Source organism: Rhipicephalus sanguineus, chromosome 3 (assembly GCF_013339695.2).
Source record: "Rhipicephalus sanguineus isolate Rsan-2018 chromosome 3, BIME_Rsan_1.4, whole genome shotgun sequence".
NCBI lineage: Eukaryota > Metazoa > Arthropoda > Arachnida > Ixodida > Ixodidae > Rhipicephalus > Rhipicephalus sanguineus.
Window position 1 is genome coordinate 187,605,675 of NC_051178.1, and position 60,948 is coordinate 187,666,622.

The 60,948-nt window shown below is 47.3% G+C and overlaps 4 protein-coding genes across 4 annotated transcripts; 3 read left to right on the forward strand and 1 right to left on the reverse strand.

Moving 5' to 3' along the window:
- The first annotated feature begins 18,743 nt into the window (after positions 1 to 18,743).
- Positions 18,744 to 26,947, forward strand: LOC125757904 (mucin-5AC-like). Its single transcript, XM_049414248.1, has 4 exons — positions 18,744 to 19,358; positions 23,366 to 23,902; positions 24,668 to 26,205; positions 26,915 to 26,947. Exons 1-4 carry the CDS (start codon positions 19,262 to 19,264, stop codon positions 26,945 to 26,947), a joined length of 2,205 nt encoding a protein of 734 aa, XP_049270205.1. The 5' UTR covers positions 18,744 to 19,261.
- Positions 26,265 to 28,177, forward strand: LOC119387855 (integumentary mucin A.1-like). The gene has a single exon (XM_037655395.2). The coding sequence runs from the start codon at positions 27,037 to 27,039 to the stop codon at positions 28,081 to 28,083; it is 1,047 nt and encodes a 348-aa protein (XP_037511323.1). The 5' UTR covers positions 26,265 to 27,036; the 3' UTR covers positions 28,084 to 28,177.
- A 4,108-nt stretch (positions 28,178 to 32,285) lies between these two features.
- LOC119386191 (neprilysin-2) lies at positions 32,286 to 35,120 on the forward strand. The gene has a single exon (XM_037653528.1). The coding sequence runs from the start codon at positions 32,286 to 32,288 to the stop codon at positions 35,118 to 35,120; it is 2,835 nt and encodes a 944-aa protein (XP_037509456.1).
- A 3,043-nt stretch (positions 35,121 to 38,163) lies between these two features.
- LOC119387857 (LIM and senescent cell antigen-like-containing domain protein 1) lies at positions 38,164 to 60,294 on the reverse strand. The gene is made up of 10 exons (XM_037655397.2): positions 59,910 to 60,294; positions 50,336 to 50,467; positions 48,900 to 48,945; positions 46,967 to 47,154; positions 44,785 to 44,856; positions 44,583 to 44,660; positions 43,236 to 43,389; positions 41,996 to 42,134; positions 39,967 to 40,042; positions 38,164 to 38,300 (listed from the first exon to the last, which is right to left on the reverse strand). Exons 1-10 carry the CDS (start codon positions 60,167 to 60,169, stop codon positions 38,180 to 38,182), a joined length of 1,266 nt encoding a protein of 421 aa, XP_037511325.1. The 5' UTR covers positions 60,170 to 60,294; the 3' UTR covers positions 38,164 to 38,179.
- Positions 60,295 to 60,948: the final 654 nt, after the last annotated feature.

Consider the following 60,948-nt stretch of genomic DNA (forward strand, 5'->3'; position numbering starts at 1 on the left):
ATTAGAGACTAGGTGTTATGAAAAGATAGCGACTCATCCAGTGCTCATGCGCATTCATAGGTGTAGACAAGGGCAATATCTCTGGTGGCACTACAACGCTTTACTCTTTCTTTCATACTTGTACACTGTCTGGTAGGACGTGGGCTGTCTTCTCTATATGGCACTAGTTGCATAGAGTTTCTCGCAACGTTTCCCTTTGCCAACGCGTGCTACTCAGTGATTGGTGACAAAGGCTGCTTGTTGAAACATTACAAAATCTGGGATCAAGGCACTGAAAGTCTAAACTAGTCTCTACAAGGCCTTGTAAGAAGCTAACTGTATCTATGAGCAGTTCGTCCTTTGCTCAGTATTGCTGTAGCAGGAGGCTCATGAGCAGATGGTGTTCAGCAATGAATATAGGGGTCCTGGTACTGTGCATGCATTTTTGGCATGACTTCAGAATCTGTTCAGAGATAGTCAGATAGCCGGCAATCCTGTGATGATCTGTCATCATAGCAGTAACAGTTGGCTCCGCAGGAAACGCTTTTTTCAGTCTTATTGTGGGAAAAACATCGACAATCTGCCAAGTTCAAGAGTGCTTTCGTCCTGCTTCACGCCGCACCTAAGGGGTATTGACACCTTTTTTCGAAGGCGAGTTTACTATGCCATGCAAATCTCCTGTATGCAGCGACGGCTCTGAGCAAGTGTGAATCTCAGCAAATGCTGATAAGATACTTTATTTTGATATTAAAGTAAATTTTTCTATGGCTCACCTACTGCCATCGACACTAGCTTGACGTCAGGCTACAGTACTAATACTTCACCATGTACTTCACGCAGCAGTCTGGCTAGTTGTGATGACCACAGGTACCAAAACTTCCAAGGTGGCCGCTTGTGCGTCACTAAAACATTCAAGATGGCTGCTTGTGCATTGCCAACGGAGCAACGGGGTGGAGCGGCCGTGGAAACGTCACTATAGATGGCTTGCACGTGACGTCATGGACGCAGCTTCTGAAAGGAACTGGAGCTCCACGATGGCGGTTTTGATGACAAACAAGCTGCGTCTATGTGAAAACGACGCGGCAGAAACCAACGTTGGCAGAAACATCCCTGTGCGTGAATAATGAAAGAACCTGCATGTGATGTTTTAATAACATTAATGTGACATCGGAAACGTCACGTCCCCACATGCTGATGCTCCAACACGGTGCTTTCAGTGACGTCAGTGCAAGCCATCTATATATTGTGCGAGCACGTGACAAGAAGCTCATACCATGTTTTGACGTCAGGGTACAGTAGGAACTGAAACTAGCTTTTAAAAACATGCTGTAATTACTTTTTCAGGGTGCACTCGCGCTTAGCACTATACCTTTTCTGGGCTCTTGAGGGCTCGGCCTTTCATTTGATGCAAAAAAAACTACAACTGAAAATTTTCGTGTCAGTACCCCTTTAACAGAAAGCCAACCAGCCCAAACCACTACTCTAAGTTACTGTCCTAGAGCAGCGCTTTACAGTAGAAGTTTACATGCATTAATGCGGTGTTGTCACATATCGCATTAGCTAGTCCAGTGGCCTTTCATTTCTTCTTTATTACTTCATCGTATTTTAAGTTAGACATGAGTATTTGAATTGCGCCATGTGTCAACACTTCACCAAGGAGGAATTTGATGTGCTGTGCCAGCGAAAAATTGGTGACATTCATGGTAATGTATCGCCTTTATTTTTATTCTGAGCAGACCTAGGGCATATATATATATATATATATATTTTTTTTTTTAGGGGGGGGGGAGGTCAAGCACACTTAATGTATGCTCGTGCATGTGTTTGTGTGTGTGCGTGTATATATATATATATATATATACACATGCAAAACAAAAACATCGGGTGGGGAGTCGAAAGCCCTCTCCTGGATACGCCAATTAATGGAGCAGACTGTTTAAAAATCGCCCGCTGCAGGTGTATCAGCTAGTTATCTTCACGGATACATACAGGGGCGTAGCCAAGGGGGGGGTTGGGGGGGTTGAACCCCCCCCCCCGAAATTTTTCAGTTTTGCTTGCATATATATACACGCACACATACAAACGCACGCACGAACATACATAAAGTATGGTTGAACCCCCCCCGAAAAAAATTTCTGGCTACGCCCCTGGATACATATACCCGAGGTAGGCGTTATTTGCATAGCAAATCGCAGTTTTGAGTAGGCCAGCTTATCCGCGCGCAGGTTCTGCGAATGAACTTTCAAGAGATTCAGAGACTGCAGACAGAGGCGGGAAGAACGAACTCAGAATTAAATCAGTGCAGGGCGACATATATATTTCTCGTGAAAGCGGGCTGTATGTCCAGTGGCGTAACTAGATAGGACGACGCCCATGGCAAATATATTTCTGCACCCTTCATGATGGTAATGATAGTGATTATTAATATATTATGATTATTATTATTATTATTTATGTGCAAGAAAAAGCCATCTGGCTGTTAGGGGCAAGTGAATGAGCAGTTTCTTCATTGATTGTTCACTACAGCGGACTAAAGCAGTCTTGCACATCCACGCATCGTACGACGCACCAGAAGTCCACAAGGTTGATGATGATATCTGGGGTTTAACGTTCCAAAACCACCATATGATTATGAGAGACGCCGTAGTGGAAGGCTCCGGTAATTTCGACCTCCTGGGGTTCTTTAACGTGCACCTAAATCTAAGTACACGGGCCTCAAACATTTTCGCCTCCATCGAAAATGCAGCCGCCGCGGCCGGGATTCGATCCCGCGACCTTCGGGTCAGCAGTTGAGCGCCATAACCACTGGATCACCGTGGCGGGGTAGAAGTCCACAAGGTTAGAAAAAATGTGAAAGAAGAAATGGACCTTGCCGCTGTCCTGTTGTCGTCTCGCTTTGCATGAAAAGTTCGTAAATTACATACAACCGCACAAAAGAGATCGACGAAGTAGGCATGTAAACAGTTCTCATCGTTTTTGGCTACATCACCATGAAATGTATCGTTTAAAATTATTTATTGCGTACATCAAATCTGCATACTATGCCTACCAACATTTTTTTCTATCAATGCTAATGATGCATTCAAAAATTCGTTCCGGCCAACCCTGTTGTCGCATATTTTTCTTTTGCGGCTCCGGGGCTCAATTTCGTTGTGAACAATGGTGGCCAAGAAAAACGCGTTCTTTGTATTTGACATGGCGCATGCGCATTAAGGAAGGAGCTGTCGCTCTCTGGACACATTTCCGCCGTCGGCTGCAGTCTAGACCAGGGGTCTCAAACACGGCCGGCCCGCGGACCTCTCGCTAGCGAACAGCACGTGACTGTCTTCATCGCATGTTTTTTATTATTATTATTTTCTTAATAAGTGAGCTACACAGGCATGACTTGTCTAAAGCATTTTCTCCTTGAGGGTACCCCTGCGGTCAACATGTGTTGATACATTACCGTGAAACAAAACTCTATATAGTATTTCAGAATCGTCGTCCAGATCTTAGTCATTTTTGAGGTAGATATAAGTTGTTCGAATCGTGGCGCCAAACTGCCTTCAGAAATGACCCAATGGGAGATAGTGGAAAGTTATTTCAAATGGCAACGTTATCCATTTGAAATATTAACCTTTTTATGTGTGTTTTGTGCCTCATCCAGAGTCTATATCGACCAGATGACGCTGATACGAGGAAGGGGTTGTTGGAAGAGTGTGGGCCCCACTGATTTCGAACCTGTAGGGGCGACCTTTCCGCGGGGCGCTAGCGCCCCGTTTGTGTCCTCAGGAATCCCCGAGCGCATGTCGGGAGGACTCGGCTCGGCGCCCCCTTCCAAGTGGCGCCCGGGGCACTTGTAACCCCCCCCCCCCTAATTGCGCCACTGTGTATGTCACGGTTCGGTGTACGCGTTTCAGTGCCACGGCCACTGCCAAACAGCTATGTACATGCTGAAACTATGACTAATTTGAAGTTATCCGCGTAACAGAAAGGAAAAGGGCTGCAAAACGGCTGTTTGGCCTAGTTGGAAATGGTTCATTATTTAAGAAGCGTACAATGACACGGGGACGAAGCATAGCCACACACAGGACAAGCGCTTTCTAACAACTGATTTTATTATCGAAACAACTCAGACTTTTAATCCATACGGAACTGCGCAAATCGCATCTGCTAATGCCTTAGCGCACATCTCTAAAGCAACATAAAAAGACGTTCACAAAAAAGCAGAAAGCAGGTGTATCTCTTTGTCTGATAGGGCCATTGAAGAATGACTAATGCAATCGTCCTTGTGTTGTGAAATGAAAAAAGCTTCAGCAATTTCTCTAGATGTCTGGTTCTGATGAGTGAACAAGGTGACGGTATTATCTATGTTAAGGTTGCACTCACATTTGTTGCAGTGCAATGCTAGGTGTGTGTAGGGACGTCCTTTTAGGCTATTCATGTGTTCCCTTAATCTTGTGTTCTCAGTTCACACATCTGCCAGTTTGGCCCACATAAACATGCCCACGTGTCATAGGTAATCTGTATACGACCTTGTTCGCGCAGTCAACAAACTTGTTCTTGTGCGATATGGTGCACACTTCACCATTTTTTACGCTATCATATTTCCGATTCACTCTAGAGCACACACTGCCAATTTTGTTTTTTGCCGAAAATATTAGTTTAATACTATAATTACCAGCCACCTTTTTTAACCTATGAGAAAGGCCATGAACATAAGGGATCGTAGACACTTTTGAAAAACTAGCATTTTGCCTGCTAATTTTGCTAGTTGGTTGCATATCATGTTTCAGCTTCTTCAAAAGCCTCCCGCACGAGGCCTGCAACACAGAGTGGGGGTATCCAGCCTCCTTTAAGCGTTCAACTTGCGAAGCAAAAGCACAGTTCACAGAGTGAACACAAGATTTCATTAAGGCAGACCGGAGGCAAGACACCGCAATAGCATTATTCAAAATTTTTGAATGACTATAAGTATAGTTTAACAGTGGTTTCTCGGCGCGAGGCGAATAAGACCGACAAATGTGGTTTGGCTGGAAATTTAAGTTGACATCCAGGAACTGCAGCTTATTTCCAACCGGAATTTCCGAAGTGAACACCAGCCCTTTCCCCTTAGAAGAAAACATGTCTACAATTCTCTTTCTGAAAACATCTTCTTCTACATTCGAAGCCAAAATTAAATAATAATCGGCATATCGGAACACCTTGCTGACTGCACCGTCCAAATTTTTTTCTACTTCCCTGTCAACATTGCCCAGAAAAATGTTACTTAAGACGGGAGTAACCTTTGACCCTATGTAATATGTAAAGTAATATTTTCGGCAAAAAACAAAATTGGCAGTGTGTGCTCTAGAGTGAATCGAAAATATGATAGCGTAAAAAATGGTGAAGTGTGCACCATATCGCATATTGCACTGCAACAAATGTGAGTGCAACCCTAACATAGATAATACCGTCACCTTGTTCACTCATCAGAACCAGACATCTAGAGAAATTGCTGAAGCTTTTTTCATTTCACAACACAAGGACAATTGCATTAGTCATCCTTCAATAGCCCTATCAGACAAAGAGATACACCTTCTTTCTGCTTTTTTGTGAACGTCTTTTTATGTTGTTTTAGAGATGTGCGCTAAGGCATTAGCAGATAAGTCTGAGTAGTTTCGATAATAAAGGAAAAGGGCTATCATCGCAGATTGCCGTCGCCAGTTACGCTTCATGCACTGCTTTTGTTTGGCTTTTAGCATAGAGAAAGATAAACAAGGTAATGTCCACTATTAGTTTTGTTTCCCTTAATTCCTGGAAGACGGCTGCAGCTGTGACTTTTCGTGTAGCTCAGAAGAATTTATGCTCCGAAGAATCGACCTGGTGTTGCCATCTACCGGGAGGCGGTAAACAATAGCACGAATAGAAGCAGTAGATGGCGGCACCAGGCCAGACCGCGGAACTCAAATACGGACAGCAATATAAGGGGGTAGGGACCTTGCGCTTGTGTTATGCGGCCGTAGTGTAAGGAATAACCATCGATTTGCCCGGTTATCAGTCCACGTTTTCTATGCAAGGTGTCCTTATACCATTCACAAGGTTAGAGTTACCTTAGGTCTGTGTTCCAGGCGGCTGCACGGATTGGTGCTGCAGTTCTTGACTTTAGCAAGGGGTGACACACCGGGCCCGTGCCCCCCACCCCGAAATTTTTTTTTTTCCATGGCATAGAGAGCACAATATGAGACTTGACCACATCTGCCTGCCCAGCCCCCACTTCAGATGAAGGAGTGCCCCCTGAAAAACATTTCTGCCTACGCCCCTGACCCCAACATCAGTCTTTCATTCGTCACATTTTCGTACTTGAGAATATCGTCGACGATTTAATGAATTTGTTTTGGTGGCGTTGATCGCTCTCCCGAGGCAGCGGGTTAAATCTTAGGCCTAGGGTTGCCACTTGACCACTATAAATAATACCGTCCGGGCTGAGTTAATGCTGGAAAAAAAAAAAGGCGCCATGTTCAGTCCTTGACATGCAGTGTCATGTGTGGTAACATTGTTTGCGTAGTCAGAAGTCAACATAAGATACATGTAAAAAAAGAAAGAAAACAGAACTAACCAGCTATTCTGTTGACATACGTAAAAATAAATGTCGTCTACATATATTGTGACCGCTGCAGAGGTTCAGGCAGGGTTTATTCAGCGTAGAGCAACAGGGTTCTTACCAAACGCGTAGGTTGGGTTGGCTGGTTGGTTCCTCAGTACCTTGGCGCCACCCACCTCGGGGGATAGACCATGAATCAGACGGTGCCTTGCTTAGAAAACTAATTCACTTACTGAAAGAAAAAGTTGAAAATGAAATGTTTAGCCATCACAGATTAGTAATATAAACTCGCAAGATTAAAAAAAAGAAAGAAAACCTATAGGGAAATAACAACAATAATAAAAACAAATATATACAGTTGTAACTAAGACAACTGAATTCAGCTACACTCAACATTCAATTGTTTTAGATTCTCGTAAAAAATTATATACAGCGTTGAAAACGCTCCTGTAGGTTGGGCTTGCTGTCAAAAGGGGATATCGCGTGCAGTTCTTTCTTTCGTGGCCTGTGCATATCACCCACTACTACAGGTGGCAATATGCTAAAGCCCCAGCAATTATTAATACATGTTGTCCACGGTCAGGAGCCAGCTCTCGTTCTCCATGTTGAGATATCTAGTTTTAGGAGCTGGCTCGCCAGGTTCTTAAGCTGGGGCGAAGTCCCGCGCTGTACGCGTAACCTTAGTTCCAGAGGCGACCGCTACAGGCGCAGCTCGCGCGAAATTAAGAGAAGTCTTCTTCCTCTTGTTCTTCGAGTGCCTTGATTAGAGCACTGCACGGGCCTGATTTCTCGGCCCGGGCCCGCTTTATGAAGCCCGAGCCCAGCCCGGGCCCGTGGTTCCAAGCCATGGCCCGGCCCGGGCCCGGGCGTTCATTACTAAACTTATCAAGGGCGCGCGTTTTCATGACCAGGCCCGGCCCCGGCCCGCTATAGGATATTAGTTGTTGTTAATGATGCCTTGCGCTTTGTAGCGGGCGATTGGACGAAAAATCCGGTGTGTACATGCATCGAAATGTTGCTTTGCCCGCGGTGGTAGCTCAGCGGTTAAGCTGTTTCGCAGTTAAGTCCTAGGACGCGGTTGCGATTCGGGCGGCGACGGCATTTTGATGGGGGCGAAATGCAAGAACATCCGTGTACTTATCTTTAGGTGTACGTTAAAGAACTCCAGGTGGTCGAGGTTAATCCGGTCCCCACTACGGCGCGCCTTGTAATCATACCGTGGTTTTGGCACGTAATACCAAGGAATATAAATGAAATGTTGCCTATATGGCGCATGGCAAGTCATTCACTATAGTGAAAATAAAACATAGCAACAAAATTTATTTAAAAGAAGTGTACAACATGAAAAAGCGGATAGAAGCAAACCCGGGACATTTTCTTTAATGCGCTTTTCTACACTCGCGTTGGAAACATTAATTACACAATTTCTTTTAAAAGAGGCTCCTGATTAATAATTTCTTGCAGCAAGATAAAAAACGTTAACTTTACATATGGTGAACAGCCCACCGAAAGCAGATCAAATATAAATCGTTCATATTCTAACGTCGTCACGGAAACGTAATCGCCATGTACAATATAATTATATAATCAAGCTAACTGGCACATAATGCCTTAGACTATGCAATGCATAACGTTCGCGTGTGCTCAAAGGCCCGACTTAGGCCTTTTAATTAGCGGGCCCGAGTCCGGCCCGGCGCGCAGCCTCAAGCCCGGGCCCGGCCCAGGCCCGCGGCTTCAAGCCCAGGCCTGCACATTCAAGCCCGAGCCCAGCCCGGGCCCGCCGGAAAACGCTTCGGACGGCCCGGCCCTGCCCGCGGGCCGGGCTCGGGCTTTCGGGTCGGCCCGGGCCCGTGCAGTTGTCTAGCCTTGATGATGATATTAACGCAGGCAAAACCACCTATGGCATAGCCAACTGTAGCATGCGCACGCTCGCGCGAAAGAGAAGTCTTCATCTTGTTCTTCGAGCGCCTTCATGATGATAATAACGCAGGCAAAACCACATATAGCATAGCCAACTGTAGCATGCGGCCCTCGCTCCACGCCGGCGCGTGCTCTAATTTGATAGGAGACCGCTAGAGGGCCACAACTGCGCGCTTCCTCTCTCTTTCCACAGTCGTCAGTCAGTGCGCTTCGATACTAATAATGCTAATAACATGAACGAAGAAGACAAGGTGGCGGAGCGGAGGACTCGCAAGGCAGCAGCATCGCGGGCTCGCTGCCAAGACCCTGCGGTGAGAGCTCGCGAGGCCGCAGAGAGACGTCAGCGTCGTGCGGACCCAGAGATACAAGCCCGCGAAGCCGAAGCAGCGCGGAAGCGGCGGCAAGCGAACGTCGAAGAGGTACGGGCGCGGGATGCAGCGGCCAAGCGCCGAAAGCGGTCGCTACCTGAAGTTGGTGACGCCGACGCGCGCTTCAAGCGTGATTTCTTCGACCACAAGTTCGGCCACAGCTGCAAGGTCTGCGACCGCTTGTGGTTCGACAACAACCTGACCACAATCGCTACTATAACAACGTGTCACGTCTTTATATGACAGTAGAGGAACTGTACGGAGCATTCACGGTTTACCCGATTATCTCCGAGCCAGCTCCTCAATCATTATTCACTTCGTGGACATGGCGTCATTGTTTTTCGGAACAGAATGGACGTAATTTTCGCTGCTTCGGAGGCGGAGAAGTTTACGCTCATGGTGGAAAAGTAACCACTTTTGTTGATTTTTCGCTTTATTTAAATTACCAGTACAACTCGATGGATCAATTACTTCGAGTTTTTATGGGCACGAGATAGAAATTGGTTGACGATTGCGCTGAAGTTTTGGTGACTGAGGAAAAATATTTAGTATCTTCGAAGTTGCTCAATTGACGCTTGCAAAATAAAAAAAAAATCGCGATACGATGGCAAAACCAAAAAGAAAGAAAAAAAAACGGCCTATGGCGGCCGGTCTTAGGTGCGGACCGGCAACCAGCCCACTGTCTCAAAACCGGCCGGGCTCATGTAAAACCGGACAGGGGGCAACCCTACTTGGGCCGTTCGCAAAACGCGTCTTAATTATAAGGCTCCTCCCTGGAGTGCTTGCATAAGTGACAAGCTTCGAAGGCAGCAATAGCGCACTCGTTTCGTACTTAACCTACCTAACCATCGTAACCTACCCAGTATTTTTACGAAGTATAAACGAGGCAGGGGCGTATAGGCAGAAATGTTTTTAGTCGGTGTGGGGGGGGGGGGGGGGCACCTCCTTGATTTGAAGGGGGGCCGGGCAGGCAGATATGGTCGAGTGTCATTTTGTGCTCTGTATGCCATGACAAAAAGAAATTTCGGGGGAGGGGGGGGGGGGGGCGCGGGCCCGGTGTGCCACCCCCTGGCTACGCCACAGAAACGAGGTGTGTAATTTAGCTCATCGAGGTCACCAAGGGGTATTTTAGCAGTAACGACATACAAATAGTACACATACGAAATACAAGGGGAATAAGTCGCATACATAGTATAGAAAAAAAAAGCTTAAGAAAAATTCGGCAGATCCCACGCACTGTGGGAATCGTTGTAATGCGAAGCAGCCAGCAAGGAGCTGCATACATCGCCTTGTTTGTCTTTGAGCCAAATGAAATCATTCATGCCATGGCATCTAGTCCACCATATATCGCATATTTACCATGCACGCATGCATGCACAATCTAGTGTACACCATGCCAATGAAACGCATATTCTGGTATATAAATGCATGACCTGTCGTTTATGTTCATCACGCACTCGTGTCATGCCATACCAATTTTGGTATATATCACGTTAACAAAACGGCCGGAAGCGCACCACGACAGTGGCATGTAAATCATGCCATACATGACATGAATATTATGGTTTTTCATGTTACCACCGGTCACTAATGTCCTTCATACAGTCACATCGCACAATACCAGTTTTGGTGTATATCAAGCTATCGAAAGGGCCGCGAATGCACCATGAGCGTGGCATGTAAGTCATGACATACATGGCATGCATGTCATAGTTTTCATGTTACCACCTGTTATTCATGTTCTTCATACAGTCACATCGCGCAACACCAATTTTGGTGCATATCAATCTAGCGAAACGGCCACGAGTGCGCCATGAGCATGGCATGTAAATCATGACGTACATTTCATGCATGTCATGATTATCATGTTACCATCTTTCATTTACGTTCGTCATACAGTGGCGTCGCGCAATACCAATTTTGGTGTATACCAAGCTAGCGAAACGGCCGGGAATGCACAATGAGCGCGGCATGTAAATCATGACATACATAACCTGCGTGTCATGATTTCCATGTTACCACCTCTCATTTACGTTCGTCATGCAGTCGCGTCGCGCAATACTAATTTTGGTGTGTCAAGCAAGCGAAACGGCACGAGTGCGTCATGAGCATGACATGTAAATCATGTCGTGCATGTCATGCATGTCATGATTTTCATGTTACCACGTCTCATTCACCGTCGTCGTACAGTCGCTGCGCGCAGTAGCAATTCTGGTGTACATCGAGCTAGCGAAGCGGCCGCGAATGCATCATGAGCGTGGCAATTAAATCATGATATACATGACATGCATGTCATGGTTTTCATCTTACCAACTGTCATTCATGTTCTTCATACAGTCACATCGCGCAATACCAATTTTGGTGTATATCAATCTACTGAAACTGCCGCTAGCGCATCATGAGCGTGGCATGCAAATCAGGTCGTACATGACTTGCATGTCATGATTTTCATGTTACCACGCCTCACTTACGTTCGTCATACAGTCGTGTCACGTAACACCAATTTTGGTGTATATCACGCAAGCGAAACGGACGCGAATGCACCATGAGCGTGGCATGTAAATCATGACATACATGTCATGGATGTCATGGTTTTCGTGCTACCACCTGTTATTCATGTTCTTCATAAAGTCACATCGCACAATACCAATTTTGGTGTATATCAATCTAGCGAAACGGCCGCGAGTGCGCCATGAGCGTGGCATGTAAACGCATGTCATGATTTTCATGATATGACCTGTCATTTATGTTCGTGATAAGGCCATGTTATGACACACCAATTTTGGTATACATCCGATTAACGGAACGGCCAGGGAACCCAAAGGCCGTGGAATGTAAATCATGCTGTTCATGACATGCGTGTCATGATTTTCATGACATGACCTGTCATTTATGTTCGTGATAAGGCCATGTTATGGCACACCAATTTTGGTATAGATCCGATTAACGGAAGGGCCAGGGAGCCCAAAGGCCGTGGAATGTAAATCATGCTGTTCATGACATGCGTGTCATGTTTTTCATGATATGACCTGTCATTTATGCTCGTAATAAGGCCATGTTATGACACACCAATTTTGGTATACATCCGATTAACGAAACGGCCAGGAGAGCACAAAGTCGTAGGCGGCTAGATAGATAGATAGATAGATAGATAGATAGATAGATAGATAGATAGATAGATAGATAGATAGATAGATAGATAGATAGATAGATAGATAGATAGATAGATAGATAGATAGATAGATAGATAGATAGATAGATAGATAGATAGATAGATAGATAGATACGCTCAAAGTCGCAGAAGTTCGCTAAGAAATGCTTCGCATTTAATAACACAACTAAACATGCCACAAGAAATTGCGAGTGGTTGCAAAATGATTACGTTGTGTATACTGCTATTTAAATTTTACAAAATAAAGAAAGAAATGGGGGCGCAGGTGAAGGAGTGTTGAGACGGGTATTCCGACAGCGTGTAATATATGGCCGGGAGGATCACAAGTGCGGTGTCGTCAGGTGCGATTTCTAATGCTACGCGTGGTAAAACAAAAAGGTCTGCAAAACTAAAGCGAAAGAAAGAATAAACTAACAAGAAAAGCAAATAGAAATACTATTTCGTGCTAGTCGGGGAGAAAGCCGGTTGCTTCGAATGGGAATAATAATATCTCTGGTTTAACGTCCCAAAACCTCGATATGATTATGAGGCGCGCCGAAGTGGAGGGCTCCGGAAATTTCGACTATCTGGTAACATCGCACAGTACACGGGTCATTTCGCCTCCATCGAAATGCGACCGCCGCGTAAGGAAGCCTCGGGAAATATAGATGATGTATTCCTCTGGCAATAGTCTCACTTACTGGCTGTCATAGAGGGAACCATCATCGAGAAGCTCTTTCCCTCCCCGTGCACACATCATCATAGGCGTGCGCACAGGGAGGTGGGGGGGGGGGTCAGCCTCCCCCCCTAATAATCTAGAGGGGGGCGCCAAGTCTCATCCATACCGTCACTCGTTCAGACCTGTACCGTCGTTGTTTAAAATGCAGGTTTATGGCCACGCTGGTTTTTGGCGATAATGGCGGCCGAGGTTCCCTGATTTTGTATTCCAAGAACTGTTACTTTCCATCTTTACCCTTAGAAAACCGGGCACCAAAGGCAGGTTGTTGTGAGGCGCACGTCGCTTATCTTTCATTTTTGCAGCCATTGCGAAGCTTGTATTCTTTGGGAATGTACCGGGGGGGAGGTGACACTGCGGTGGAACTTTGTCCCCCTAATGGAGAACCCTTGCGCACGCCTATGCACGCCATTGTCTCCCTTCGCAAACAGCCTTGCCTGTTGCGGGATCCGAAATATATAAACATGCACAACCACGCTGTAGCGTCCGTGTGGCGCCGAGAACCTTGCACAGATCACCGAATGTTATGCGATCATGACTCCGTGGTTCGAGCATCCGGCTCCCAATTACATATTGCCGCAAGGTCGTGTGGTCGGAACTCATTGGTGAGCGTGAGGAAACCGAGATGCACACAAGCGCCCGTTTGCGTACAAATAGCGCTTTGACTACATTCGTACGTAACACCTGTCGCAACATGTAGTATCGCCATGCATAGTCTGTGTGCTTTCGAGGTACCCAAAGGGTCGACTCTGTATACGCAGACATTTTAAATGCGAAGCATTTCTTAGCGAACCTCAGGCACTTTGGCCGTTTTTATGTACGTGTCTATCTATCTAGCCGCCTACGTCTGCAGGCGCTCTCCTGGTCGCCTCCATAACTTGTAATATACCAAAATTTGCATAGCAGGGTATCAGTGTATGACGAACATGATTCGCTGATCATGACATGAATAACGCAAAACGCCTGTCACGTACGTTATGAAATCCTTTCCCTCAGTCACGTGTGGCACATACCCGCATACCACAGTTCATGTTACGCGGGTATGTGCCACAGGTGATTCACAGTCTCAATCAACAAATTAACGGCGAACACACACATTGAAACGCAAGGCAAGTGAAGGAGCTCAAGACAGAACACCCCTGCAAGACGCTGGACTGCCATCCACTCAGGGCCTAAAGTCTCCCTTCATGGGAAGGGGGGCCCCCTCAGAGGGCTACGACCTCCTTTAAGAAATGGAAGAGGGGGCCGGGCCCTCCCGAGCCCTCCCCCTGACTTTAAGCCCTGCATCCACTCGTCCACGTGGTCCACCAGAATGACGCAGTGTTCTCTTCATTTCATATGAGGCTGGGTGATGGCCTCATGCTGACCGAGGATGACGTCAGATTGATTGAGAGCCGCTTTGTGATACGCGAAGAAGCCGCCGCTAAGTTCCCTGACGGCGTATACTACAGCAATGCGGACGTCGACCGCTGTAACGAACGTTGCCTCAACGCTGCGGACAACGTGTTATGTCATCCCACATGTCATATTCATAACTGGCTATAAGAACGAGTAGGCACACAGGGATGCCCTGACCAAGGTGGCCAACATGAACCCAAGCGACATGGGTAGCCTGCCAGCCTGAATTTACCTGAGTGTTGGCAAACCGTACCTTATCACGGCGAACATCGACGTAAGCGACGATATCTCGTGTAAGAGGGCACAGTTTCCCCTTGCGCAAGCAAATGCCATAACTATACGTAAGTCACAAAGGGCCACATACGCCCAGGTAGTCTTCGGATACGATAAGCGCCATCAACTGAAGTTGGTCTACGTAGCACTTTCCAGGGCTACGAGCCTCGACGGCCTGTACCTCACCAACGCAAAAGGTGACATCAGGTTCCGACATGTCGCATGCTCTATCGAAACAGCCTGTCGACGACATGACCCGGCTAGCAAATAGGCCTCTAGACGTTGTCTTGGACAGGGCTACCACCTTCATTCGGTGACACAAACATAACAATCACCCCACGCTCGCCTCTCTCAACGTACAGTTGGTGCACACGCGCGTGCACGCGACCTCCAAAAAGACGCTCTGCTCACAGAAACTGGCGCGTTAGCACTTTCTGAAACCTGGAGCGATGAGCCCACTGCAATCACGGGATTCCCATGTGTCGTCCACAGCAAACGCCTTCATTGCAGGTGCGGCGGCGTGGGCACATATAAGAGCACGGCGATGCTCAACTTCAACGTAGGCCGCACCCCACTTCACCGGCAGCCAGACGCCGTACACATGCAGACAAGCAGCGGAATCGGCGAGGTCTGCGTTGCGCACATCAAGCACAATAACAAAGACATTGTGCTCGCCGCCATCTACGTGAGAACTGTCAAGAACTCCTTCCACACATGCACACTCGTTCGTGAAACGTGCGTGCGTTCTCCATCATCACAGTCATGCGCAGGGTTCCTCATCCGGGGGGGGGGGGGGGGGGAGGCGAAGGTTCATCGCAGCGCCCCCCTTGCTACTTAGTCAATGTATGGGGCAGACTTGCTCCCCCCCCCCCTCTTAGGTGACCGGGGGTGCGCCGCTTTGCCTCCCCGTGCGCACTCCTGTGTCCATCATAACGGATAAGCACTACATATCGGCTTACCACGTCTGGTGTTGGTAATACCTACGTTGCTGTTGGCATCGTTACAAAATTGTAAACAACTGGTTATATAACACATGTGCGACTGTTCAACGTATGCTGAACTAGCAGGGACAGTTGGGCGAGTTGGTACAAGTTCATATTTGTAAAAAGCCCGAAGAAAACCACAACGCGCGTCGTCCTGTTCCCTTCGTTTCTCTGTGTTGTGGTGTTTTTCGCGCTTTTTACTGTCGTCAACATATGTGTGTGCGTATACCATTTGCACATATCTTTAGCGTAATTGTGTAACGTTTCGCTCAATGTAAAAAAATTACGCCCCAGTCACGTTTCCGCCGCATGCTTCGCATTACAAAGCATTCCACGGTACGTGGGATCTGCCGAATTTTTCATTTAAGTGGGACAGAGACGCGCTCGCTGGCACTGCCTTGTGGATTGAAAATGCCATATTAGATAAGTCTTAATAGATTAGGTAAGTCTTAGATAAGTATGGTGAGGGTGATGCTGAGAATGAAGATGCGGCCAGACAGCGTCGGCCGTCTTGATTATAATTAATTCTGGGATCTTACGTGCCGAAACCAGGATAGGACTGTGAGTTATGCGCCGCAGTATGGGGGCTCCAGAATAATAATCGGAAATGCTGGGGTTCTTCAACGTGCACCCAAATCTAAGTAACACGAAGCGTGGAAACTTGGGCAAGTTGGTAGGCCATAATTGAATATTCGAACAGCGCAACTGACAAGGACAGAGGAAGGTAACAACACACAGCGCTGCGTGTTGTTACCATCCTCTGTCCTTGTCAGGAATACTCTCCGCAGCACTGTGTTTGTTAAAAATAAAATTAAGTAAAAGTGGGGGCTAGCCCGCTTAAACTACATGCTAAATAAGGAGCATATAAAGGCAGTGGCGTAGCCAGGGGAAGGTATGGGGGTTCGACAGCCTCCCCCCCCCCCCCCCCCCCACGAAGTTTTTGCATCTTGCATGGGCATATATACGCGCACACATTGAAACACACGCACGAACATACATAAAGGGAGTGGGACTTCCCCTTTCCCTTTCCCCAAAAAACAATGTCTGGCTGCTCCCCTTGGAATAGCGGTTTGAAAGATATTCAAAGGGCAAGTTTAGTAAAAAAAAATACCAATTGTAAAAATATAATGGTGGGCGCGGTAACGCTCGGTATCCTAAGGGTCTGCTAATCAAGCACCGAAGGCACTCGCGTAGAGCGCTTATTTGGTGATATTGGTAATGATTATGTGATGACCGTGTTGATGATAATGATGATATCAATGGACAGGAAATTGTCTTGGATTGCATGTACCCGCGTGCTGCCCTTTCTTGCTCGTCATCGCGACATTCGGAAGCGCGGTTGACATCCCGCAGCTGTTTCGTCCCTGGTTGTTGGTATAACCTGTCATTGATCTCAGTGACAGGTTGCGGAGGTAGAACATTATGTAAGGTAATGTTGACAACCGCTCGTTTGTAGCACAAGGCTACAAGGCAAAAGGCTACAACTACCCGTTTGTGGTTTATGGCACAAGGCTTTTCGAGAAACCCATACGGATTTCCCGAAAACAATGCTTCTTAGTTGACGAAAAATTCGTCCTGGTCTGGGGATCGAACCCGCGACCAAAGCCTTTCTGGGAGGTCACTCTACCAAGTGAGTTAACCAGGAGGCTAGAAATTGACAGCGCGAAGGCGAATTAATCGACAAGTCGAAGTCCATTGACATCGAGTATTGCAAATCGGTTCTGCGAAACTGATTTTCAATGTTCAGGCAGACCCTTGATGCCCCGTACAGACGCCGACGAAATATTCACGGCCCTGAGGGCTTATTTGAAGCACTCGCACATTAGTATGCCGTGCAATAGCTTGCGCTCACTCTCATACAACCGTGGCGGTTAATCGGCGCTTTTCCACTCGGATCAGACAGAAAATTGGCGCCCGCCATCCGAGGCAATGCAACATTTCCAACTACCGTTCGCTTTGACAGTGATCCGGAAGGTATGTCATGAGCCATGAAAATAAAATGAAAAAGAAAAAGAATCGACAAAAAAAAAACGCATACAATTTTTGGTGGTATGTGTAAACGCGTGTTGTCGCGCGACAAAAAAGAACTACCATGAGAGAGAGAGAGAGAGAGAGAGCAGGCACGTAGGCAAGGGTGGGGGTGGGGGTGGGGGTGGGGGGGCAGGGGGGCCCTGGGATTCCCCCGAAATTCGTCCAGCCTTCTATATTCCCGGGCAACTTTTTTTCTTTTTGCCATGGAAATACTTTCTTTCGAACAATTAGGCCTTGGCCCCCCCTCCCCCGCCCCCCGAAAAAAAATCCTCGCTACGTGCCTGAGAGAGAGAGAAAGCAATGACTCATGCGGTACTGGGTCATTTTATAGAAACGAGAACCTAGACTTTATCTGTCAATAATTAGTGCATCAAACTGCATATAAGTGGCCCTGTTTCGACCATAAACTCCAGAACGCATGTTAATGAGTTCTCATATGAAGCTAAAGTAATTTCTAACTTGTCGTGCCCAGCGGAAGATAAGCCAAAGAAACATTCTCTTAGTCAAAGGCCTGGCTATGTCATACAGCCCTCATTCGCCGGTCCTGCTGTCCAGGATGATTAACTGCTAATGACGTACTGTGTCGCACAAGCTGCGGACTTATACGCCAGTAATGAAAACGCTATGCTTTGTCTGACCACCTGCGGTTCTCTTTATGCATCGGCCAAAGTGGCTGAATCTGCTCATCCATTCTTTGTCCCCTATCGCTATGCATTTACGATTTATCCTTTTGTGCACTATACGCAACACTCAATTCAATAGACGCTTTTCTGAGCTTTTGTTCATTTATTACTTTTTCTTTTCGCTCTGGACTGGAAGTCGTCATTATTAGACCGCGGAATTCCAACCCTTCCGGCAGATGACAAAACATCCATTTTAACCGCTCGCCACAATGGCTGGCTCGGAAAAAGGAGGTTAGTGCCACAGTACCGTGCGTGCCCATCCCGTTTGTGTAGAAGCGGAACGGTTCAAAAACCGGACGAGGAGAGGATATGCCTCGTCACTTCAGCGACCACTGCCTAACCGCTGAATGACGTTCGCCCGCAACGCATTCGACGCGGAAGGTTCGATCGTGACTTTGATTTATCTATCGCGCATCTCTCGTGGGTCACACGGCAGGCGCCTTTCCCATCTCCTGGAAACAAAGCCGTCCCTGCATTGAGCGACGCGGCTGCGCTTTCCCCAGTGAAAACGCCATGCCCGTTAATCGGCGTTTGCGCCGGGAGTACCGCGCAGTGTCACGGAAAGCTGCGTTCATCGCGCACGTATATATACTGGGACTTTCGATAAGAGCAAATGGGAAGTGCCTGTTTTCTGGCTGTGAAGCCTCAGGCGCCTCAGAGTCCTGCGGCACCACTTGAATTTGATTCTGTTTCAAATGGATGATGAAGTTAATGGCGTGAGTGTCCATAATCGTTAGAGGCGCTTATACGAACGAGGGGGGCAACGTTTGCGTACTGGTAGAGTTGTTTTTTTGGCTTCCTGCGCTGCGCGCAGCAGTCACGGAATTAGCCGTCCTCGCTTCTGCTGCGTTGCACACAACGATAAAGCCTCGATCAGCGCGCTGTGACTACCCGGATTCACGCTTCAACTGACTGCTCCGGAAACTGCTGCGCGTGTGTGTGTACGACGCAGGCCACGCTCACCCCGCAACACGTGCTTTCCAAGCCCGGAGGAGCGAGCCCTTGCCGCAAGCGTCGCCCGGCGCCGGTTGCAACAAAGGCAATTGGTTAAAGTCAGCTATAGAGGCTGGTTTTGTGCGCTTCATTCTCACGGGATCCCAGATACCTCGCCCGGACTGACGCGTTACTGCCACCCAGTGTCGGCTCAGAGCTGACAACAGAGAGCCAGGCGTCGAGCATGGGCTCTCTCGAACACCTGACCATTGCTCTGACGGTCCTGGTCGCTTCTGGAATCAGGAGTTACGCAGAAGCTGCTGCTATGCCGGATGAACAAGGTGGGTATATGTAATGACAGTGACATTGATCGTGTTTAAGCACGGTTACCTCTTTGGAACGCAGTTGCATGTCCAAGGGAAAAGCTCATGAGGCAGCCTTTAATTTTCCTTTCCTTTCCTCCTTTTTTTTTGTGATATGCTCTTTTCCTTTCGCCGTCAAGTTCTGATCTCTGCACCCTTCGCATATTCCATTCGTTTCTCGCATTTGACTATTCTTACCGCTGTGCTGTTCTTTCTTTAAGGATGTGGTTTTGGTGAAAGGTACAAATAAGAACAAACGACATAAATGAAGGAGGGACGGAGAGAATGCGGCAGTTCTTGTAAAAATGGCTTCCATCTTTTCCATATGGTTTATTTATTTATTTATTTTTTATTTGTTACCTTGCGCGAAAACCACATCTTAAAGCAATGTACCAACTGTAACGACATCGCACTTTACTGTTCTTTCTTGCTTGCAGCATGCTGTGCTGAGGTATCGTCAGGTCTCCAACCTTCTAAAATCAAGATAAATAAAAGTATTTGGCAACTTAACTGCCACACACTTGCACAAGGATTATCAAGAGCCAGTCTTGTAAAAGGTGCACTATAGAGCGAGAGGTGCATGAACTTTATTTCGTGACGATTCTTAATCCGAGTCGACGCTGTGGGAATCCTACTGAGTACCCGCTCTTGGACTAGGATGCATAGTGGATGACCGGTTATGAATATCTTTCTATGCGCTGTATTGAATTTCAGACTCTATACCGAAGCTCCAGCTCTTCATCGCTGTGCTGTGGAGGCTCTTCATGCCTCGAACTCATGCGAAAGCATTGAGTAATTTACATTGACTTCCTTCGCGTGGCAGTCGCGAAGTGACGCTCATGCCTGTACATGCACTGCATTCTTGTATCAAAATGAGAGGCAAAGCTATACGATGGAACCATTCCTTGTGGTCTGTTGTGTATACGCAATAGTACTCATGCACTGGGTCACATAAGCTCACTGTCTAATGTGTTTAATGTTAAGAGTATGGGCCTTTATGCAAAAGTAAACGTTTATTCCGTGTATCGATCCTCCATATGTCGAGCCCTGGTAGTGGAGGAGGCCAAATTGTAGTCGGACCAGACTGCCCTCCCATTTGACCAGCAAGATATTTATTCCAAATAAAATGTTTCAAATCAATCACTCAATCAATCAATCAATCAATCAATCAATCAATCAATCAATCAATCAATCAATCAATCAATCAATCAATCAATCAATCCTCCTGCAAGTTATCCCACATAGTTATAGCCATGAAGTAACTTCTCTGATGAAAGGAACTGCTCCGAATAATAACCTTGGAGGTGTTACCGGTATATAGGGATGCACAATGTGCTCCTCGTTGATATTTAATATCCGCAATCCTGACTGACCATCTGTAGCAGTGTAATCCCCTCTAATCCGTGCATCGTGAGAATGGGCTCAGACTTGGTTAACCTCCCTTTTCACTTTTTATAAGTTTAATCTCAAAGTTTACCCAATCAGTGACAGAGTACAGTGTACTGTACATTGATCATGCATTTGTCCTTTTCATCTCTCCCTTAAGCATTTTCTTTCTTCGTCATTTTTCGTCACTTAAAGGGATACTAAAGACCAACGATTAACCAGTGTAGGTTGATAAATTACTGTTTCAGAACTTCACGTTCATTAAATTTACCGTAAAATGTTTTTTATGGTGAACTTGAAAATGATGGCCAACCTTTCTACGGAAGTGCATTTCGCGTCTACACTGCAGCACCAGTACGTAAAGTGTGGTAGTGCAGATTTGTAAGTAATTACTCATATTTAAGACGTTTTGTCGCCGAAAGAATTAGTCGACACTCGTTAGGTCGAGCCTCTAATCTGATTGGAATTCAACGTATGCTTTCTTTACCGATAAATGATTATCTACACCCGAGCAGACGGAAGTTCGTGACGTCGATGCATGATGGTGCGCGAACATCGACGTCATGCATTTTCCCTTTACTTGTTTACCAAGCCGCCTCTCACGATGAGTGTCATCATTTGTTGCACAGAAGCGTAGTTGACAAATATCACGAATTTATCACTCGTAGCGTGAACAGGGCTTTCGTAAGCCGGAAAATGTCTCAAATGGCAAATCGTAGTAACGACACTACATCGCACTGAGGTGTCTCATGTGACGTCACAACTGGCCTACACACAAATATCGGCACAGAGGAAGGTCACCTGACGCAGGATTGCGTTAACTCGTCCGTCTTACGGTGGATCGTTCAAATTAATGAGTAGCACGGGCGCCGCTTTGTACACAATAAAGTCATGTATCGGAACATGGAAAACAGTGACGGAGTTGACAAATAACCTATAGATTTGACTCATTATAATGTTGTTTTTCTTCTGTGTCACTTTAAGTATGCTTTATCGCGAATTTAACACGTTGCACCTGATTAATCTCATCTATCTGAAGTTTTTATCTCTATTTTTATTTTTCGTTTGCCTTCAACTGTCAAACAAAATCATTATACGAAATAAAGTGTGCGTAGCCACTGTCATGGTTACTGCGCACTTTATTATTTGGAGCATTGGCTCGAAATGACAAAGTCATGGTGTGAATACTTGCAAACACGTCAGTTAAGCTGTCATGGAAAACGAGTTTATTATTGATTGCTTGTTTCTTATTAAATTCTGCACAAATATGTTCTCGCAGTCGAAATATTCGCGTTGCATTCGCATTCGGCGTTTGTGTTGTCTTGACCTTTTCTCTTGTGTCCGCGTGTCTGCACGCCTGCATGAATCCGTACCAACTAGCTCAACCTTCTGTCGTTCTGTGCTTCTCTTGTCCGTGTCAGCGCACCTGCCTTATTTTATCACATTGCACATTTCACATTAAAGGCGTCCATTGAGTATTGTTTTTGAACAGACATATAAACAGTGCTTCACGAGCTGCATCGTGTATTATACCTCAGACAGTAGTTGTTACTGAACGGAGTGGAATGTGATATCTCAAATGTTCCTGACGCTTTATAAGTACGCAGGCACCACCCACACCTTTATATATGCACCGATCTCAAGAACTGTATAGGGAAATGCAGCGGTGTATTGCTTTAGTGCCGAATGTTGGCAAATTATCTTATCAAGTGCAAGATGTCAATGCGACCGCAAAACATTGCGATAACGACGTTATAAATCGTATATAGTCATTATTTACTATCCGCACTTAATGGCAGGTAATTGAAGAGCGAGAGGACGCTCACTTTTCCTACAGACATCAGTGACGTAGGCAGAATTTTTTTTTGGGGGGGGGGGGGACGCCCGTGATCTGACGTGGGGTCCGGGCAGGTATGTGTGGTCGAGTGTCATTTTATGCTCTGTAACACATGACAGAAAAAAAATTCGGGGGGGGGGGGGGCACGGGCCCGGTGTGTGTGTCCCCACCCCCTGGCTACGTCACTGACAGACATCGCCTTTTACACAAATCCCACGAAAAAGAAAAAAAAAGGACTTAGAATGTTTCTATGTAACCGAAGTGTTTGAGTAGCATCACTTCGGCAGGTATTATGTAAGCTGTAGGATTCCGTGACTGTCCGACATAGATTAATCAGCTGATCCCGCGAGAAAAGGAGCATTTTACGTACGGGGTACTTCATATGCCGTTTCCGCATGCGTATCTTCTTTCGCATTTTTTATTTTCAAGAAACCTGTCATGTATAATGACCTTTTTTTTCCCTGAAATATTCATGGAACTAGAAATATGAAAACCTATATATGATGGCCTGCACAAAATAAAAGCAACCTCGGTACACCTTTTGCAGCCTGTTTAGCGTCTGCACGCTTCAACACATGGCACCACGCAATGCTGGAATGCTACCTCACGCCACGACATATTACGACGCTGCAATACCACTCCTGTAGTTCACGCAAAACCCGCACCTACACGGCTACGCCTGCACACGCACTTGCGCTTGGAAAATGGTCAGTTTCGTTTCGAGGATTTTAAACAGCGCCTTGCCCACCGTCCGCTTGTGTAGGTCGCCAAGACGGCCAGAGCGGCACCGCCAGTACCGCCAGCAATGGCCGTGGCCCCGGCAGCCCGTTTGGCTTCCTCGGCGGCGTCGTAAGCGATACCCAGGGAAACCCGGAGAAAGTGTACAACTTCGTGTACGGAAGTGCCGACTCAGTTCAGCAGGTGGCGCGTCTGTACGCACTCATGTCCATACCAGTGTTCCAGCAACAGCCGACAACTCCCACGAAGCCCGCGACGACATCGACAATGATGACACCGACAACGAGAACGTCACCAACGTCGTCGCTGACGACAACTACCGCGAGGTTGACAACGACCTCTTCTGCGATTACGAACGCGTCACAGGAGACTGGAACGGCGTCAACGGAAACGGAGGGCTCGTCCGAAGTCGTTAGCAGCACTAGTACGCCCACTACAGTAGCAGGAACTCCTCACGAAATGGAATCGACACCGCTAGAATCCGGAGCAACTGTCGCAAGCACTAAAACAGCTGTGTTGACCACAACTCAGACACCAGCAGCTTCGCAGGCGACGAGCACAGGTATTTCAGTAATGGCCACTTCAACAGAGATCCCGGAGACAACTACTTTTGTAACGAATGGAAGGGAAACGTCGGCCAGCGAAGGGACTGCAGACTGGTCTATGTCGACTACACCGGCTGGAGAAGGCACGCACCCTGCGGTTACGGAAAATTTAGCTACTGACTCGACACGCACTACCGAGTCAGACCTAGAATGGACCCGTACAGTGGACCCTAGCGGAGGAACAACGCTAACCAGTAAATATATAAGCACGGTTTTCACTGAGAGCACTTCAGAAGTGTTTATTACCGAGTCAACCACCACGAGCACGCGTGAAAACTCTGCTGAACCGCAATCCACAATTACGACAGAATTAGTTTCGTGGAACGAAATAACTACCGACACGGGCCAGACGTCACCCTCGAACACAGCACAAAATACGGAGGAGACGACTGAGGTCACAGAAACAGGAAATACGGACACAACTTCGGAGGCCCCGACAGATGACCCACTTACTGAGTCGATGATTTACTCGACAACAAGCCAGTTGATGGATGTAACGCCAACTGAAACTGACACGATGACTCAGTCAACCGCAGAACAGTTGGGGACCACGACTGAGTCTGAGACGGCAGCGCCGTCGTCGCCTGCCACTTTTACCGAGTTCAATACGGAAACCCCACTTACGGAAACATCGGTTCAATCGACAACGGAACATTCGTGGAGCATGTTTAGTACGAATGAACCAGATACGACATCTGCGTTGATCACCATTCCTACTACAGATTCTAATTCGGACGACCCGCGTACAGAAACGGTGCAGTCCACCACAGAACAGTTAGAGAGCACGGCTGACTCTGAGACGACGTCCGCGTTGTCTACCGTCTCTACACAGTTCGATACGGACAGCCCACTTACAGAAACGTCGTTTCAGCCCACAACGGAATATTTGTGGAGCATGTTTAGTACGACTGAACCAGAGACAACGTCGGCATTGATCGCCATTCCCACTACTGATTCTAATTCGGATGACCCGCGTACGGAAACGGTGCAATCCACCACTGAAGAGTTAGCGAGCACGGCTGACTCTGAGACGACGTCCGCGTTGTCTACTGTTTCTACACAGTCCGATACGGACAGCCCACTTACAGAAACATCAGTACAAATCACAACAGAGTATTTGTTTAGCACGACTGGTACGAATGAGCCAGAAACAACGTCATCATCGGTCACCGTTCCCACTGCCGATCCCGATACGGACGACCCGCTTACAGAAACGGTTCAGTCGACAACGGAAGCGTATGAGACTGTGACAAGTACAAGTGACCCCGATGAAACGCCCACTATGGATTCCACTACAGACGTACCAACGGAAACGATGCCAGTAACCACAGACAACACATATCCGACTACGGAATCCACGATGCACACTTTTTCGAACGAACCGTATACTACTGACAGCAGCACGACGCTTGGTGACGTAAGTACTTCGGAATCGATCACTACCGTTGATCATACCGAATCAACTACTATGTCCGCGCTTGAAGTATCTGACTATACAGACACCGACCCTACAGCACATCTGGGAACAGGTACTACTTCAATGACTGAAAAGACGGGATCAGAATATACGACGGATTTTACAGTCACCGAGGCAACTACCGAATTAAACGTAGAGGTCACAGCTGGTTCGACAGCCGATGATAGTGAAACAGATGCTTACGACACAACTACGGGAAGTCGCACTGCCACATATACTACTGAAGGCCCCAGCACAGAATACACGGCACCCTACACGAGACAGTACAGCATGACCGTAGATTTCACAACGTTCATCACGGAGTCCACACCCACCAAACAAGAGCCGATGGAGACCAGTACCTCCAGTTTCACAAACTCGGAAACCTCTTGGACAAAATCAGAAGTTTCAACCGAGTCATCAGATGTCACAACAGATTACTCCGTGGGCGTCACTAACACGGACATGACTGAAACTTCCAAGCAACACGAAAGTACGATGGAATCCACGCAGTCTAGTGCGTGGCCTACATCTGAGAGGCATGTTACATGGAACGCCACTGACGGTTGGATGACAAGCGACTCTGCGATCACAACACAAGAGAGCTCGCCAACGGGAGATGAAGGCACAAGCAACACATTCACAGGTGGCGAGGTTACGGATTCATGGTCACAAGTACCTTCCTCGCCTTACTCGTCTACGTCGACAAACGCCGACAGGCAGAGCACGACAGAAAATGAACGATATGAAAGCACGAGCGTCTCATCGACAACCTTGGAATCACCCGCTCTTACTTCCAGCGTCGCAAGTGAAATTTCAACGACTGAGTCGTCGTCAACAGAAAATTCCTTAACTCTTACAACATTTTCGCATTTCACAGCCACCACCAATCATGAAGGACAAACAGAGAGTAATTTCACTGGGACAAATGATGTGACAGAAAAATATACCGAAACAAAAACTGCCAGAGCGGATACGCCCACTACACCGCAGAACGAGTTGAGCACTACCACGCACGAACGAAGTTTCAGCACAATGGCTACTGGAGGTCAAGAAACAAGCGGAACGACGTCCACTACAGTTGGCCCAGAGAGCAACCTGACATCAACGCCAACCTTGGGAAATATTCCCTTTACTGACGAAGGCATAGGTGGCCAACTGATTTCTCGTGGAGGCAGCACGCCGGGCCTACCGCCCTTCACGGACGTTGGAATTGGGGGCACCTTAATTATCTATCCTAGAGGATCACCAACAATGTCATCCGAAAGTTTGGCTTACACTGATGAAGGTATCAAGGGTGGCCTCGTAGACCCTAGGTTAATGTCCCAGTTCACAAGTTGAATTAATACGCAACACTGTGCACTGCATAGGTACGTATATATACAATCAATTTAGTTCTTAGTCGTGACACAGGATGCTTGAAAACATGATATTTAGCTGTCAGCGCACACAAAATTTTTAGGTGCGAAGACGTTTGCATTTGCTTCAATTGCACTGCTGTTTGTTTACGTAGGTAACAAGTTGGCTGCTGGTGGACCTTCGGTGAGCTCTCCATTTGGGCACAACGTTAGGAAACGAGCTGTACCGTTGCCATCCGCGTCAAACGTATCCATAACGCCTGCAATAGAGGCACAAATGGACGCGGAAGAATCCCCGGTAATGGTGACGGCGGAAGCAGATACATCTGCAAGCGTGGGTCCTACGGACGGTAACACAAATTCATCGGAAGAGCAGAACACGACACCGATCGTAAGCACGGGACCAAAAGGAACGCAAACACCCCCAGGTGCGACGGACGTCCCACAAATGTCATCGAGTACTTCAGAAATGCCTTCCAAGGCCCCAGAAACGTCAGGACCAACGATAGTAACCACAGAGACGCCTCCGGCAGTCACGTCGATCGACGAAAATTCGACAACGCAAGCGGCAGAAACTCCGGGAGGTACGCCCACACCGACAACAGTGCAGGGAGCTAACTTCACAACCAGTATGCCGACAACAGCAAAGCCAGAAACTAAAACTCCCTTTATGACTGAGACGCCCACTCAGCCTACCCTTGCGGACACTACTCCAGGATTGCCTGTCAGTTCATCGTCTCCGCTTACTGAGGTCCCCACTACACAACCGACTGAAGTCCCCACGACTACGCCAGTTCAGGTTCCCACAACGCCATCGGTTATGGTCCCCACGACGCCACCAATTCAAGTCCCCACAACGCCTCCAGTTCAGGCCTCCACGACGCCACCGGTCGAGGTCCCCACGACACCGCCAGTTCTAGTACTCACGACACCACCGGTTCAGGTCCCCACGACACCGCCAGTTCAAGTACCCACGACACCACCACCTGCACTTACCACGACGCCACCTACTACGAGCACCACGATACCACCGACCCAAAGTCCCCCTACACTAACGACCCAGAGCCCCACGACACCGCCAACTCAGCGACCCAGTACACCAACAACTCAGAGTCCTCCGTTACCGTCAACTCAGACGCCTACATCATTCCCAACTCAGAGGCCTTCGTCACGGTATCCAAATCTGCCGTACATGCCTAATCCTATGCGGCTGCCTATGGGACTCGACGATTTCATGGGCAGGATCGGCGTGACAAAAACTTCCAGTCGACCAGCGAACCTTCCTTCTTTGCCGCGGCCTGTGAGCCCAATGCCCTTACTATGACCTCAAATGAGCCCCCTCTCTTTCTCATTTCCCTCAAGCTCTCCATCATCTTTCACTCTTTGCGCACCTTTTACAATAAAGAAGTTGGAAACATTTCCCCGTTTCAGTGTCCTTGTCTTGTAACCTAATTGATGACTCTCTGTTACAAAAGCACCTTGTGATTTCACGGCGCCATGACTAACTGCGGTTGGGTCGGTTAACCATTGCTGAATAATGAACATGTTCTTAAATGAGTGTCACTAATTTTGTTCTTGTTTCTCACAAGGCGCCTATAGGTTACAACATATGATTAAGAGGAGTCTTAGAACAAAGATTGTCACTGGAGCCAACGTTTCGACAAGGTGACAAATGTCGAAACGTTGGCTTTAGCTACATGGTTTCTTACGCTATACCATCCCAAACCATTGGGCACACAGGCATACGTAAGCCTGTAAAAATGGGAATTATGCGTGTACTACTGTACAACGGCAACGCTGTGTTCACTCCGAAGAATAGGGTATATTTTCGTCTATTTTTGCCCACGCTGTGGAGGTTGCCGCCAGACAGGTGACGCGACCGAGGGCGCTCGGAGTTAGTAAAGTAGAAGTCAGTGAAACTGGCGCAGCAGGAACAGCTTTGTGACAGGAGTTCCTGTTTCGTCAACTGAAGCGGACCGGCTTCCTTCCGCTTTCGCACAAAGAATGGCACGACAGCGAAAGCGCGGCCTGGGTGCGAGTGAACTCGGGAAGCAGACACACGAAACACGAGACCACTGCTATAACAACAAAGACGAACAGCACAGTCAACAATTTATATTGCTGTTAATTGAGAACGTTGCATATGTGCGGTCCTTGAGGGCCTCCATACGCTAACGTTCAGTTGCGGTTTTACATTGGCTTCATCTCGTTTTTTTTTTTAACTTTTACCAGTAAATAGGTCACCGAAGATTCCACATCAAATTGCACTTATGGAGTTGTGAAGAATGTCAAGTTTGTAAAGCTTTATATTTATTGACATTCATTATGTCTGGTCTTAGCTTGTTTATTTCGTCCTTTAGTTTGTGAATGTGTCACAACGCACTTGATGAATATTTTAACGCGAGGGCTTCAAAGAGCCCGTTTCGCAGAAATTCCGGCGTCGGCGTTGGTTGTGAGCGAAACATCGGCGTTGTCCGAGAGCGAAAAATCGCCATGGATGCAAATAATAAAAAGCGTGCCAAGCTAGAATCGAACCCAGTCCTTCTGCGTGGCGAGCTGGTGTTCTACCACATAACCACGCCTTTTTTTAACCGCGAAGCTCTTTAAGCTATCGCTAACTTGTGCTCCGTCGTGCAAAACTCTACAGGTGGGTGTGCGCCGCAGGAATTGTACCGAGTACAGCAGGTGCGAGCGTTGCACAAAAACTCTGCTCAGCGAAGTGGAGCACGTGAAACACATGAAAGAGAGAGAGAGATAGAAAGAGAAAATAGAGAGAAAGAGAGAAAGCGATGAAAGGAAGAGAAAATAAAAAACACAGATAAATAAAGGGAATAAAGACATAGAAAAACAGAGAAGAGAGAGAAAAAACAGAAAGCAAGACAGAAAGAGATAAATAAAGATAATTAAAGAAATGAAGAGAGAGGGAGAAGCAGAGAGAGAGCGAGAGATAGAAAAAGGAAGAAAGACATGGAAGGAGTGAGAAAGAGATAGAAACAGAACGAGACAGAAAGAGAAAAGAAAGGGCGGAAATAAAGAGAAACAAAGAGAGATAAAGAAAGGGAAGAAAGAGAAATAAAGATATAAAGAGCGAAAAAGAGGAAGTAATAAAGAGAAAACGCAAGCAAATCACACAAGGGCGCATACGTTACTTTACGAGTCTTGAAGGAACCTTTAAAAAAACCATTCCGGACCGTTGGCGCTCTAATGAAATAGCTCCACTAACGTGAAACCTGTGGAGGGGCGAAGCATGCAGTGTGCGCCAGTGTTTCTCACAGCAAAATCACTGCTAATGTGCAATGAGAGACAGAAGAAAGATTAGACACAGAGACCCGCAGTCCACTTTTAGTTAATGTGCACGAATCTTTATTGTTCAACTACGCGCAAGAGAAATCTCCCACCGGTACTACATATGGGGTGGTCGGTGAACGGTTTTGCAGCGCGAGTGGTCGGTTTTTCAATCAAGAAACTCGCTAGCAGACGCTGCCAGCGTCGGCGTTGTCTCTCGCGGGCCACGTTCTCGTTCCTTGCGAGCTGGTAGTTCAGCGTTCATTGCAGAAAGAGCGTTTCCATAGTCAACGCGCGCCGTTCGCTCTCTCTCGCCCACGGTGTGCTCTCGCCACACGGCGAGCGCTGAGGCGGTGGCGCCCTCTTTTGTGCTCAAACAAATGGACAGGACACGACGACGCCCGCCGACACACCGAGACCCTTAGGTGCTTCGCCCCTAAAAAATACAGACAAACAATGGACGCCATCCAGCTTCGCTCTTCCTTCATGTGCCACTAGTGCGAAGGTGCCATAATTTATTTTCTCTCTTTCTATTTACGGTTGACTCTAGTTGTACAACCGCCCAAATCTTTTCCGTGCTTCAGCGCCATACGACGGAGCCCAGTTGCAAACAGGGCGAGGGTAAGCGCATGCTCACAAAGGGCGCTAAGCTGGGTCCGTCGTCTGCTAGGCTTTTCTTAAGGACGTCACCCCATATTAGCGCCCTTCAGACGAACAGACAGCATGAGTGGGCCAATAGTTTTGCTCGTATTTTATGTTCCCAAGATGAACGCTGCAGCAAGAAATCGAGAAAATAAAATTTAAAGATATATACGCCACACGCCCCACTCATGAGATAAGCAGAAGAACTGCTTCTCTTATCTGAAATGCGCTGATATGGGGTTATGTCCTTAAGAACTTAGATGGAATAGCCAAACAGACGATGGACCCAGCTGAGCGAGCTTTGTCGGCATGCGCTATACCCTCGCCCTGTTTGTAACTTCTCTCCGCCATACGGCGCTGACGCACAGAAATGTCGCCGTTCGCGCACGCTAGTTAAATATTTGGGCGGCTGTACGTCACACAAGCGGGGGACAACAGAATTATATTGTACCACACAGCCACGCCTGTGCTTGAAACTGTTTGGGAAAAAACACCATGCAGACGTCATGTAGGCGAGAAGTCGCGCTAAGACACGTAAAATTGCGTGACAGAAGCTTAGAATCGCACCAGGCGTAACAGCATGTTAATTGCGCCACGAGTGAATGGTTTAAAGGCCTACCCATTATACAGCGCTAAGACATAATTTGTCATCATCAGCAGCAACAGCATCAACAAGGCGCGTAGCTGCGTAGGTGCCTGTATTGCATTACGGACGCGTAGTGGGTATTTCGCTGATTCACAGAATGATGAATTATGGTGTAGTGGGCGCTTCGCAACTTTACTTTCAGTAGGCACTCTAGGATAGTTTAAAACGGCCAATGTTACGCGCACAGACGTTCCTTTCCTCGCGGCATGGTTGAGGTGCCCACGAAGAAGCGATGTCTGGCTATAGCGAATGGAGCACGATTACGCTATCGCGTTCCACTCTATAAAGCGAAGCCCAAGCATCCTCCAAGTGTTTTTTCGCTTTATATATGTCAACTACGATATGGGCCACCGCTGCTTGTTCCCTGACCCATTATGCTGTCTTCTTCTTATCTCTTAATGTCACGTCTGTCATTTTCCCTTCCATCGCACGCTGCGTTACACGCCATGAAAGACAAATAATAAAACAAGGTTCATCATCATACAACTTAGCTTAATATCCTGCTGCCACAAACGGTGGTTGCGTGAATGAGGAAACTGCTCTAAGGTCTTAAATTTATCTGAACGAATGTGGCTCCTTGCGATTTCTGATTACGGTTTCTGCTGTAACCTATCGTGACAACAGCAGTTGAATCGGAAGTACGTCCGATTCAACAACCAATTACTAGAGCAGTGTGGAGGCAACTTATTTCTTTATAATATCTGATACTCTACCCAGAGTAATTTATAAGGTTTCTTAGTTTTTGTGTTAATTATTTCATTTTAATCGGCCTACTGACCAACTCCACATAGTGGGTTTGAGCCAGTAGATACAAGTGTCCACATCGGCCCACGTGCTCAGGTCTCATGTCTTGATGCAAAGAGGATAAAGACCGACTTGCCCTCGTGCCCAACCAAGCCCAACCGTGCCCTGCGCTTCGCATCCCAAAATATCCTGCACGTAAGCCTTGTACCATGGATCCTTTCGGTCAGACAGCGTTTATGAATCCTTCGCCACGTCCCAAGCGCAGACGGCAGTTCGGCGGTCCTCGGCGAGGGTTCTCGATGGCACCGCTCTCTTCGCTCTCGGCTTCACCGGTGACGCCGTATTCGCCGCACAGCACAGCCTGGTTTCGTGCGCCCTCCTCACCCCACATCCATATGCAGGGTATGCCGGATGCCTACTCGCACTACCCCGTCCACTTGGCGTTCACGCCTCCACCTTTCCCTAGCCAGCAAGTCTACGGCGCACCCTCGGCGCGCTTCTTTCAGGATCATCCCGTACCTCAAGCCATACCGGAGCAATGGCCCACGAACACTCTACACACAGTGGAGCAGCTTCCCTCGCCTCCGCAACCTGACTCCAAGCAAAAGAAACGCCGCCGCAACCGAAACCAGAGGAGCGAATCAGCCGGGCAGCTTATACAAGCTTCGCAGGACGACGAAGGAAGCAGCAGCAACGCCGCTTCTGCCACCCCCAAAAGATCCCGGAATGCCCGTCACAGCTCTCAGTCGACGCGGTGGGCTGTTGAGTCACAGAGCAGCGAGCCCTACGAGGAGGCGCCGCCGGCCAAGCGAACACCGAAGAGCTGCTCCCTTCTTCCTTTGGCGGTCCTAGTAGTCCTGGTGATCGTTGTCATTTTCGGGTCCGCGGGCAGGCTGTTCAAGGTCATATCCGAGGAGTTTCCCCCAGGAGGAGCCATCGTCAACCACCGCGGTGTACCTACTCCCACAAAGCCCACTCTCCGTCCTCAGCCGGTCTCGTCGCCGCGCACGGAGTGCAACTCTGAGTCGTGCCAATGGCAGAGCCGGTACCTGCATCACAAACTGAACGACTCCATCCCACCCTGTGATGATTTCTACTCGCATGTCTGCTCGAACGAGTGGTTTCAGAATGCTGACGTCAGCTTGCAGCCATACGGTTACTCGGCCTCCACCTCTACCATGCTTGGCCTGTGGGATATGTTGAAGCAGCAACCGGCAGACTACAGAAAAACATCTTTCTTAAGCGACGCATCGCAGTTCATGCAGCGTTGTGTTCCCGGTTCTAAGAAAGACACCGGCTGGAAAGTATTTCGTAGGATATTGTCCGACGTTGGAATAGACGAGTGGCCTTACGGTGACCCCCTCCCGGATTCCGCGGCGCACAAGTTAGCAGCCAAAGCTGAGAAGATGCTTGGCTTTTCAACCTTGGTGAGCATGTCTCTCAGAGAGCGGCCAACAAGTCACGAAATCATGCTACATGTGAACTCGCCACCTATACTGCTCAGGATTTACAAGGATGCTTTTCCTGGCAAGGACATTAAAGCTTACGGCGAATTCGTTTTCGAAGTGTTGTCATTATGGAACCCTGGCGGACATGACATTTTGCCAAGCGTGTTGGAAATCATGGACTTGGAAGAAAGAATCAGCATTGCGGCCTCCCACTCCGCTCGCAGTGTTCCAGTGCTGCACGTGACGCTCTCGATAGACACGATAAGATCATACCCTCACTGGAACTGGCAATCATACTTTCAACACTTTCTTGACGGAAACATGGGCCAGCATTCAAGTAGCAAAATTGCCCTTCTCGATCCAGTGTATTTCAACCACCTGTCTAGCATCCTAGCTCATGCGACGGCTCGCACTCTGCTAAACTACGTGGGTTACAAACTGGTCGTGTTCCTCTCTCCCCTTCTTCCTTCCAACAAAGCTGACTTCATGGTCCCTCTCAGCTACCATCATCATCTTGCCACTGGCGTCTCGAAGCGACTGGAGGCATGTATGTTCCTCCTGGAGCGACTCTACCCCATCCCCACCAGAGCTCTGGTGTGGTCTCATCTTCTGAAGAAAGCCCCTTCTCTCTTATCCGGCGAACTCGCCGATGAGTTACAAAACATGGAGCACCTGGCGCGCAACGAAATGAAACAGGCTGCCACTCACACTTCCTGGTTGACGCAAGAAGAGGCGTCTGTGGCTGTTCAAAAGATAGAACGCATGAAGCTAGTCCTGGCACCAAGGAACCGAGACGACGCCCTCCGTCAAGTTCACGTCGCCTTGCAAACTTCCGACAACGTGAGCTTCATCGAAGCTGTCTACAACACGCAACGCAGCCTGCGCCAGAAGTACTGGCGCAGCGACGACCTCAGCCTCTTCCACGAACCGGTGACAGCGACGGACAGCGCCTTCGTTCCCGGATTCGTCTACGAGCCGGACCGAAACGAACTGTCCGTGTCTCCGGTGACGGTCGACTTCATCGTGGGAATATCACGACACCCAGACGCGGTGTCCGTGCCGTTCTTTCTGGGCGAGGTGCTGCGCGGCATGTTCTCGGCGATGAGCATTCGCGGTTCGACCATCGACGCTGACGGTGACCTCCGCCACTGGTGGACTTCCACGACGGAGGACCGTTTCGTAGAGAGAGCGAAGTGCCTCCAGGACAGCTTCGCCGACGAAACGAGGCGGTACATCCAGGAGGAACTGCGTGACAAGTTCGTCTTCATGGAAGAGAACGTTCAGGACGGAGCTGTGCTGCGCCCTTTGTACAACGTCCATCGGTGGTTGACCAAGAACAGTGGCCCAACCGGTCCCATTCCTGGTCAAGCCAAGGGCCTCAGTCCCAACAAGCTGTTCTTCATCAACTGGGCGTCCACGTTCTGCGAGCCGGAGCAGCCGCAAGGCGTGGCGAGAGACCGCGTTCATTTCAAGATATCGGTGCCGCCCAGGACTCGGCTGAACGTTGCCCTGTCGCGGTTTCAACCGTTTTCGACGGTATTCAAGTGCCCCGTAGGGTCAGAGATGAACCCGACGAAGGGATGCTCCTTTTGGTAGCTCTTCCGCGTCTTTTCGTCCAACCCGCCGTTTGTAGAGGAGGGGCATCAGCCCCTCCATCCTAGCACGGCAAAGGGCTGTTTCTTCTGTGTGGCGGCAGTCTTTACTAGCAGTCATTCAGAGTGAGCCCTGTCCTCGACGCGATTTAGTGCCTTACGCTGGAGTATGGAAGGAGCCGGACACTCGCTGCGTTGCCAGGTGCTCCAAACGAAATAAAAAATTCCACAGACTTCGGTGCCCATGCAGTCAATGATTGCGCTGAGGAGATTTATCGTGTATGCTCGGCTGTGAAGAAATGTAGATATGATGTAGATGCTCAGATATATGCACAGTGAAGGGGTTATCTGCATGACTTCATGTTCTCTATTATAATGATAAGCTGTGAAGCTTGGCCGCAGCCACAGGCCAATTTGCAACGCACTTCGTCAGTTTCTAAACTGTCAAGCCACTTACGCCGATAGGTGCTCCATCCTCCTCTTGAGATACCATCGCATGTTTCTTGGAGCTGTTTAAGCCGACCGTTAGTCCGTGCAGAGAGAACAGAAATTATCATCATGAACCGGCATGCGCTCTCTTCGTCCTCTTCTTCATCGTCGTCGTCTTCTGCTTCGTTTCCAGAACACTTGCGCCGATTTCTCCTGCGCGGGATGCAATAACCCTGATGGGTGAGAGATCGAGTACAGAGAGAAAGAAAGAAAAATTCTTGGGGAAAAAACTTCTTGGCGAGGCGAGGTTAGAACCCGCGTACCACGATCAGAAGGCGAGTGTCTTAACCACCGCTATCCAGGCGCGCTAGCAGAGCATAGCATACCCTTGTGTAGTATAGTATAGTATAGTATAGTATAGTATAGTATAGTATAGTATAGTATAGTATAGTATAGTATAGTATAGTCTAGCAAGGAGGTGGAAAAGGCAAGTGAGGGCCAGGAGGGAAAGGAGGAGGGGAGAACGAGTACAGAGAAAGAGAAAGGGAGAAATAGAAATAAAGGGAAGAAAGAGAGAAAGCGAGATAGAAAGCGATAGAAAGCGAGAGGACGACTACAGAGAGAGAAAGAAAGAGAAAGCTAAAATAGACAGAAAGAAAGGGAAGAAAGACAGAAAAAGACAGAAAGAGAAGGAGATAGAAAGAAACAGATACAAAAAGATAGAAAAAAAAGACAGCACGCATATCAATCTATAGTACTGAATAGCAACGGGTGGGAAAGAGAGAGGGGAGTGGGTAAAAGCCTATAGCTAAGCCAGGACCAGCTAAGTGCACACCAGCTCTGCTGTGACCCAGCCTTGGGCGACTTGATGCAAGTTGCGCTAAATTTCTAATGTCACTGTATTTTCCCATAAAATCAGTTGTTTCTGGTTTGTATTCTCTTATCTTATTAAATGTAGCTGCATAAGTACTAATTTACTTTTTTCATTTGTGTGACCGCTGCCCCCCCCCCCCCCCCCCGCGTTTATGTGTCATGTTCAAAGTGGACTATGCCTATACCGCGACCACGTCAACGTTCCACGATGAACTCGCGATTCTGCTCTACGTCAACAAGTAGACCAGGCTAACGTCGATGTGGGCTGCCGGAACACGGCCAGTGTCAAGGGTACATGGCATGCGTCAAGGATGTATACACTGTGCCAAGGGTTCTGCCAAGGGCAGTGGTAGGTAGTAATATTTTCTTATGCCTCTGCTTTCGCGCGCGCGCATACGGGCTTTATCGCTCGTGTTCGTGACCTCATTATGTGCTCCCATTTCCAGACAGAATCGGGACAAGAGAGCGAACGCGTAATACCGGCGTCGCATCTAAGGGCACTTGACGTCAGCAATAAACGCGTTCGGAAGCCCACAAAGCGGATCTGGTCGCGGTGTTAATTCTCGGGAAACCAAGGGCCGCATTCACAAAGCTTTTGTTTCGCGATTCTTCTTTGTCGGTGGCCAATTGTATTCACTAATGATATGTCCAACATCAGGACTGGCGTAAGTTATATTTTACGAACAATTCTTGCGTAGGAGATGTTTCTTGAGAATATGGGTACTAAAGTCTCGGTGTTCTGGCATTCCTTGCGCCTCAAGGACGTACAGTCAGTGTCAAAAGTTTATGAACCACGACAGAAAAGAAAAAAGCTGAATATTCCCGCTGCTTCCGCAGTCAGTCTTGAATTACCGTTTCCTGCATGTTCTTAAACGCGCTAGCAACAAGTACTGTGCAGTTCGACGGAATACAGTCACGAATTGCCGGGAAATTCTAAGTTTTATCTATAAGACTTAGCGGTCTCTCAACTTCTGACGCCGACTGTACGACTACACTTACGCCTCAGTCGCATGCTTGAGTCAGATGCTCTAATCACATGCGTCGGATGTGTTCCACGTTGACATATAAAGTATGATGGTGTGAAACGTGCAACATTTTCTAAAGGTGCAAGCGAACTTTAGTCTTGGCCACGGTGGTTCTGGCTCTTTGTTGAGAGACGCCAGCGAAGTTTTCAACGTGAGTGGGAAAGACTTTGTGCACTAATGCGCCGTGGCCTTATTTTCAGTTGAGGGAATATTCGATGTCACGTAGACTCTGTGTTAGCTCCGCTTGGATATAGACTTGTCATTATTCAATGCTGACATAACTGAAAGTGACGCATTGATGGTGACAATTACGAATCATTAGTTGAAATCGCACTGAATACCGAGTGTATTGATAGAACTGGATAAACTCGAAACGTTGTTTGTAACATACGTCCGTTTTTTTTCTTTGATACAAGTAGCTATACGGCCGTAGGAGTTGACTGACTCATATGCATTCATCTTTATTGCTGATCCAACAGCATCACCTTTACAATGCGTTCAATTGGTTTAGTGTGCATTATTTCTAACTGAATATTCAGTTATATTGCACTAACAAGCCCAAACCAATAGTCTTTCTGAATATTATGTGACGTCTTACTGGTGCTTTAGTGAGCCTTTAGAACGAAACTGCCTTTTCTTTTTTCAATCTCATCTGTATACCAACATAACACCTCACAGTCTCTTTTGTTCTCCGAACTATAAAATACAACCGTTTTCTTCCTCTAGACGCGTGTGTCTATTTGTTGGAAAAGTGGCTTTTCTCCGTCGTCTTGAGAAGCCGCTTTCTGAGCTCGCTGGGAAGCTTCTCGAAGCATTTCTTGCACACGGGCCTTAGGTCGACGTCGAGAAACCTGGACCTGCGTAAAGCGAACGATGATGTCACCCGTTAGACTTTACTACAGCGAAAAAAAAAATCTTCATAATTTTACTCTTTCTTAAAGGGCCCCTAAACCACCCAGAGGTCGAAATTTAGTTGTGGTGTTGAAGTTGTGCACGAATCTTCAGCAAATACGTAGCCCCGAGAATTTTTTCCGAAACGGTATCGTAGTAGCTGAGTTATACACGCGTTTGACGATCCAGGAGAGGCCCTCGCTCGTTTCGCTCTTTCCAACGCTATGCTCCGTTCATCGGCTCGTCTCTCCTCCTGGCTGAGTGATCCTCCTCACCATGCGAGGAGGAAGAGCGGCGAGCGAGCGTACATGCGAGAGGACAAACAGGCTCTTTTTTTGTGGATGAGACGCAAATGTCGACGACACGGCCACCGCTGGGGATTATCGAAAAGCCCGGAGAGGAGAAGGCATCTGATGAAGGGAACGAAGTACACCGGCCAAATAAAAGCTTAAAAGAAAACGTTTCGGCTTCCGTACGGAAGCCTTGATTGTGAACAAGCCTTCCGTATGAAAGCTGAAACGTCGTTTTCTTTTAAGCCTTTATTTGGTCGGTGTACTTCGTTCCCTTCATCATGTTTCTTCCCCCCGACCAGACGGGTTTCCGTCGAACTCTCGATTTCAGGAGAAGGTAGAGTCTTTTAGCAAGTTACGGAAATACGGTACGCAAATACGGTAAGGCAGTACGGTAGCGTTCCTCCTTTCCCGCTGGTTGTGCTTTGGCAGCTCAACGACCGGGAAAGGAGGAGCGGTACCGTACTGCCTTACCGTATTCAACGTTGACCGTATTTGCGTACCGTATTTCCTTAACTTGGTAAAAGACTCTGGTATCGTTTGTTGGAATTTGTGGCGCGCCCGTGGCTCCTAGCGCTGCCGCGTTTGGCATTGTTGATCGCGACCAGCGGCGTAGCCAGGGGGTGGCACGCCGGACACGTGCCCTCCTCCCACCCCGAAAATCTTTTTTCTGCCATGGGATACAGAACACAAAATGGCACTCGAACTATTGGAGGTGGTTTAAGGGCCCTCTAAGTGGCTTTCCGGTGGAAGCCTCCCTCTTTTTTCTTCAATTCCTCGGACTGACAAATGTAGAAAAGCCGCTCAAACACACAACGATAATCCACACTCGTTGAAAGCTAAAAAAAAAAAAAAAAAAGAGAGAACTCACGTTACAGTGGCGTTTTACTCTGTGAACGCGGGGATGTCCCGGATATGAAAGTACACTTTCTTAAGTATGGGCATTTTGGCGCCAGAAATATTTTACTTGCATTTTATAATGTCTTTAACTCATTTTGAATGCACACGACTCTTATCGATTAACAAATAAATGGGTCCGAGTATAGATGGATCTCAATATCCACGACATGACTCTCAATACGGTATTGTCTGGAAATCGTCATCACCCGTTTTGTTTCCTTACCGCTCTCTTTTTTGTTTGTTTGTTTGTTTTTTGCTCACCAAAGCTCCTTCCATGGTAACGCCTGCAGCGTTCAGCGATCCGATTATACACTAAAAGCAAGCTAGAATAAAGCACTGTGTAAATATCAGTGCCATCAAGAAACTAAAGGGAACAAAATTCGGGACTGAAGAGGAGCAACAGCGCGAGTGAATGAGAATGGAATTATGCTGCGCAACTTACTTCGTAGCGAGAGGCCGGTCACAATAGGAACAGCAAAAATGTGGCGGGCACCACATTTTGTTCAGAGACTTGTAACCTGGACAGAGGACAAAAGACATGGTCAGTGTTTAACTCGCGCTTGAAGTCTGTTTTGTTTCGTTACTCATGCATTGTATATACGCATGCGCCGTGTTCTTCTTATTGTCCCAATAGCGTTCTCTGCATTGCTACCGCTATGTCTTTAGTCGCAATGGTTCACTATTTCCGAAAGAAAGTTACCAGCAATACTTCTTTTTTTTAATCGTGTATTATTTTTTAAAAAGCAACAGTTTCGACGCAAGGGCGAAGCAATGGATGCGTTAGCAACAAATTGGAATGTTATACAAAGTAAGGCCTGGCTAGAATATAACTCCATTAGGGTCCGATCTAGCGTAACTTTACAATACAATAGCATAACTTTACAACAGGGTTGCCGTTGGGTAGATTCGAAAAGGAGCCAGAATTCAAGCTAAAACTATCCAAAGTAGCCAAGCCGTATAATGTTATAATCTTATTGCCAAAGTTATAGCCAAATCGTAGAAAAGCAGTATTATGAAAAGAGTTTTTTTTATTCTTTAACAATATGTAACTTCATTTAGAATCACCAATGAAATAGAAATAAGAGCACAGTTTCTTTCTCCCCACGCTTGGTCTTCAAGCCATAAGCAAGTTTCACATAAATGAACAAATTATAAGTTCCGTGCACCTGCACATTATGGTCTATGTAGAATAGAGAGTAATTGCCAGAGAAGGAGTAAGATTGGAACACACCAGCCAATCAGTCAGTATACGAATATTAATCTTAGAAGCAGGCAGTGCTTGAAGTCGCGGACCGAGGATTATTAGTTGTTACCGTATAATGCCAGCCCCGCTTCAAGTAGTGATATCTGGTTGAAGATGACCAGTCCTGCAGCTTCATTTTTTGGATCTCTGTTTTTGTCAAGTTCACACGAGAACACGCGCTGTACATCAGCATTAGAAACTGGCTTGTAGCGTCAGTATCGATGGCTGGCACTGTGAACAACGTGCTAGGCACGCGTTTACCAACATGCGCGAAGCTTCGTCGGTTTGATCCTAGCAAAAAGGCGCAATTAAAGTTCATCTTTAATTTGCAAGTTATAATCTATATAACTCCCCCATTTCTAATTTTTGTATGAAGTTAATGAAACCACCAAATTCTTGGTCAGTCCCCATTAGAGTGGGTGTGAGTCACACTGACAATAGGCTAACGAGAACTTCGCCACTCCGTGTTGGCAGGCGCGCCGCGCGTCGCGTTGAGGTGCCTCGATGAGCACCAGACTACTGGCGGTCATGCGCATGCATCGGCTGACAAGACAGTACAGTGTACTACAAGCGTACACTATAACGACAGAAAAGCTTGGAAACAAAGGGAAGTAGTTAGGATTTCTCTGTATTTTATGTGCAAATAATAAGAAAAACGGCTACTAAATGCGCCAAAATAGAAGTTCAAGGTAGCCAGAAAGTAGCCATGGCGCCAGCCTGAAAATTTCGCCGCCAGGCTGGGTCGTAATATAGCCAATTTGGCGCAATGTAGCCACCAAAGACAGCCCTATACGAGAATACCGCTACTCTTACTCCAGAGAGCGAAGCGGTTTTCGAGCTGTCTGTTCGCCTCAATGCGAAGAAAGCGGAGAGAGCACAACGCGTACAAAGGTATGAGCCGTCTACTGATCGCAGTCGAGATAGCGCGCGTGACCTCGCCCTTTTGATCAAAGTTCACAGTTGCCTATAGCGACGAACCTCCCCCATCGGCACCCCTTCATGCTATAGCACCCCTTATACTCGCAATACTATAACATTTTTTAAAAAGTTAATTGGAACGACTTCGTATAGTTTGGTACACAACATGTCAAAAGAAAAAGAGAAATGAATCTCATTTTTACACAAACACGCGGCGGCATAGGCTGAGTATCCAGCGCTGTCGAGCGACGCCCATCCAGACAGGCATACACGGGGCGTTGACATCGAGTCGTGCTTTGTGCGCGCATACCTTGTGCCGATGGCAGGTTGCACACGAAACAGACGAATCCAAAGAGCTGCTCGAAGTGAGTCTCGCAGTAGGCATGACCGTTCTTCTCGTAGTGCTTGCGGCCAAGGAACGGCTTCTCGCAGTGCGCACACACGAAGTGCTGCAGAACAAGAGAAATACGGGTTTCAGGATCGAGAGGATGGGAGGCGCCGCTGCTTCGCTATGCATTAGATTATACTGACAGCACTTTGTTTCTTTTCCGCTTCGTTTCAGTGAAGAGCATTTCTGTGGCTATTTCTACCAGCTGTCTGTCTGTCTGACCTCGGACGAGCCATTTCGCCTAAGAAGATTATTCTTTTTTTTTTTCCATCGAGGAAGCGAACCCGGGTTCTGTAAAATGGTGATGCGAGCATCTTTACTCAATCGGCGCCACGCCAACAGCGTCCGATCCACCGTTTCTCTCTTTTCGTTGTATCATTGTTCATTTCAATCGGGGCCGCCATTCTGACGGAAAAGAAAAGAAAGAGAGAAAAGAAATTAAAATTGAATTCTAATTTTTTGTTGATTATGCCGCATTTGAGGGATCTTGAATAATATTGATCAGCTGGGGCACCTTAACGTGCGCATATCGAATGCAGACGCGCAAGTATTTTTGCATTTCTCATCCATCAAACTTGGGCTTGTCTGGCAAGGATCGACCCTGCGACCTCGTGCTGAATAGAACTACGCCATTGACTGAAGGGCGGGAAAAATGAAAAAAAAAAAGACAGGCAGAAAACTTTGTCATTGCGTCTTTACTATCTGCTACTGCCCTATATGTGGTACCAAGGCAAAGCTCAAGAACATCAAAAGAACACAATGCTGAACTCCATGGCGTGTAGTATACTCTGAACACCGTTAAATGCTGACATATTGTCAAATTCTGTAGTGGCGACGCTTTGAGTTAATCGGGTGAATTGGCGTAGCCAAAAAGACGGGAGGGGGGGGGGGGGGGTTCAATCCCACCCCGCGCGAAAATTTTCTATTTTGCATGTGTATACGTACACGCACACATACAAACTCATAAGTGTTGTTGAACCCCCCCCCCCCCCTTTTCCAAAACAACTTGTGGCTACCGCCCTCATCAGGTGGGACGTTTTGGCACTTTCAGGGGCCAATAAGAGCTGACAATATGGCGAACTCCACAGTGTTCAAGAAAACACTCTTGCGCCATCAATAATCGTTTGCGACCGCCGCCGGTTATCGGACACCGGCCGCGTACCTCAACGTGCCACTTCTTTCCCATCGCACAGGCGACGCGCGCATCTTCGATGGGCCTTCTGCATGCTGCGCACACCGAGGTGACCATCTTGTCGTGACATTTGAGACAGTGCATCTCGCCGTTCACTTCACGCCCGTCGCTCGTCAGTTCCACACTGCGTTGAACCAAACACAATTCAAAAGCTTCTCTCGGCATCCTGAAGAACACCTTTCAACTTCTACGAGAAATGAGCAAACTTTATAAAAGCTGTAGAACGTCAGTCAGATATCTGATATGGGAAAGAGCCCCACAAATATTTTATTTCGGTCAGATCGTCTCTTTTCGCGTTTATTTAATGCGCAAAATACAGTGTGTCCGTAAAGTCATGGTGCATTTTTGGCCGGCCACAGGAAAGCAACAAAACAATATAGAAATGTGATGCCTTTACCAAATAAAAGCAATACCGTCCAAGTTTTCGTAGTATGACGTGCAACGGTGTGCACACTCAGGTTACGACGCAGCACCACGAACTGTGCAGCTATCAATCCGCCCACGCCCACGCCAGTCGAGATGTGGACGAGAGGAAAGTTCATTGTGTTCTGTGGCTTGCTAAATTGGAATCCGTGACCAACGTGCAGCGTGAATATCGTCACGTGTACGACGAAGCGCCGCCACATATATTCGGTGAAGATTTCACATTTCTGTCTTGGTCTCGTTGATTTGCTGTGACAGGTCAAAAGTGCACCACGACTTTACGAGCAAGCTGTAAATTAGTCTTATTAGAATTACAAATTGCAAAAGTTGATAACAGCCCATCTTCAACAGCGCCATTTCGATAGGGACGAGCCAAACAGCGCACGTCCTGTGTCCTTTCGCTTACCTCTGGCGAAGGTGCTGCGGAATATAATATAAATCATGGCGCACGACACACTCAACTTTACAGTTAGGAGCACGATGTGCTTGTACAGCAGATGAGCTTCAGTGCAAGCATAGAATTCTTATTGCCTCCAGAGGCAAGTAAAATTCCGACTTATCGCTACTGTACTTGCACAATACAGTAAAAAGATTCTTGTCGCACACAGCCGGAGCATTCTAAAACGACCAGCCTTATGACCTCTACCGCTTGCATATAACACTACACAGTGAAAAATAAATAAAAGTGAACAGAAACACATTTTAAAAATGATTCGTTTTTTGGCCACCGCGCTGCAGGGGCAAATGAAGCTTAACTTTAGCCAATATCTTACGACACTCATACGACAGCGTTACAACGCTTTGCGAGCACTTGAAAACAATACCTTACCACAAATGGTATTTGACAGTAAAGTAATGAGCCTCGAAGGTTTGCACTAATAACATGTAACTCACCTACATTTAACGCAGTTGAAGTGATACGGGTGGTAAACTTCGCCCTGTCGTCTGAGTGGGTTCTCGTCTATTACCTCGCTGAAGAAGAAATGAAGAACATATTAAGATGCCGTTTTAATCAGTTTACAAAAATAGAATAGCACTGAATTCGCGAGGCAGATAAAAAGTTTTGATTAGCAATTCATGAAAGAGAATTACTCACTCGCACTTTGCACATATCAGCTTGCCAATGTACTCCGCTTGTATGACGTTGTAACATTTCCTGCAGTAAGGTCTGCGTGGAAGAGAGCACAAAAATGAGTACGTAAAGAGATATAGCAGTGACTCGATGCGGATGTCGCTATATAAGTTAGCGAGGCTATATGGGCACTGTGGCGTCAACGGGACTATGGTGCGGAGTTGAAGGAATCAATTCAGTTTATAGTGATTTATATTTCACCTAGCTGTTCCATCTAGCCACTAAGCCTCACAGTTAGCAAGACGCAGACACAAGCGTTAGAGCTAGAGAATAAAGCCCTAACCACACGTGCGCGTTAAGGCCTGAACACACGTACGCGTTGCAGCTCGTCAACGCGTGACTTTTTGACGCGGCGCCGCGCCCTCTCCCTATGAGAGGGCGCGCAGCTTAACACACGTACGCGTTGCAGCTCGTCAACGCGTGACTTTTTGACGCGACGCCGCGCCCTCTCATAGGGAGAGGGCGCGGCGCCGCGTCAAAAAGTCACGCGTTGACGCGCTGCAACGCGTACGTGTGTTCGGGCCTTTACAGCGCGTGGCGTGTAGACTCGGCGTCGCGTCGCGTTCCTATGGGGGGAGAGGGCGCGCATAGGGAGAGGGCACGTACACTCTCACGCGTTGTACCGCGTACGTGTGGTTAGGGCTTAAAGGGACACTAAAGGCAAATAACAATTTATGTCAGAGTGAAAGCTCAATGTATGACAACGTCTAAAACGGCAATATTATCAACAGCAGTGCCCTACTTACCGAGAAATTAAGCTAAATGTACCGCACGATGAGCGTCACGAGCGACAAATTTTCAAAATGATCCCGGTGACGTATGAGAGTCTGCCTACTAGTAATCAAACTAGCAGCAATAAAAAAAGAACCTTCCGTGCATCAAGAGACGTAATAAAATGCTGTTTGTTCGTTTCTGTCTGATTCATGGAAAAAAGAACCTCTTTGGCGTTGCCATGGGGAACGGCGCGCGTGGTTCAAAGATTCCGTTTTCGCCGAACTGCGCTTCGCCCGGCGCCCTGCTTCGCTCACGTGGTCGCGTCTCAGTCGTAGTTTCGGTATCGCGTACTGCCGCGTCTGTTGTGCGCGCTCGTGAAAGTCGCTCTGACAGAAAGTTCGACAAAATTCCGCATGCATGTGATGTTGCCGGATGTCCGAATGGTGCACGCCGCCAGTACACGCCGCCGCGCAGTAAAGGCGGGCAACGTTGGGCACGGCAGCAGTGACGTGTGAAAGACTGATTTCAGGGGGGTGATTTGAAATGCGCTAACGCGATGCGGACCACTAAAACGTGATTTTATTTCAAAATAAGCACTTTCTTGGCACAAAAGTAGCACTACGAGGTTTCTGGACCCCTATTTCAACGATCAACGTCGACTTAATATTTGCCTTTAGTGTCCCTTTAAGAATTATAAAGGAGCGGCGTTGTAAAATGCTGAGAAAACGGAGGCCATTTTTCAAGAACTTGATGGGACGTTTCATGGGAGGGAGCATCGTCTCGCTGCTTACAACGAGCTGAGCTTTATCAACGCCAAGCGACGAATACTTCTAAAAAATTGACGCGTTCGTGAGACCGAGTGAAATGCGTTCGTTGTCATCGTCGTTGTTGCCGTTCTAGAAGTGCACTGGCATTGCTTTGATCTATATTTTCCCTATATCTCTGCTAAATACTGCTTATTGATCACCGGTACAATCATCTGAGAGCCTCATTTGATCATAAGGGTAGACGTTCATTAATTGTTCGTTAGAGAAGAGGCCGGTCAATCTTGGAGAAAACAGCAATTGCGAATAGAAATTGCGAAGTTGGCCCCCGCCCCGCGTCAGAGAGCCCAAGTGATAGCGCACATGAACAGACTTTCAACACCTTCACTTTTGCTCTCACATGCAGGAGACGATGGCATCCATTGCCACTACGTAACCTCCACGAGGACGGCTCGATTTGGGGTCGTTTATGGAAGCTCGCCTTCTCTCAAGAAACCCCCTTCTTTCTAGAGTACACCACTAACGCCGGGAATGTATTGAACTGTACTTGCACGGAGTAAGGAACGGGCGCGCCGAATGTCATCCCTCGATAAACTAAAAATACAGCTCGTGACTTACATTAATCGATCCGGATTATTCATTATGTACCTTATACGAACTATGCATACCTTCGGTGTATGCTGAGCAGTCCTTGGTCGGAGAGGCATTCGCCGCAGCGTCGGCAGCAGAGACAGTGCGCGTGCCAGTCCCTTCCCAGAGCCCTGATCAGGCGACCCGTGATTCCCTCGTTGCACTGGGCGCACGTCGGCATGAACAACACGCGGAAGTCGTGCTCGCAGTAGTTGCGGCCCCCGAACTGCACACGCCACATCATGCATCTATAGCACACCAGGCTTATGTATCGCGACAGTCACGTCAGAAAAGGAGACGCCTCAGCACTCGTACTTTGACCGGAGACGGCGCGCACGTGCTTATCAAATAAATAAGCCTCATGACAGTGCCCCTTTCCACTCTTAATATGCTTCATTGCACTGTAACTATACTCCACCGCAATACAGTGGATATGCTTTCCCGCACAACAGAACTGTAATGCGGCAAGGATAACAAAGGTAGCTGGTTACCAGGAAACGTCTATGAGAGAGTTTTAGTCTGTCCGTTAACGGCAGTGTATACGAAACACCGTAACAGTAGAGACGTTTACGGAACACGCAGTACCTTACGGCGCTTTATTCAACCACAAAACCTTAGTACTTATCTGCGTTAGGTCATCGTTCCTGCAAAAGGATGATCAAACCCGTCGGAGTCAGTGAGTAGCCGTTCCTGCATAACGCGAAACCGTAGCTATGTAGTCCTCGTAGCACATTAAGTTCACCTTTCAGCAGAACCGGCTGGTGGTCTTGAAATGTATTTGGTAAAAATCACAGCATATCCACGGAGTGAATGATGATGAGTGGGCGAAGCTGCGGAGGTTCATCGGTAAACCGTGAATCTTCCGTGAATTCTGCCCAGTACATCATCACCGACGTGAGATCGGGCGCGTTTATACTAAAGGTTCGATGAGTTATGACGACTTGCAGCTCACTTTAATTTTACATGTACGCTGTGAATTTTTATTGTTTAGAAAACCATTGCTTTAGAAAACATCTGGCGTCTTTCGTTAAGCAGCTGGCGTCTTTTCGTTTTGCTTTAGAAACATCTGGCGTTCTTTCGTTTTGCTTTTAGAAAACATCTGGCGTCTTTCGTTGGTTTATTTCATCAATCAACGGCGTTTTGAACAAAATTTTTATTGTTTATTCACGCACAGGAGAAATCTCACCAGGCACTACCTTGGAGGTAAACAATGGCTGCTAATGGGAATGAGAGACAGAAGAATGAATGAATGAATGAAAACAACAGAAGAAGTCGGCTTTTAGCTAACACTTACACTTCTACTTCTACTAACGTTTCCTACTGGAACATGCCAATGGCTGCTAATGGGGAATGAGAGACAGAAGAATTCGGGTTTTAGTTAACGCGCACGCTGCGAATTTTTTATTGTTCAACAACGCACAGGAAAAATCTCCCACCGGCACCACCTTGGAGGTCAAGATCTGGTACTAGCGTTACGACTGGTTACGTACTACTACGACTACGAGGGACGAACGGGTGCCGCCTTAAGGAGCTTCGCCCCTAAAAATGGTTGGGAGCAACGATCATCCCTCCACTCTATTTATTGATTTTTTTGCGTACATGATAATTACACTGCGTTGTTACATCAGAGCCATCTACACCTGGTGGCAACCCGAGAATTAAGTATAAGGTCCACCCAGAAAACCAGACTGCTCCTGCCCTTTTTGCTTTCGCGTACCATTATACAGTTCCTACTGTGACATTTATATTAAGAAAGCCCGTCTTTGCCGTGACGTAACTGTATTGAACGAACGTAATTGGCTGTGGCAGCTATACAAATTCTCCGAATAGGACAGATATAAAGTATATTCATCACTGCACTCTTATAGGCTGTTTTCGTGTTCGTGCCTTCTGCGTCATTTTTTTTTCTCTCATTTAAAATGCCGATAGGAAGTAGGAAAATGGCATGGCAACAAAAACGGGCTACGTCACCTCATAGTAGACGTCTCCGGGAAACCGCTGGAAACATTGCGCGCATCTGCAAAAGAACTTGGGTTACATTATCGTCGAAGCAGACAGACGGTCATGATTGCATTCGTGGACTTGGAAGATCACCCTCAAAGCGTTTTGACACTCGCAGAAAACACACAATTCACAAAAACAAGAAATGAAGTAAAATTGTAAAAGGTGCTGCAAAATATAAGCTACAGTGATCTTAACTAAAGAGAAAACGGTAACGCCGTTTTTTATGGTTCGTAATGCGAGATATTGAATGAGGTTTCTTGTTTGAGTTTCATGGAGCAGAAGCAATAGTTCTTGTATTCAGTTATCGTGGGTACGCAACATATGAATTCGAAATTTAAGACATTGTTATTGAAGGTGGGATAGACAGGAAGTCGAAAGCATGCATGTGCCTGCGTCGCACTTTCGTGTTTAGTCAGAAATGTGCAAACATTCGGCTCCTGTTATGACGTTATGACGCTTCTGGGGGCACAGTCAACACGTGATGTTTGTCACACGTATCAAAGCAAAAGTTCGGACACCAGAATATTCCACGAGATGATTTCATAACGCCCACTTGGGGCCAAATTGTTAATGCGATACAGAGCTTTATGCCAAACCGCTACACAGCAGCGTGAGTTGCACTGTAGCTTTGAGTACAGTTTATGCGAGTACGCGGAGCAGCCTTCTATCGTGTTTAGTTACCGAATACGCGCATGCACCTTGAAAAGGGAAGATAAAGATACGCTGCGACGATTGATTCCTTATCGGTCGGGTGCTTGCTCTTCCAAGAAAATTTAACACTGATGAACACAGAAAAAAAAAACTTTAAAACATGACGTTGATGTTTGTCGTCCCGAATCTCTTATGCATTTGAAAAGAAGGCAGGACGTGTCAAGCTGTGTTGAGGTGTAAGTTTTCTCCTGATTTACTCCTTACGTTATATGTACATGGCTGGACTTGTTCCTGAGAAACAAATAAAATTAAATATAGTAAATTAAATGCGATCAAATCGAACTGCATTGATACAGTTTATGCTTAACATTTACTTCAACTGCGCAATTTTGAAATGATATTCCGACACAGGGTCACTCCACTGGGGCTACGCCTGTGTTATGCCAACCATTAATTCAATTAGCATAAGTACCGTTAATTCATTCCTGGAGCACTGCATATAGCGAGCAATGTGGCATTCAAGGCACTTCACAGAATACTCTTGTATATGCGTGCTTTTTGAAAAGGAGAGGCGAAGGCACCGTGAGGTACACCTCTTCCTTCTTTACTACCCGGCCGCTACAAGAAGAAAGAAAAATACAGAAAGGGACAGCTCATCCAAGGAATAAAATACGCCCGACAGTAAGCTCATCTAGGCTACATCCCGGAAAATATTGCAATGTGCGCATACTGACGAATGCAGACTGACGTACACAAAACATTCAGGATGCCAGACCTGGCCACAGGAATTGACAATCTGCTCCGAAGGTCCGAACCCGTGGCCGCACTTGGAGCACGCCATCACGTCCAGCAAGGGCAGCACGGTGACGGAAGAGCTGCGGTTCCTGCAGAGGATCGTAGTATGGACGAAACTCGCAAAAATATTTCAACGTGCGTGCTTAGCACAATACTGACTTCAGCTTTACTTCTGACGACATTCAAGAATATGCCGCAGATGCAGACGTTATACACGAGGCACGAGTTAGACATCTGTTCGACGTACGACTTGCCAACAACTATACCCGCGTCCTTCATGTTCTGTCCACGTCGGCCCAGTCGGTCTAGTCAACTTTCAGATGCGTCCGGTATCTGGTGTGCGTTGTACGCCGCACACCGGATACCGTGTCGTACAATGTGCGAGAGTGGATCTTGAAACACGTTTCAAATAAATAAATAAATAAATAAATAAATAAATAAATAAATAAATAAATAAATAAATAAATAAATAAATAAATAAATAAATAAATAAATAAATGCAGATGTCATTTGACGCCTATATATAGCTGCTACAGGTGGACGTATTAAGCACTGTATTCTATTCTATTTCTTTTTCGACTTGGCAAGTTGGCAAGCAGTGGCGGCCAAATGTAAGGATGCAGTCTTTACTCAGGTAATGCCTGCAGCAATGACTTTATAGAGGTAATCATCCCTATAAGAGGCAGTGCTTAAGCGATATCTCTGTTTGATCGGTCCTGCGCTTACTCTTCCCATTCCTTCATCTATGAGGCACATCACGATGCCCCCAAACTAAGCAAGCTCATCTCCACCAGTATTTCTTTGGGAACCTATATCGCCAACGCGACCCTCGCATACACACCATTTGGTTATTTAAACGGCCTGCGTATCGCATTGCTGCAGGGCGGCTTCGTTGGCTTTATGCGGTATACATTCCAGGTAGTGTGTCGGCGCAGTGCACAAATTCAGGTCAGAGCGGCACAGCTGTTTGTTTATCGCAAAAGTGGCAAATATATAGAATACGTTCACATATGACACTGGGCAATGACCTGCTTTCATCCTTGAAAGAGAGCTTGCATTGTGTAAATGTTTTCTTTTTCATCTGTACGAACATTCACGCGGCATTTTGTTGTTCTTTAGAAGGCGTGTGTAACGATTCAAGGGCCGTTCTGGATCAACCGCGACCAAAAGAGCAGTTGCGCTTTCGGTGACCTATAGTTAGTTAATTACAGATAATTAGACAACTGCAAGATTACGCTGTACGTCTACCTAGTTGCTCTCATGTCCGTCTTGTGCGACCGCTCAGTCCGTTTGAGTGGGACATCTTGTCATCTAGAAGTGAAGTCTAAAGTGTAGGTGTACGGTATTAATTCTTCTTTTCAATGTAGACCCTTAGTAAATATTGGTGATGATGTTATCGGTCTATATTGTGACTCCTCGAAAGCAGGGGTATAGCCGGCGCAAGGCTGCCATGGACTGACCGGGACCACTGACCGGAATCGGATCATCTTTCGCCCTTCAGCAACTAAGGGGACCATGCGTGTACACACGTATTTATCACATAGTGCTCTCTGCAATGCGCTTGAAATTCCAAATGAAATAATGATTCTTACTTCATATATAAAGGGTGATCAAAATTAAGCTTTACTGGTTTTCTTAAAATTCAGCACTGGGAGGTACGTGAAGGCCACCTTTGCAAACAATTGATGTATCCAGAGGGACACAAAGTGAGATTATAATTATCGACTGTAAGCTGCGAAATTAACTAATATTGAATAATGAACGTTTCAGTGACTGAAGGAAGCGGGCATGTTTGTATTGAAAAGTTGGAGGCAGTCGTATTTCTACACAGGGACGCCGTAGTGGAGGGCTTCGGAAAATTTCGACCATCTGGTGTTCTTTAACGTACACCTAAAGTTCAGTGCATGGGCCTCAAACATTTTCGCCTCCATCGAAAATGCAGCCGCCGCGGCCGGGATTCGATCCCGCGACCTTCGGGTCAGCAGTCGAGCACCATAACCACTAGACCACGGTTGCGGGCGTTTTCTTTTCTTTTTTTTTTCATTGTACATGTCAGCATTGAGATAATATATAGTGCGTCGCTTTAATGTCGCAGTTATTATTTTTTTTTTTTTTTGCAGCAAAGCTAACTTAGTCTACCCTGTGCCGTCGTGTCGTGGTAGTAGGTAGTAGTAGGCGTCACGCAGGTCACGTGACCAGAAGGGAGGGGGCAAATAAATAAATAAATAAAAACAAATTTCCTTGACGAGGCGGGGTTTGAACCCGGGCCCTCACGGTCCGAGGGCAAGTGTCATAACCACTGGGCTGTACACCCACGTTTTTAAAGAAGCGCATTTTAATTCAAGCGGCGTAATTACGAAACCACGTGATCTCGCTAGCCAATCACATACACTCGCCAGTTTACAGCTTCGCTCTCCGATGGTTTTCACGGCGTGGAACTGGTTGAATTTTTTTTTTCTCCGAAATGTCACGCGTAACTAAAACGAGTAGATTAAGCATTTGAAGCATCCACCTTCCATTCACTTCACAAGAAGGACCGGACTTGGCTCATATATTACTATATATAGATATATATATATATACTATATTTATATATATATATATATATATATATACTACTATATATATATAATATATATATATAATATATATATATAATTCATTATATAATATAACCACGTGGGCGAGACCACGGCCACTAATGCAGGGCGTGAATCGCCTGGATCGCGATGCGCGGTCATTAACGCTGTAACGGAGCATACATACGTAATGAGACAGCAACACAAGCTATATACGGCCGCCCCGCGTGTGCGCACGTTTACGAGCAGACGCATATTAATTAAATCGGTTGTTTCTGAGTGAGAATGGTACAACAGGATAAATTATCCGCAATAGCTCATTATGCAATAATGATAGCCGCTAAATCTTAGAAAGTGCATATGACCGAGTCGGGACAAAAAAAAAAACAACAAAAAGCACTGGACACCTAATCTACATTAGCTCGTAGATCATGAGGTGGAATCTGCAGGTGGATGTATGCGAGACAGCGGCCAGGGCCAGGTTAAGCGATTAACTATGATTCATTCGCATGCCATCGTCTTTATGCGTAACTTAAGTGCATGGAATGCATGCCTGCCTCAAAGTTTCTTGGCAGCTGCAACCATAGGCGCCCTTGTTGTATATACAGCGGGAATGCCACGGCGACGCGGGCTCGTCACCCTGCCCGCGCCCGTATATGCGCCTCGCATACCGACGTCCGCACTTCGTAAGACAAACTGACGATAAGGAAACGCTTACGATCGGCACAGCTACAGGTCGTGCATATACGACCGATATGAGCGACAAGAGGAAAACCCTCTCAACCAGCTCTCAGCCTTTCTTCAACGGATAGTATAACGGTGTGCAGCTTTTATTCATTTATTGGGCAAGCACTTATTCACTCATCGGTGGCAGCGCAGCTATGATGTCATAAAAAAGCTCAAATGTGACATAAATAGCTGACGTCGATCGAAGGTAATGTCTTTGTAAGCGAGTTGGGGTCGAGAATGGAGCGAAGTCACTGCGCACGGCATTCTATATCGTGTCATCCCTCGCGTGAGGGAAGTAAGAGGAGCATCGTGCTGATTGCATTCTTTTTTTACTGCGTTATCTCCAGCACTGGCCCACATTTTTTATAGATTGCACCTGCGGAAACGGCCTATATTTTTTTAACGAGAACTAACAGACACTAAGGCCAAGGAAAGTATGGGGATATTATTTGTAACAATTCTGATATAAATGTGAAGAAATCAAAGTGGACGAAAAGATAACTTGCCGCCGGCAGGGATCGAACCTGCAACCTTCTAATAACGCGTCCGATGCTCTACCTATTCAGCTACGTTGGCGGTCATCCACCCGTCCACTTTATCGGGTATTTGTGTGCATTTAAAGCGGGGAACTTCGAACGAAGCTTCGAATAACGCGTTATTCAAAGGTTACAGGTTCGGTCCCCGCCGGCGGCAAGCTATCTTTTCGTCCACTTTAATTTCCTCACATTTATATCACAATTAATACAAATAGCATCCCCTATACTTTCCTCGGCCTCATTGTCTGTTAGTTCTCATTAATCTTGTGTCTGACAAAGAAAAACGAGCCATTAAAAATTCCCCTTCTTTGCTTCTATCCTTCTATATTTTTTAAGTAACTCGTCATTTTTCTTTTAGATGTGAAGCATCTTATAGCGGAGTTCAATCCGGTGGTGGTGGTGGTGGTGGTGTGCGGCGTGACCACCCTTACTGCGCATGCGCAAACCTTCTCCACTACCCCTCCCCACTCCCTATCTCCCCTTTCCCTCTCCCCTCCCTATCTCCCCTTTCCCTCTCCACATCACCTCTCCCCTTCCCTCTCACCCTCTCATTTCCCTTTCCCACCCCTCTCCTTTTCCCATATCCACTCCTCCTCTCCCCTCCCGCCTCTCCTCCCCTCCCCTTTCCCTTTCCCCCTATCCACTTCCCCTCTCCCCCTTCCCCCTCACCACTCCACCTCTAAAACGCGGGCTCTACATGCCGAAACACTGCTTCGCATTGCCTGATGGTCCCCTTTAGCGGGAGATGGTGTGATTTTTTTCAAGTAACTCGTGCGCGTTAAGCCCCACGACGGTGGTCTATAGTGGTTATGGCGCTCGACTGCTGACCTGGAGGTTGCGGGATCGAATCCCGGCCGCGGCGGCTGCATTTTCGATGGAGGCGAATAGGTTTGAGGCCCATGCGCTTAACTTTAGGTGTACGTTAAAGAATGCGAGATGGTCGAAATTTCCGTAGCCCTCCACTACGGCGTCCTTCATAATCATATCGAGGTTTTGGGACGTTAAACCCCAGATATTAATTAATCGTGCGCGCTAACTTCATCTTAGCGGCGTTCGCGTGATATGAAATACGGTAGAATAGATACCCCGGATGGATTTCGCCTTCGAATAGCCCTAGGTGAGTGCGTAAGGAACCCTGTGAACTTTCTGTTCAGGCTCATTTATATCCGGGACCGGCCCACAAAAAATGTAAGAAACGTATCCGATATGGAAAAGTAGCGGTAAATGTATAAGGGCATTGTCTTTAGCGAGTATTTGAAAGTTTTGTATTATAGTAAGTGTGAGGAAAGCCAACTTTTTTACAGGGTACGCCAGCAAGTGTATTTGCTAGTCGGGGGCGTAGCCAGAAATCTTTTTCCGGTGGAAGATTAGGGTTGGGGGGGGGGAAGGTTTTCAACCACCCTTTATATAGGTTGGAGCGTTGTGTGTTTGTATGCATGCGTGTATAATATACACATGCAAAATTGAAAATTTTCGGTGTGTGTGTGGGGTGGGGGGGGGTGGGAGGGAGCCAGTGGGGAAGGTGCTTGACACACATCCCCACTGGCTACGCCATAGTTGCTGGTGTCTCGTTTTTCTTCATTTAGCGCACCTAGTTTTGCTAGATTAATTGGTAAAGTAATTAATTTTTAAGTTTGTAAAATAAATGTCGGTGAGATAGCTGATGCTCATGTTAACCGACAATGAGAAGGAATATGTGTCAGACGAGCTAATTTGATCTAAAATATATTTTCCGGGACACAGAGAAGACCCTCGAAAGACCCACCAGGTTGAGCAACACGTCATATCTGGGATTTTCTCAACGTGCCCGATCGGTTTATTTATAGCAAGCGTCTCTCATTAATCACGAATACGCACGAGTGGCCCAACTTTTCGTACTTCTGTACAAGGACGGCAGCCGAACAGATAGCAAAGATCTGCGTCTAAATCTCACCGCTTACCAGCTTTGGTTCGTACAACATTGAGAAGTGGCAGGTTTAAATTAATGTTGAGAATAATTAAATGGGTCCCGTCTCGTGTGTTATCTATGTCGCTCTCTTTTAGATGCGAAGTATCTTAAAGGGACCCTGAAACGGTTTTGACGATTATGTACGAACACATTGAGCCGGTAGAACAAGTCCTAAGGATCATTTACAGACCGATTTAAGCTCTGTGCGAAAACTGTGTAATTTATTACAAGGCTTTAAAGCTGCGAATCGCCGCCGATCACAGCGGCTCAGCCTAACGCGTTTCAAACTCCCACTTCCAGTGCGCGTCGTATTGGAAGCGCGACGTCACGCAGGCGGCTGATCTGATTGGATATGTCCAGTACACGTCACTGAACCTCCTGTGGGCAGCGAGCGTCGTCTGCCTGTGTTACAACGTACTCCGTGTTGACGTGAGCTGAGCGAGTGTTTATCTTGAGGTTTCTTTTCTTGGACATAATTAATTGCCCCAGCCTTGTTGTGCACCACGTATCTAGCAATTTCTAGCAATTTGTGACTTGTAAGGCTGCGACATCGTGCAATGTTCGTGAGGCATCTGGCGAGTGGAATCCCTTCAGCTCGTCGCTGCAATGAGCGTCGCGCTCTCGCTATCCGTTCAACGCCACGATCCACGTTTTACAGCGAAAGCTGTTATGAGATCATTTCACCGGCCGTTTTTGGTGCCGTAGTTGTCCGCCGCCGCCGCCGCCGCTGCCGCCGCCGCCGCCGCCGCCGCCGGTGTCCGTAACCAGTATCGCTCGAAATAAGAAAAAAAACTAAATAAGAAAAAAATTCCAGGATGGAACGAGGTTCGAACCTGGGCCCTCTGCGTGGGAGCCCAGTATTCAACCTCTGAGCCATGCCGGTGCTTGAAACTGCTTTGCAAGAAGGTCCTATACAGGCTTCATGTCGGGAAGGAACCACATTAGCATATGCAATATAGCGTGGTAGAAGAGTAAAATAAGCACCAAGCGTCGCACAACGCGAATTATGTAACCAGGCGTCATACAATGCGAATTGCGCAACGAGTAGGTTGTTGAATGCTTCCAACCCATTACAAAGAGCTCTGCCATAATTCTTCATCGTCATCACGCACATCATCAACGAAGTGCGCATAATGCCTTACATGCGTTTAGCAGGTACCACGGCTGTCTGTAAAATGACGAAAAATGGCACAGTGCCTGCTGCCCTACTTCTCAAAAATTACAATGATTTATAGCGTAGTGGGTTCCTCGCAAGTGCACTTCTGTTGGTTGCCAAGGAAGCCCATAAGGCTCCCATGATCCATTTCCTCAGGGTCTCAATAAAGTCAATTCTCTCTCTCTCTCGCTCTACGTTTCTCCGGTTAAAGTGTGTTATAAAGCGTGGTGGGACAGTTAAATAACGACCGGGCGTCACACAATATGCATTACGTAACTAATGGGTCGTTTAAAGCTTCCAACCCATTCCAAAGGCGCAACCATAATTATTCATCGTCATCAACCGCCGCAACAACAAACTGCACATAATCGCTTACATATGGTACCTCGCTTCTCCGCAGAACAACGAATAATGTCGCGCTGGGTGCTTCCAAACTTCCCAAAAATTACGCTTTGTGGCGTAGTGGGTACGTTGCTAATGTACCTGTATTAGTAGCCACAGGAGAGTTTATAACGCGCTCTAGAAAAGCCGCTCTTCCAGCTTTCGCTGTGACTGTGCTGCGCTTTCCGCGCAGGCCTGGCGTTTTTTGTGGCTGTAACTTCACCCCTGAAGACACAACCACATTGCCCGAGTTTACGCTTATCGGTGATCGTTCTCGAATTATTTTTGTTTGTCCGCATGCTTTTGCAGATTGTCGCCGTACAGGAGAATAAAATAAGATCTGCTGGTAGTGTGGCGGCCCCTGTCGGAGCAGATATCAACCACTCCGCGAGCTTCGTCTTTGTTGGGCCTCCGAGATTACGCGCAACCCGTCGCGAAGCTCAAACCGTCGAGTGCGCTCATGAGAGCGCTGCGATCGCCGGCGATGTCAGGGTGTCTGTGAGTTGAGGGTGCAAGGCAGTGGTGAGGAGGAGGGTATAGATATAAATTCCGTAGCGGCCTTGGTACACAGTGCGTCGCTTAATTTCTGGTGCGAATGATTTGGGGATGCTCCTGCCTAAACGCTGACAAAACTTCAAAAAACCGTTTCAGGGTCCCTTTAAGGCGGAGCTCAATCCGGTGGTGGTGGTGTGCGGCGTGACCACCTTTACTGCGCATGCGCATACCCTCTCCACACGCCCCCTCTCCACTCACCCTCTCTCCTCCCCCTCTCCACTCCCCCTCTCCCCCTTCCCTCTCCCGTCCCCCTCTACACTTCACCTACCCTTTCCACTCTTCCTCTGAAACGCGGGCTAGACATGCCGAAATACTCTCCTGCGCAACGCCGCGATGAGCTCGAGCGCATGCGCGTCCCCTCCCCTTCTCTCTCCTCTCCTACGCTGCCCCCCTCTCGCCCGCCTGTCGACCGCGTTCCCCTCTCGCCCTGTGAGAATTAACGGCCAGGCTAGATGGAAGATACGACGCGCGTAGCGTCCCTCTTCGCGTTCCACGACGCGAGGTCGGTAGCATGCCCAACGAACGCCAACGGAACGCGATCGTGCAAGTGCTCCGGCTTCGCATCGCCTCATGGTCCCCTTTAGCGGGAGATGGTGTAATTTTTTTGAAGACACTGTCTTCTGGGGCTCTTCCAACCGCTCTCTGTAACGGGGCATAATATGAATAACATTTCTGACTGAGTTCAACTAACGTATTTAATCGCACACTGCCAGCACTGGTTAATGTTATCTAGCACTGACTATATATGCCCATAGGATGCTCCAGTTCGTAGCTACTTCAATGTAAATTGGGAAACAGAGCTATTTCGTCACTATATAGCGTATCCTGAAAATATTACTGAGCGAAGCGGGCGCAGGAAAAAAAAAATCAGAATAAAGATTCAATGACGGATCAGCAAGGACATCCGAAGAACTGTTTTATATCGGTGTCGCACGGTGCACTGCTGATGACGATTAAGCCCTATCAGAATCAAGTTTCTCAACGGTGATTGGCTCCCGTCTGCAGCTTGCGTAAAGAAGCCAATCAAGGTCAAGCAATTCGATCTGGATCAGGCCGATCGCGATCAAAAGTGACCGTGTGACACTGATATCAGTTTCCTGGTCGTGCCCGAAAGTGCCCGCACAGCACGGATCCGCAACGCTTCCTTAACCCGCTGTCCTACATTTAAAATTTTATAAATCTATACATCGACAGACGCGTACGCGTGATAGCACATACGTCTACTTATTAACGAGGACTAATTTGCCAAGGACAGAAGATTAGCGAAAAATCATAATTGTCGCTTAGCCTGAGGACATAGAATAACAGTTTCAGGCTTTCCGTAGTTCTTGCCACCTCGCAGTTATTCATTAAATTAGAAGGTTCATGCATGAACAAGTCGGAAATTCGTATTTGCCTTGTGTATAGCTTTAGCGCAACTCAGTATGATCTTGAAGGAAAGGGACATAAGCAAGGAACGAAAAAGACAGGTGACAGGATGAGTGCTGTAATACAAGATTATATGACGCACCAACTCGCCCAATCAGCAGTGACATTTGCCGCGGAGCCCGTGTCCTGGAGACAATTGTCCCCCGCAGTATACAAAGCGATCGAGTCGACATCCAATGCTACCTGAGCCACGTGTATACGTATACTGTGGAGACTCACGCGGAAGGCGCGTCGTTCTTGCGTGTCAGGTGTACCGGAGGCGGCGGCAACGGCGGCGGTTCCTCTTCGTCGCCGGGACTGCTCGGCGGGGCACCGCCATTTGCCCTGGCGCCTTTCGACGTGGTCGTCACATTCGCGTAGTCTTCGCTCGTGTACGACGATGCAGGCGTCGTCTCCGACATGGAGAGACCCTGTACCGCCTTGCGGAGCTGCTCGGCCCTCCGCTGGTACAACTCGGAGGAGTCCAGCGACAGATTCATCGTAGGGACGAAATACGCGAGAGCAGCGGGCGCGCGGAACTGCGGTCAAGTAGAGCAGCGAGCGCACCGGTGGTCTTTTCGAGGCCTGCCGCAATCGTATAAGAGCGGACCGTTGAGATACGGTAAACAGACCCTCTCCTGGCGCCTTGACATACGATAAAGAACGACGGAGGCGCGCGTAGTACGTCTAGCTGTCTCGGGAACGCGAGTTCTCTTTCCCTCCGCATCTCTCACGCGGCTCGCGCTCTTATTCCGCGTGGAGACCTGAAGGTGCGCAGCATAGATGTTCCTTGTTTGAACCACTTAGGATCAATTTTTATCGCCCCCACTCCGCGAAAGCTCATCTGCTGATGTAGAATGCGACCGCAACTGGTGTGCTGCACAATTTATACTTGTGCGAAACTTTGAGCACACTTCTTGTTCGTATACCAAAAGCAGCTGCTCCTAGAGGTCTGGTGGCCGTGATGGAATCGCATCGAAAGCTGTAAAACTGGAAACTTCACTATTCTGTGCAAAGTACAGAGGTCTAACTATAACCGACTGGAAGGGTAAAACTGCGGCGAATTTTCCTTAGGGGAACTGTAGTTAACTTTAATTTCCCGAAGAGCTAGTTGGTTCACTCCTTTCTATTAACTGTTAACTGCATGAACTTGGGAAACAGGAAACCACATAGAGAACGCACAGAAAGATCGAGCGCATACTATACCATCTGGTTTATTGCATGTATACACGCAATGTTTTGGAAGTCTTCTTTACGAAAAAAAAAGAAAAAAAGGTGT

Bases quoted from the DNA above. Each gene is read 5' to 3' on its own strand.
- LOC125757904 (XM_049414248.1), top strand. From the start codon at position 19,262: ATGGGCTCTCTCGAACACCTGACCATTGCTCTGACGGTCCTGGTCGCT. The intron at 23,903-24,667 runs GTATTTCAGTAA...TTCCTACTACAG, and splicing joins TTCGCAGGCGACGAGCACAG to ATTCTAATTCGGACGACCCG. The intron at 26,206-26,914 runs GCAAGTGAAATT...TTGTTTACGTAG, and splicing joins CCGCTCTTACTTCCAGCGTC to GTAACAAGTTGGCTGCTGGT.
- LOC119387855 (XM_037655395.2), top strand. From the start codon at position 27,037: ATGGACGCGGAAGAATCCCCGGTAATGGTGACGGCGGAAGCAGATACA.
- LOC119386191 (XM_037653528.1), top strand. From the start codon at position 32,286: ATGGATCCTTTCGGTCAGACAGCGTTTATGAATCCTTCGCCACGTCCC.
- LOC119387857 (XM_037655397.2), bottom strand. From the start codon at position 60,169: ATGAATCTGTCGCTGGACTCCTCCGAGTTGTACCAGCGGAGGGCCGAG. The intron at 47,155-48,899 runs GTGACGTAGCCC...TGGCGTGTGCAG, and splicing joins CCGGAGACGTCTACTATGAG to TTCGGGGGCCGCAACTACTG. The intron at 38,301-39,966 runs GTAAGTTGCGCA...CGCTTTACGCAG, and splicing joins GACCGGCCTCTCGCTACGAA to GTCCAGGTTTCTCGACGTCG.